We start from the raw sequence: 53,820 nt of genomic DNA, 5'->3' as shown, positions 1-53,820 counted from the left end.
AGCTTCCCTCACCTGCAACGTCTCACCTGAAACGCTCGGTCACGCACTACCCATCTTTTTTTAATTTATTTATTTTGTAAGAAAAGACATGGGCAAAACTGCTCTGTGAGGTTTTGCAGCGTCAGGAGACTCTTGCTGTTCTGCAGATACCAGGCAGACCTGGACGGAGTTAGAAGCTGCAGAATGAATAAAATTGCTTAGCATCTCCTGCAGTGAAACATATAGTTATATATAAATCTTGAAGCATGGCCGCTCATTCACTTTCAGGAATCAGCTATGGAAATAATTTAATCGCTTACGTCAAGTAAAATCCATTAGCTCTAATCAGCCAAATTGATTTGCTGGCTGCAAACCTCTCTCTGAGAGGATGGGAGTTAAATAAATAAAAATGTCTCTGTGTTTAAATTACAGGCACTGCAGCAGAAAGCAGGAAGAGCTTTCTCCTTCTCCAGCATCTTCTGGGAAAAGGCCACAGCTGAGTGTGATGCCATGTGGTGGGACGTTGGCCTTGGGGATGGCCAAGGACATGGGTGTCACTCGGCATCGGACTACCAGTCTGGGGCACAATTCTGCCCAGAACTTTGCATGATGCTAAGGGCACCATGGTGGGGTGCAAACCAGAGCAAGCCTGATATTTTGCAGCACCCAAAATCACCAGTGACTTTGGGTAGACCCCAGGCAGCGGTTCCCTGTCCCATCCATGCTGGGATCCACTGGTGTGGGGGCAGGAAATAGCTCCAAGCACCCCCCATGTAATGATAACCAGGATGGTTTGGGAGCTGAGTAATAGGGGACCTGGTGAATCTTCTCCCGGCATCCTCAGATGAAGCCAGGATGCCTTTCAGTCACGCTTAAGCTACTGGAGACCACCCTGGGGCAGGTTTGATTGTCTCTCCTGCATTTTATGACAGTGTGAAGACCATGCTTACCAGCTAGACGATGCAAGTGTATGCTGCCACCATAAGAACTTGCTCAGATTTATGTTTTTCTCTGCTAGATGTAGATGTGTTGATGAAGAGGGATTGGCTTGTTTTCTTGGACCACCAACTGACATCTCATCATGTGCTGTCCATCCACATTCTCCCCTTCCCGCCCTGTACACATTTATGCACCAATTATTGTAGGAAATAATGTTATGGCATTGTAGGAACGGTGCGGCAAAGCTCAGTGCAAGACCTTATAGGAGGGGAAGGTGGGTTTATTTAGAAAAAAAACCTCTATACAGTGGTAGCCATCTCAAAGGGAGGCACCTGGTTCCTGGCTAAACACTGACCTCCCCACGAGTGTCAGAGGAAGGGGATGGCAATTTATCCCATTTTTCCCAGGAGATCACCAACAAGAGCTGTAATGAAGTGAAAATGAATAAAAAAATCATAACAAGGTGGGGCTGGTATAAGCCCCGTATCTCCTTTGGAGCCTTTCTCCTCCATTATAGAGGGACCCTGGACATCAGCTTCATGGGCTAAAGGTAGGTGAGTCTCCAGCTCCAAAGCTAGACCTGGACTACACCTGGAGACCCTCTGGTGAAGTGTGTTCAACTCCACACTACCCAGTCAGATGAAGGAAAGCTCTATTTACCTATATTTATCTTCAACAGCACTGCTGCCTCTGTGTCCTTGTCCTGGCAGGGTTGTCCCAGGCACTCAAAACAGCTTTGCAGGTGTAATCTCTGCACCAGATGCTTGTCTGAATTGCTCCTGTCCCCAACATGCATCACCAGGGACAAGAGAACGTGACAACAGCGTGAGTGGCAACTTATAGGGGATTTCTAGTGGCTTCTCAAATTTTAAAACATTTTATAATCACACACAACTGCCGGGAACAAGGATCTGCCTGGAGTGTTCTTGCTTTCCTTGTCAACTTTGTTTATGATTCATGTATGTTGGGAGAGTGCTTCAAGGCCAAATGGGATGGGAGCCAAAGAAAATCCATATCAGAGTGCTGCATAAAGAGAATAATTGAAGTGCATGAAAAGAAGAATTTGACTAATAATTCAAGTGCTCTGAAGGACATGAAATTCTGTAACGAAAATCACTGGTGTAACACAGCCAGATTCCAGAAGAAGTGATTTTGCAACAGGTGGAAGGGGGAGTAAAAACTGAAAGACTGTATTTTGAAAGAATTTGCATAAAAAAAAAAAATAGCAGTAGGCAGAAGTGGTCTTCTCCCACACCCATGCTCTTACCCAAAGCTGGGGACTGACAAAGATCAAGCTTGGTGCAATGGTATCACAGAGGTTTGGTGTGGTGGGAAGACCCCCAGCAAGAAGGACCTCACAGGGGAGATACACCTACTGCTGGTGGAGTGATGGGTCAGCAAGGAATGAGACTCAGAGAAAACGCTGGACAACTACCAAAAAGGTACCTTCGGTTTCCTTCTGATAATTTTGCCCACTGGAGGGGAAATTAGTTTGGTGGGAAGCTCTAGGAGTACATGTGAATGACTGAGAAGCTTTAGGGAAAAAAAGAGGGTTATCTATGATTGGAAGAGAGGAGCAGTGATCTGGAGAGAGCTTCTAGCTCTTCTGATGGGGCAGCAAGTCCCATAGCCTCTACGTGTGGTGGGGCTTCAACAAGGGACTCGACAAGGAGCCACGACCAACTTCTTCTGGTAGGGCAAAGCAGGACCAGCTATGCCATGTCCTGGCTTCCCACACATGTCCCTTGCATGCGTCCCTTCAGCTCCTCCATGTTAGGCCTTCTCAGCCCTGGTCCTGGAGCATGGCCAGGTCTCCCTGTGCAACTTGCTCCACTCGTGAAGTCTCGTGGGCACGCCCCACTGTGCTGACTTGCAAAGCTCAGTGACTTGCAAAGCCTACAGCTTGGTGACTCAGGGCTTTATGAGTTACCCAGAGATGGACATTGATCAACTGAGTCTCACAAGGGCCACTGATAAAGGGATTACAGAGCACAACCTATTGAGGGATTAAAGGAACTTAATGTTCCCAGACTAAACACAAGCCATAGGAGGTTGGATAAATGACTATAAATACCTGAGAAGGGAAAAGCCAAGGAGAAGGTAGTTGGAGTTCTATCATGGGCCACATGTGTGTGAGTGCCCTAGTATGTTAGGAAATAAGGAGAAATGGTGAGAAATTTACAAAAAATGGAGAAAAGGGAGGTTTAAAAGCCATGGAGGTGAGAATTAAGCAACAAGGGTAAATTAAACAGCAGCAAAATTTCCCAGGAGGTGCTAACGTGGGACTTGTAGGGATTGTTAGTGATCAGTGCTGGGCAGTCCCAGCGGTCACTGCCATGCTTACGATGACAGCTCAGCGATGATTTCTCATCCGATGCTCCTAAGGAGAGCATTCACCCTCATCTATCCACAACTGAAACACAAATCAACAAAGAGAAAAAAAGGAAAATGCAAAAGGGACCAAAGAAACATGCAGCTGCAAGAGAAATTAGATGGGCCTTTTTGTGGGTAGGTCTGTCCCGATCCAATGTTGGGGGAGGTTTCGATATGATCCCAATAGCGAGATTAAGATGAGGTCAAATGCCATACACCCAAACCAGTTTTTATTATTAAAAGCGAAGAGGGGTATCAATAGGACAGAGTGGAAGGAAAAGACAGAAATCAAGCAAGCATGCGGAATAGAGTTGCAAGAATAGTCACCACCATGGATCCAGCAGTGTCCCGTTGGTCCTCAGTCTTCAGTTCTTTGGTGGTGGGTGCACATGAAGCAAAGTTTTCTGTTGCCTTTTAAGTTCATCGTATCAGCTGATTAGCATATCTGCCTACCTTTAGGGTTTTTTTTCTCTGGTCCCACAGGTTTTTGCTGCAGAAATGCTGGCCTCTTATCAGTTCATTAGCAATGCATGGATGGTGTCTGTCATATGTGATAGATTCACAAATGGCTACACGATGGAGCCACTGATAAACATTTGGTTTTGCTCAGTCCATGTCTCCCCCTTTGAGGCTTATCTAAGGAGTTTGACAATGCAACTGCAAGGATGTGGGGGGTGGATCATTCAATACACTCCTGCTTCCTTGGGTGACATTCCTTAGACTAATCCAAAGGCGGAAGCTTGTCCTTGAGGTTTGCACAGACACAAGCAAGCTTTGAGACAGTCATTTGACGTTTCAGTCTCTCACAAGGTCCTACCATGCAGATGTTCATCTAAGGGCCAGTGAAGTTTTCTCCATTGTTACCATTGCTCTCAAATAGCAAATCGTCACTCATGTCCTGACAGGGAGAGGTTGAATGACTTGCTGAAAGCTACAAGGAAAGCCTGGAATAAATCTGTGTCTTCTCATTTCCCAGTAGAAATCCTCCCCATCCCATATAATCACTCCCCCCCCGAGCAGGCAAGATGGGGATTGTGATACTACAAGGACAGACGCGATGTAAGATTACACCCATAGCATGTCTCCTTTCTAGAGAAAGGACACTGCAAGGCATGGTGGTCCCCCACAGACACAGCAGGATGACCCTTCACCTCTCCATTTCCCGCCCAGACCCATGTGAAGTCACTGTAAAGGTAAAGTCCTTCTTCCTATTTTGACCTGATGGGTTTTATAACAGCCTAGCTCCATCATGAGGTTGGTTTTTGGTTTTGATTCTATTTTAGTCCAATCCTCAAACATGATCCCATGACTATTAAGAGTTGTGAAGGATGTTTGAACAGTAGCAAGACCCTTTAGTAAGGATGGGGTTGACCATGATGAGACCAGGACCTACCTGCAAAGCAGTGACTGCCAAAATGTAGACAGTGCCAGGAAGAGAGATCAAGAGGAAAGGAGCAGAGCAGGACAATGTGACTGGCAAAGAGCAAGGTGAGACCTTCAGAGATGGCTCCCTGCAGAGAAATGAGTCTGTCTGAGGCTTGGGTGTAGTCTGAGGTGCTGAACTGGGCCAAAATAGGCCTTTCAAGTTCCTGCCCCTCAACCCTCCTGTTAGATTAAAGTCTTCCTTGGAGAGGTCCAAACACTTGCAGAAAGCAAATTGTCTCTTTCTGAGTTAGACAGCTAAAATAAGTTAGATAAATCCATGGTGGAGGTTTGTGTTCCCTGCTGTGACTCTGAAGGGATCCTCAGCTGCGTAGTCTGGACCTCAGCATCCAACATTTAGATGCTGAAAACCAGGTGAGATCACAGAGCCTGGATGCTCTTTGGATGGAAGGGGTTTCTGGGGTCTCTGCTCCAGCCCCCTGGTCAAAGCAAGGCCTACAAGATCAAGTTGCTCATGGTCACGTCCAGGTGAGGTTTGACTGTCTCCGAGGATGGAGATTCCTCCCTGCCCTCAGACTCCTGTTCCAGGGTTTGACCAACAACATGCTTCCTTGTATGTTACAGGAATTTCTTTTGTCTCAGCTTGGGCTGTCATCTCTTGTCCCATCACTGGGCACCTCCGAGTCTCTGTCTTCTCTCTACCATCCCAGCAGGGAGCTGCAGAAAGCTGTATAAACCCTCTTTGCCATCACTTCCACTGTGCATACCCAGCTCTCAGCCTCTCCTTGCACAGCCCAAGCTCTAGCCCTGACCATCTTGGTGGCCCCACTGGCTCACTACCATCTGTCATGTTCCGTCTGATACTGAGGAGCCCAATCTGGATCCAGCGCCAAGATGGGATGAGGGATCACTGCCCTGTGGGCACTAGTAAGGTGAGGGTGAAAACAAGCCCTGTCTGAAGCCTGGGAGACCCATAAAGTTTTCAAGGACAAGAAATATTAGGAAGCATTTCTTTACAGAACGGGTTGTTAGGTGTTGGAATGGGCTGCCCAGGGAGGTGGTCGAGTCCCCATCCCTGGAGGTGTTTAAGAGTCGGGTCGACATAGCACTTAGGGATATGGTGTAGTTGGGAACTGTCAGTGCTGGGTTAACGGTTGGACTAGATGATCTTCAACGTCCTTTCCAACCTAGATGATTCTGTGATTCTGTGAAATATATTGACCATGGTTGCTTTTTTCTTCATTTGCAAAGTGTCAGAGGAGGGTGAGGATATAGGGGCCCTGAATGCTTTCAAGGTGGGGAAGGATCAACTCGGGGCTGGATGAGGTCTGTAGAGCTTGAATGGCTTCAGGATATCTGGCAGCACTCACTTCTACCTCTTGATTCAACTGTCTGTTGGTAGCCAAGACCACCAGGTGCATAAGGCTGACCTGGGTAGCAGGATGTAGGCTGTAGAGATCCGTGCTCAGTGTTTGGGCATGTCACACACTGCTTAGCTAGTTTAGTACTTCAGAGACACAGGTCTGCTCTTCCCTAATACAAACCTCAGATTTTATTTTATCTACACACAGCAAGGAGATGCATCTTTCTCAGCTCCTCCTGACTGTCTAGAAATCTCTGATCCCTCTCTAATTTAAGCAGGAGATTTCAAAGCCCTCCATAAGTACGTATTTTTCTCTCCTGATTTAAGGTAAAGCAAATTGCATATCCACAGCAGAGCAGGACATAAATATTTATTACCCAACTGAGCCTTGCTTCACTCCTTGGTCAGGTCTTCCAAGGATCTGGCTCGTTCATAATAAATCCAGAACATTGTCATAATAAGCCACAAGCAAGGAGCTGGGACTCTTTGTAATACCACTGCTCAGGGAACCATCAGTACAACTGCTCCAGGGCTTAGTCTGAATTTTCTGGGAGCAGGAAATACTTCCCACATGTCCGGGTGTCCTCAGGGCTCAGGTGTGACCCTTTGCACTAGCAAAAAACCAAAAGAACTCCCTGGCATGGCTCAGCTCCAACAAGGACAAGACTGCAGGATGGAAAACACCTTGAAACATCATCTCTGGGCCAGGGATGTCCCTGCAAGGACTTTGTCTTTCCTGATCCCACCATGCACTCCCCCTTCCCTGACCGTGCTGGGGGCTGCACAGCCCAGAAAGAGCAGAAGCCCTGGACCTGCAGATCTCCTCACAGCAGTTTGGAAATTTCTGGTCACCAGGAAACATCTCGTCTCCAGGCAACAGAGCCGAAAGAGTTAAAAGCCTCCTTTGCTGCCTCAAAGCAGACAGGGTCCCGACATTTGTAGCAGAAGACAAAGGACAGGGAGAGATTCAAGTGAAATCTAAGCCAGTTTCAACTCAAAGCAACTGGTGTCTTTAAGAAAAGAGCCCTTGGGGTTTTACCAGAGCCCTGTTGTTTCTAGTGACTCTGGAAAATGGAGTCTAACAGATGTAAACTCCTCATAGCCCAGCGTCTTCCTAGGGCCTGACAAAGAGGAGGGATTATTTTTCAGCTAACACCTCTGATTTGCTTTTGCCAAGGGTTGTTTTTAGTTTTGTTCTGTAATTCTTGGCCGTGGTGACCTTGGGGATTTGAAATGCCCCTTAGACAAGCGAGTGATGCCTTTGTGTGTGTGCCGGTCCTTTAGCAGTGGATTGGCTTATTTAATTCAGTCTGTTAGTGGTATTATTCTGTATCCTGGTTACAACGAGACCCTTGGTTTTGTCAGGACTCTCACAAGATGATTTCTTTGTTTACCTGAGCAGCTTGTCAGTTCCCTGAGGAATTTTTCCCCAAATTTCTGAATTTTTTTCCATTCAGTAAATTGCAGCTCTTTGCATATGACTAGGGAAAGGTTCAGACCGTGCACCTGCTTGAAGGTAGAAATGCAAAAGGGAGATAGCGTTTCCTTTATTATACACCCACATAAATGTGTGCAAGGATGCATGTGGACACTTGTCTCTCCATCCATCCATCCATCCATCCATCCATCCATCCATCCATCCATCCATCCGTGTCCTGGCAGAGGCATGAGGCTGCTCGTGTACTCCCATGCTCAGCAGTGAAACACCCTCTGTTGTTTGCCCACCTCCTTGGCTGCGACTGAAACCCACCCACACCATATCACTTGCAAATACAACTGGCCTGCCCGTGCTTGTCCCTTCTGCTTGTCCCTTCCTGCCATGGTTTGTAAGGGAAAGGGGAAAATAAAGTTTGTCTGGCACACACAAATGCCTTGTCTTCTGTGCAAACACCCTAATATTGCAAAATTTGAGACAGGCACTTGAAGGGAGGATTGGGCCCTGAAGGGAGTTTATTTCCCAGATTGGGTCATAAAAGCATGAAATCCTCACAGTCTAACCACGTGGTGAGTCACATTGGCATAAAGTCAGTGACACCTCCCAGCAGCATTCCTCTCCTCCCCACACGGGCGGGTGGCTGTGGGCAGCCACCACCGCCACTGTACATTGCACAATCCCCTATACTGCACGACTGGGTAAATACTGACGTGCGACTTTGCACTCGCCACTTGCGGAGCTTCCTTCTCCTTCCAAGACGTGCACACAGAGCCCAAGATGAAGATTGAGTTCGCTCCGCTCTCCGTGCCACTGCAGAGAAGGCTTCAGATGGCGTCGGTTCTTCAATGGGTCTTCAGCTTCCTATGTCTAGGTAAGAGACATCTCCTCGTCCTTCTCTCAGAAGCCAGAGCAGCTTTTGTCCCAACCCCTTCTGTTCCCAGCCCCAAGAAAGACCTGGGACTGAAGGAAAGTGGCATTAAAGGCATCTCTGGGAGCCTGCAGTGAATCCCAGGCTGTGTTGGGACAAGCGATTAGCAGCAGATGTTGCACTCGCATGTCTGTCTCGCTGTATGAAGGGCAGCGTGGGAGGCTCTGTCTCACTAAAGCAGGGGGTTTTTTTCGTTTTTTTTGTGTGGTTTTTTTTTTTTTTTTTTCCCCCATCTGAGCACGGTGGCACTAGGGAAGTGCCTGGCTGCGTGCCTGTGCATGGGAACATCGATGGGTCTTATGCAGCAGCTAAACCCTGGTGGGGTTTCAGCTTCTCCTGCTCTTTAGGTTTAGCTTTTTCCTGGCCTAAGGTGCTGATCTGCTTATCGCTTGTCATGAGAAATGGCATTCCCATGCCTGAGGGATAGTATGATGGGAAAAGCGTGAGGGACTCTGCTTTGCAACCCTGGAAACAGACATTTCACTTTATACAGATGCCCCTGCACACTGCAAAAGGGCATTTTTCCAGGAAAACCCAAGCAGGCTGGGGAAGAGACACATTAACAAACCGAGACCCAGACAAACTCGCTACTGTGTGAAGGGCATCAGGTGCTGATGGAAATGAAAGACACGCAGTTTTAGATAGGATGCACTGGGAAACGGTGATGGGAGACCCAGAGACAGGTTATCAGAGAGTGCAAACTGCCTGGGGTGATTTACAGCCCATCAGGAGCCAACCTGGAAGGTGACATCCTAGAATTTGCCATTGTCATGTTAATTCTTAATCTCAGATGGGATCTATGTGGTGAACGGAGTTAAATCCAGTTGGTGGCTGGTCACTAGTGGTGTCCCCCAGGGCTGGGTTTTGGGGCCACTCCTGTTTAACATCTTTATTGATGATCTAGACGAGGGGAGGGGATCGAGTGCACCCTCAGTCAGTTTGCAGATGACACCAAGTTGGGTGGGAGTGTTGATCTGCTCGAGGGTAGGGAGGCTCTGCAGAGAGATCTGGACAGGCTGAGGGGATGGGCTGAGGCCAACTGGAGGGGTTTCAATAAGGCCAAATGCCGGGTGCTGCACTTTGGCCTACAGGCTTGGGGAGGAGTGGCTGGAGAGCTGCCAGTCAGAGAGGGACCTGGGGGGTGGATTGGCAGCCGGCTGAACATGAGCCAGCAGTGTGCCCAGGTGGCCAAGAAGGCCAATGGCATCCTGGCTTGTATCAGAAATAGCGTGGCCAGCAGGGACAGGGAAGGGATCTTGCCCCTGTACTCGGCACTGGTGAGGCCGCACCTCGATTACTGTGTTCAGTTTTGGGCCCCTCACTCCAAAAAGGACATTGAATGACTCGAGCGTGTCCAGAGAAGGGCAACAAAGGGCAACAAAGCTGGTGCAGGGTCTGGAGCACGTGTCGTACGAGGAACGGCTGAGGGAACTGGGGTTGTTTAGTCTGGAGAAGAGGAGGCTGAGGGGAGACCTCATGGCCCTCTACAACTACCTGAAAGGAGGTTGCAAAGAGCTGGGGATGAGTCTCTTTAACCAAGTAACAAGTGATAGGACAAGAAGGAATGGCCTCAAGTTGTGCCAGGGAAGGTTTAGATATTAGGAAGTATTTCTTTACAGAACGGGTAGTCAGGCGTTGGAATGGGCTGCCATCAGGTTGACATAGCGCTTAGGGATATGGTATAGCTGAGAACTGTCAATATGAGGTTAATGGTAGGACTGGATGATCTTCAAGGTCTTTTCCAACCTAGACGATTCTGTGATTCTGTGATTCTGAAAAGATTTTGCTTTATTGTGGTAGGATAGTTGTTGACTACTCCCAATACACAGAGGCAGCAGATCTTTCTGTATATATGGGTCCTGGCACATGTCCAAAACAATACCTGTAAAGAAAGCACAGGCTATGCTTCAGAGCCTCATTATGTTTCTGAGATGGCTCCATCCAAACTCTGCTACAGCCTGGGGCTGAATGGCCACCTCTGCACCTGTTTCTGATGGACTGGAGCACTGGGCCATACTGGTCCAGATGGTGTAGCTGTTCGCACGTTTCTTGGCATAGGCTTGGCCCAGCTAAGTAACACCCTTCCAAACTGCAGGTTGGCACAGTTTGGGCAACAGCAGAGGCCAGGGACCATTGTTGGTAGCCAGGATGGGTGAGGCTGCCCTTTATTGGAAGAAAAGAGAATTAGCAACATGGACATGAATGTTCACCTGCTGGGTCAGCAAATGGGCTCTGCTGAGTTGCTTTGGAGAGGTTTAACCAGTGCGGCCCCTTGGGTTGCTCTGGGACAGCTGGAGGACATCCCTCTCCAGCTGGAGGGGAAATCCCCGTGTGGCAGTGGTGGCACAGCCCACTGAGCTGCTGCAGAGCACAGTTATGGCATGGCAGAGTGCTGGGCACTCGGTGCCATCCTGTACTGGCATTATAAACCCTGTGGCTCTTCCAGTGCAGAAGAGATCCCAGCTGTGAGCAACCTTCCCCTGCGCACCGGAGACCACCTTGCAGGAGGAGACAGCGCAGGGGAGGGGAGATCTGGCAAAAGCCATGCAGCCTTGGACCCAACCAGCCAGACTGGGACATTTTGGGGTGCTCTGTAGCTCCCTGTCTGCCCCTGCACCCAGATTTCCTTCCAGGATGGGATGGGACGTAGTAGAGACGTGGCCGCAATGTTAACAAGGGATACAACAACACATCTCCATTCCCAGCATGGATGCAGCTGGGGCTTATGGAGCTTTAACAGTGTTTTCCAGCAAAACAACTCGTACTTTAGGTTTTTCCCTTCTTGGTATTGGGAGCAAGCTGACACTTGACTTTTCAGTGATGGAAATTACTTCTGAAGCCAGCAGAAAGCCAGAAAATGGGCAGGAAGGAGGAATCCTCTCCAGTCAGAGGGTAATGTGGAGCTACTCGAAACTCAGTCTCTGCCTCCTGAAAGGAAATGCAGCTTGCTGTGAATGAGGATGAGACCCAGATGCACACCTCCAACCAGAGATTACTGGTTTTCCCTGGAACAGTTTGATTTTGTTTTATTTGTGACACAATATAAAACAAAAAGCAGTAAAGAAATGCTATGAGAAAGACATTAGAAAGGTGGTAATGAAATCTTATAGAGTGATTCCAACTGGTTTGGTTCATTTCACAAAGTTTAAGTCTAGAGCTTTCCACCTGAAAGCTCCCAGTTTAACAAGTGCAAAATCTTGATGCTAAGGGATACCTTTAATTTCATCCCATGAGCTGCCGACCGCCCCATGCCGCACTCAGTCCTAACCCTCAGGCACAGAGATCAGACCTTCCGTGGGCCAAGATTTGGCCGCCAGCTGCTCCTTTCTCTCTGAGACAGGCTTGTGCTTCCGCTGCCAGAAAAGGGCTCCTGAAAACACACTGTCGACCGCTGCCAGGCATCTGCGCAGCTCTTTGGCTGGAGATCGCAGCAGCCAGCCTTGCGGCAGCGCTGGTTACAGGCAGCTGTTGCTATGGTTGTGCGAATGCACCCCCTGAGAAGCCAAGCACTGGGCGAGGGGCTCATTCATCCATTCTCTGCGGGGTGCTGGATGAGTGCAGCAGCTCGACCCCAGTGCTGGCAGGGAGCTCTGCTGCAGCATCTCTCACAACAGGCAGGCATTGTCGGCACTGCCTGTTTTCTTGAGGATGCTCCTGGCAAGGGCATGGAGACAAAAGGTGCCATTTGCTTCAGATGCTGACAGCTGCTGGAAAGAAAGCGCACGGTGTAAAGATGGGATGGAGGTCATGGAGAGGGGACCCCATTGCCTTCCCACTGCAGGATCCCAGTACTGACCAGTGCCCCCTTCTAATGAAGTGGAGCCAGGCTTCTGCAGGGCACCAAAATCAGCAGGCTGGTGTCCAAGCCTGCTGCACTGCTTCCCACTGCCTCTCTCATTCCTTATCACCATGAACTTGGGCACAGGTATCCATCCAGACACGCCATGCAGAAGTACTAGTGTAGGGCTGAACCCATGCAAGCAAAGGCAGTGCAGGGGCAGGAAATTTGTGTGTACCACCTCTGCAGATCCAGCGTATGACACCAGCCTTTGAACCCTTTCAATCAGCAAGCCTGGCTCAAAGGGCACGCAGTGCCAGTGTGAGTCGGGCCCCCTTGGCCACAGAGCGTAGTCCACAGCCTGGGAGAGCTTGGCCAGGCTTGGCTGTGCCAAGGGGTACAGCATCCATGTAGGCTGTCACCGTCAGGGACTTGAGGCTGGCACTGGGGACCTCAGCAACGTGCATCTTGCAAACCCTCCTGACAACTGCAGTATGAATCTGACTCACTCTGAGGCTCCTGTGATGCCAAAAATCTTGTTCCATAGGCTGTTGTTTTCCCTGTTTTAGGCTGAATGGGCAAATGCTGGGTTAGCAGCAATGTTGGTCCCAGCAGCACTTTGATGGGACACGGTCCTGTTTGGACTTGGCCAGAAAAGTCCTCTGTGTGCTAGCCTGTGGCTTTACTTGGACCCCATGGCATATTCATGTGTGTTGTCTGTGATATGCCCATGCTTTCATCTAGGGAGAGACTTGCAGCTCACAATGAAACTACTTAACACAAGTTATTCACCACCAAACATTTCATTTTTGCACTGAGCTTCTTTGAGGGAGCCCAGCCCAGGAAGCCACTTGGCCTGTGAGGGGGTCCAAGAAAGCCATCACATCCACATGGACATGTCTTCTCTTTGCTGACTCCCATATGCCCATGGAGATGTGAGGTGCTGGGTCCTGGGTCAGAAAGAGCTGCTCCAGAAGCACCCCTGGTTGACAGGCTGGGTGCAGAGCTTGGTGGTCCTGCAGTCCAGGAACACCCTATGACTCTGGGCCCCTCACTACAAAAAGGCCATTGAATGACTCGAGCGTGTCCAGAGAAGGGCCACGAAGCTGGTGCAGGGTCTGGAGCACAGGTGTGATGGGGAGCGGCTGAGGGAACTGGGGGGGTTTAGTCTGGAGAAGAGGAGGCTGAGGGGAGACCTCATGGCCCTCTACAACTCCCTGAAAGGAGGGTGCAGAGAGGGGGGATGAGTCTCTTTAACCAAGTAATAAGTGATAGGACAAGAGGGAATGGCCTCAAGTTGCGCCAGGGAAGGTTTAGACTAGATGTTAGGAAGTATTTCTTTACAGAACGGGTTGTTGGGCGTTGGAATGGGCTGACCTGGGAGGTGGTCGAGTCCCCATCCCTGGAGGTGTTCAAGAGGCGGGATGACATAGCACTTAGGGATATGGTGTAGTTGGGAACTGTCAGTGGTAGGTTAACGGTTGGACTAGATGATTTTCAAGGTCCTTTCCAACCTAGATGATTCTGTGATTCTGTGACTCCTTCACCCAGAACAAGACCTCACCATGGACAACCACAGACAAACCTCCCTGCATCTGGCCTGAGCAGAAAGTAGAAGATTTAGGGTCTGTATGGAGCTTTCCTTCTTGTCAAGGGCCCTTTGTTTTGGGTTTTAGTTTGAAGGGGTCTCTCTTCACTTTCCATGACAGTGTAGACAGTGCAGTAGCTAATCTCAGCCCAGCCTAGGATTATCTGGCCATTTTCAGATAACAGATGTGATTGCAAAGACATGAATGATGCCTTTAGACCTCCTCTTGCAGCCCATGGTGATTTCTGCCTTTAAAGGGCTCTGTGTAAGGGCTTAAGCCATTTTATAGCAATTTAGCATGTGCAATTGGGCTTCCTCGCCAGAGTCCAGACTGGAAGAGGGAGGAGATGAGGATCATGTCTGCAACCGCACCCCCACCTGCCTGCTCCTGAGAGATTGCAGCCTGAGGCAGGGAATCAAGGGAGTTATGGGGGCAGAAAGGTGGAAGGTAGATATTGCAGCAATGCTATGGCTGAATACTAAAGATAATTCTCCTCTCCTTTCCCTTAAAGAATATTGTAAAAGCAGCAAGGCAGAGCCATGTTACAATCACATCTCATTGCTGTTTGTGTGCCTGATGCACCTACAGTCCCCATCCTCACCAGAGAGCTTGCTCCCATGGAGAGCTTGACCAAGTTGGGGGTTGAAACTAGATGGTCTTTAAGGTCCCTTCCAGCCCAAATCATTCTGTGATTCTAAGCTGGAGAGCTTGTCTGGCTCTGCAGAGCCCTGGCAGCCGATGGGGTTCAAAGATGGATTTCTAATGAACTGGGGACTTGCAGGTTTCTCCCCATGCCCATCATGACACAGGTTTCCATCTCTTCCAGCGGCGTTTCTGAGACCCAACAGCCCTTTGCGGGTTGCTTTGTGGGCACGGTGGGTTGTACAGAGGCTGGAGTTTAGCCCCAGGAGGGAGATATCTGCTGAGGTTCCCTGGCCAAGAGCCTAATGCGATGTTCGTGATATCCTTTAAAGTGTTTTCCTGGCAGGTAGCCCAGAAAATGACAGTTGTTTGTAGGAAAGCAGATGCTGAGGGAAATACGGTTGTCATCTGGGCAGCTCTGAAGTGGTCCGCAGTCCAGGGAGGGACAGGCAAGAAACCTTCATCATTCCTCATTTTCATCTTGGGATTCCCCTCAAGGGAAGAAAGCAATGATTATGGGGAACAGCCTCACAATGAGCAAATATTTCTCTTTGCCACCCATCCCTTCTGCTCTGTCCTACAGAAAAGAAGCAGAAGGGGCAAGGAGGTGGCTTTAGGTTGTTCTTGCTGCTCTGCCTCTGGGAGATGACTTATGGATCCTTGCTGTTCTGCCTCTGGGAGATGACTTGTGGAGGAAGGGGAGTGTGTGTTGCCCTCCAGTGTGGATTCGGGAAAGACTCAGGATTTCCAGGAATAGAAAAAGATCTTGGCTCCTGGTGTACAGTCTTTCCCTCTAGTCCTTAGCTCAGAGGAATGCAGGATTTGGTCCTTTCTTGGGTGGGAGGTTATTTTTCAGCAGCTTGGAGAACAAGGAGACTCTAAGAGGTGAAGAGTCACCTGTGTAACCTAAAAGAGGCTGGACTGGTGCTGGTGAAGGGACCCTGGAGCCAGGCTGAAGAGCATGAAGTCCTGGGCAGCAGGTGGACCCAACCTGGGGACCTGACATGGCTTTTGGGAAGCAGAAATCCAGCTCTGTGGAAATATCTTGGCATTGGTGGTCCAGAAAGTCTCGGTGTCTAACAGATGGGATCACACTGCCTCTGCTATGTTTTCATGGAAGAGTTCGAGGACATGACAACCAGAGATCTGCAAGGAAGTTGGAAGGGGAACAACAATCTTCCTTGAACCAAGCAGCTATGGTGACTTCCCATCACGCACCAGGCAGCGGTATTAGGTACCCCCTTCTTGCCAAAATACAGCCCATAAATAATCATGTGTCTGCCTAAGACTGGGATTGGTTTGGATGCAGATGGTAGGATTTAGTTATACATTTTCTGGAACTTTCCTGTTTCTTTGCTCCCAGCAATTTTCAGACTGAAGGTCCATTCTGGGGCAGGAATCTGCGTCTTTCCCACAGCAACCAGTGCACTGTAAGATTTTACAAGCACAAAAAAAAAAAAAAATCTTAAGATTGAGTGAAGGTCACTGTGTGCAAATTCTACCCTGAAAAAAAAAAAAAAGTTGAATTGCATATGAATCAAGGGAGAAATTAATAATTATATAATTGCAAGATAAAGACTCACTTGGATGATAAGAAGTGCATAGATTTGGACCAGAACAACTCCTTCATTTTGCAGAATGCACTTTGAGCTTTGCACGGTGTGATAAAAAGAGGAGTAGGCATTGCACAGTTTTGCAGCAGACCTGATGACCTGGCTCCCAGATGCAGCAAAATTGCAACCTCTGCGTTGTTCCTCAAGCAGTGTTTATGTGTCATGTGGACCCTGGAGCTTTGTTTCGTGCTGTATGCTATTTTCCTCAAGAGTTATAAAGGCTGTGACTGTGGCATTTGAAAGGAGTGGCACCAGCTATGAGCTGTGGTTTGTTCTGACCTGGAGGATGTACTGCAGGTTAGACCTGTTGCTCTGCAGAGAGTTGCAGCGTTTCCCCATGCACTGAATTAGTGCCTACCCAGGTGCCTGCTGCAGGGTCTCTACCTTTACGAGGACATTAGATCCCATTTCAGCTTTAAGGAGATTTAGGATGCTGCTAGATTATTGCTTTTTTTCCCCCATAGGAATTATCAGTACCATCATGCCAGTGTTTGAAAAAAGGGAAGGGATTTGTTTTTACACACAAAGCTCTGGGATCAGCACGACTTATCACAAAAAAAAAAAAAAAAAAAAAAGACTATAAACCGGACCTACTTATTTATCCTTAAGTAAAAGGAAACAGGAGGTGCAAGGAGATCTTAAATGAGAGCACTGTATACCTCTTCTCTGACGGGCCTTAGCTGAGATGAGCTGGAGAGGGCAGGTAACATCCAAAGATGAAAATCCAGGTCTTAGAGGATGAGGGCCTCAATGCATCTATCTCACAGCTGAAGCTGAAGCTGAACAGGGCATCTCCACCCTCACATCCTTCATCCCTGGCTGCCAGATCTGTGATGAAGACCCAGAGAAGAAAAAAATATATAACCCACCACACATGATGTAACCCATCAGCTGGGGAAGGCAAAGGGCTTGGATGAATATTGGGGTTATTTTTAGCTCAGTCTCCCCCTTCCCAGACAAGACCAAGGCTTCAAGAGGGACAGATGGAGAGGACACAGCTCTTCCCAGACACTTTTTAGGGCATCTGCTTTACCAGGTGGCAGCTTGGTGGCCATCAGAGCTTCCCAGTCTCTGCAGACAGACAGTGTTGGGCTTGGGTGGGATTTGATGTACCAAGTGATGATTGTTTGTACACAAACTTTTCTTCTCTTGTTCCTGTGCCAAAACACAGGGGATGAGGGAGATGGGAGGTAGAGGACAAAGGTGAACACTGACTGGAAGCAGCTCAGAAAAGTCTTTAATGACTTGGGTAAGTCCCAAGTCATTGATGTCTTAGGGAATGAAATAGAGCATTCTTATAAAATCTGTGATGACACCGAGTTGAAAGGACTGAAAATCCTCTAGAGGCCAGGATTAGAGCTGAGAGTGAACCTGAGAAGTGGAGGAAAAGGTCCAAAATCAATAAGAAAAAACTCAATAAAGAGTAAAATCTTATGTATGGGAAAATAAAAGATTAAAAATCAAGGACACCAGTAAAATGGACAATCACTGGGTTAGGACAAAGCTATTGGGGACTGTACAAACAGGGCCTAGTGCCCCACTTTGCTGCCACTGTAAAATGTCAGGTGTCATCAGGGTGTATTGACAGGAGTTTTGGGGTAAAAACACAAACATTATCATTGCAGAGATCAGACAGACTCCAGAGAAAAGCCAGACAGCAAAGGGATAGAGATCTGATGCACAAAGACCCTTTGGACGCAGTGAGGTCCATCAGTCTTCTGGGAAGAGGGGTACACAGTGGCCTTTGGAGAAATAGGTGGTTGTAGCAAGGATGGTGCTTGGTTCCTCTCCAGGTTCCTGGGGCAGATAGATACGAAAGAAACAACCTCTGCATTAAAGGTGCCTTCACATGGATAAAATAATTCAGCAGCAAGCTCAGTGAAAGGCTTAGGCTCCATTGCAGGATCAAACAGAGTCCCGTCAAGTGAATAATTCTTCTCCCAAAGTCCACCTAACCCAACTGCTAACTCACTGGTGGCTTTTCTCTCAGCACAGTGCTGCACAGCTGCCTTCATCGCCCTCTTCTTCACACGTTTTTGGCTGGTCAGTGCCCTCTATGCTGCATGGTGGTTCCTAGACAGGGAAAAACCCAGCAAGGGTGGGAGGCGGATCCACAGCATCCGGAACAGCATCGTCTGGAGGTACATGAGGGACTATTTCCCCATCACGGTAAGTGCCACTGATCCCATCAGCTCTGAGGAGATTCAGGGACCAACTTTGTCCTTGGTGTTTGGAGGCAGCCTGGGGCCAACAATCATGGCATGGGGTGCTGGGGGGTCAGTGTTGAAGGATTGTCTTCCCAACTCCCAGATTACTGCAAGACCCAGAAAAAATGTGGATCACCATTTTCACAACTGCATCCTTTGATCATCTGCCTTTTATGCACCCATTTAACATCGCTGTATTCCAGCAGTTAGGGAAATCTCCCCTTGCCTGTTTTCCGTGTCTATATTGTGACGCTCCTGCTCTTCAGGTTGCTCAGCATTTACCCAGTGGACACAGGGCCAAGTTTTGACCAAAATCCAAGAGGTTCTGGTGTCCTGCAAGGTCAGGGTCCCCTTTTGCTGGGAAAGAAGCTGAATGGGTAAAGCTGGTGGGCAGTCTCACAGAGTTGCTGTTTCTCTGAGAAAGACTTCTGTGACATTTCCTGATTTACTTTAATGCATGTGGCCGGCCTTTGCCCTTGCTCTTTATCTGGTATTCCCTTGGCATGGCGTGAATGCATGGACCAGCACGAAGTCCTGCCTCAGAGCCAGCACAAGTTGGTACAAATCTGAACAATGCAGCAGAAGAGTTCATGGGCCATGCAAGGGACTGAGTTTTGAGGGTAGACCGAGCTATGGGAATTTGTAAGATAATTCCTTTAATGAAACATTGCCTGTTGAGGGAACTCAGATAAGATGCAGACAGATGGCCTGGAGTCAGGGGCTGGGTGCTGCAGTCCAAGTAAAATGAAATGGGGAGCCCAAACAGCCAAAGGACTCATCAGACCAAGGGAAAAACAAGAGCCCAGCCTAAGAGTCTGTCCTGCATAGAGTAGGGCCTGGGATAAGGATTAGGGGGAACTGAAGCAAAGTGAGGACCAGAAATGACATGCCCAAAGTCAGATTTGCTGCTCAACCAGAAATAAGAGCTGGGTCTTCCGAATCCCAGCCTTGCACTTCAACAATAAAACATGAGGTTTGTCTCTTCAGTTTGTCAGGGAGAAAAAACCACACATCCCCAATAAAACACACCCAAAATTTTCAAGACCCTGGAGTGTAGACTGCAGGATTGGTGCAGAAGGAGATTAATTTAGGGCAGAAGTCAAGGCTGGGCAAAAAAATGAGAAGATAGGGTCTGTCTGGATCTCTCTTATCATTTCTGAGTGGATCTTAACACATAGTTGTGTTATAACAAATCAGATGGGCCCAGATTCCCCTAAAGTGATGGTGCCTAAAATGTATCTGCTGATGTCACATCATCCCCTTTTGCAGGCCACCACTCAGTACAATATTGACCCTAGTGCTGCAGGTAGATGAGGGCTTTGCTGAGACACAACCTTGTTACGCAGACAGTGTGTCCCAGCAAACGTTGTTCCTTTTCATCAGAGTGGAAACATCGCTTGATATCAAGGCAAAGTGCAACAGTCCAGAAGAGCAACACCATGGACATACTTAGATCTACGTGTGAAGGCATCACCTCCAGAATACTCCAAAAGCAAATGTTGCACCTGGAAAATCAGGGTTTTTTTTATTTCCCCTGCTTCCCCTCCCCTCATTTCAATTTTCACCTCATCCCCAGTATGCCTCTTGGGTTGGTGAAGGTGAAGGAGCAAAGGATGGTGTTGTCTGTGACCGTGGCTGGTTAGCGGCATACCACACTGTGCAAGCTGGGATTGCCTCTCAGAGGACTTGAGTGCAACTGGTAGAGATAGATGTGCTGGGTTGAACCAGCTCATCACCCTCCCTTTCCGCTCCTGTGGACAAGTCAAATAAATCCACTGAATTTTGTGCTGGAAGCTGGCATACACTAGTCAAACTTCCCATGTCTCAGCTGGGTGAACTGCATCTCCACGTTGCTTCTCTACAAGACCATCCATCAGAGTAAGTCTACCTTGTGTGTGTCCTACTGCCACTGAGCTTCTTTGCTCAAAGGCATGGCAGAAAGTGATGTTGAGAATCTGGAGTGAGTTATTTTATGGCTCATCTCTGAGCTTAACTTGTGATTTAAGGGCTTCTGGAGGAGCTTCAAAGTCAGGCCCCCAAAAGGTGTATCATAATTTTCTGGGGAGAAATAGAAACACATCCCAGGAAAGCTTGTGGTGAGTTTTACCAGAAGGGACAGGTAATATTTTTTGAGGTTTAATAGGAAACACCAAGTGAGTTCCTAATAAATTATTCTCAAGCTTGCCTTAGAAAATACTAGAATCACTATGATCCATTTATGTGGCTGTAGTGATTATATGCAATATATATTCTATAATTTATCTGTGGCCGTATGTCACTGCTTGGGCCGTGTCGGACCAACCTCTCTGCTAAAACTTAGCTGCCAGCTCAGCCCAGCGACAACTCTTCTCCTGTCCCTTTGTAAAGACATGGAAACCCCCTCCTGAACGCTACACTGCATTGTCTGTCCGTCCTTCCCTCCAGGGGAAGGGAGGACCTGGCAGGACGACCAGTAAGACCAGTAGAGGGAGCATGGCTACTGGGTTTGGATGCAGCTCATTGTGGGTGAAGGAAGGGAAGTTTCAGTGGAGCCTTTCTCCAGAAGAAAGCAAAAATATAATAAAAAGAGTATTATAGCCAAGCAACCACATATTACTACTTCCCCAAAACATTTTCTCAGTCTTCCACACTTTGTTTTCTCAAGGACTTTCTAAGCCAGAACACAGGATTTAGCAGCTCTTGCTGAATGCATCTGCTACCATTTGTCACTACGAGAGCGCAGAAAAACGCTTGGCATCCCCAGCATCCCGCAGCAAGGAGCTCCCCAGGTGAACCTCATAGTGTGGAGACCTCCCTACTCCCTCCTCATTTCACTGGAAACTCCCTGGTTAGCCCAAGCAAATCCTGCCCCACCTACCCGTGCCCCTCCTGGCTTTATACTCTATTTTATCCCCCATCTGCCAGCTTTTCTCCCACCTAAAAACCCCAATTGTGTTTACTCCCTTTCATGGAAGACATTTCATTTCCTCCTGCCAAGCACGAGCTGATGATGAACCAAGCTGAGCTTTTGGTCTGAACACGCACAGCTGGACACTCCCACGGACTTCACACTTACCAGAACAGGGAAGTGGGATTTGGGGACACGGACGAGGTCCCCGGGCCATATTTTTGTGTAGATTGAGTTTGTTCACCCCTGGAGAATTAGCCATTCTGGGAAGATTAACTGTGGCTCTTAATCCTCCCAGATCCCAGCAGCAAACTTAGCATGGCCATGCACCCATGTTTGGAGGCAGGAAGAGCTGCCTGCTATTTTATTTTAGGAAGTGGCTTTAAATGCTGCCTTTAAGGGATCCGTGGGATTGTGGAAGCAAAGAGAGGTTGGGATGAGCATCTGTTTTCCGGGAATCTGGGCAGTGTGAATTTGCACTTTGCTGCAGCGAGGGTGGGAGCGTGCAGGCTCTGAGGCGTGCAAGGAGCACCCTCTGCTGATACCACCTTTGCACAAGTACCACTTCACTGCTTGGTTTATTCCCCTTGGAGCTGCCTGTATTTTAGTTAGGGGTTTGGCAGTTATAAGGTCAGGCAGGACCAGTTTAGATGATTTTAAAAGGGGGATGAGAAGAAAGCAGTGAGAATTCAAGGCAGGGGCCAGTGCATTGCCCAAGTAAGTTATTTCTGCTTCATCCCCCTGTATTTTAACACTGTCCTCCTTTTTTATACGCTCTCATGATAGTCCTGCAACACATGGCTGAGCTCAGCTGCATCTTAAAATTGAGGGAAATATATTAAAAGATCCAAAATGAATCTGTTTGGGACAGACTGCATTTGAACAGATATCCAGTGATGCCTGCTAGGGGTTGATGTTGCCCCCAAAGAGATTTTGGATGCTGTGGACTGCTCTACCTATGCCATGTTCAAAAAGCAGTCAATAATCTGTCTGCTGCTGCCAGGTCTCTGCCCAAACCCTCATCTCCATTCGCACAGTCCTTTCCCCATCATTTATCAATGCATCTTTATGAAGCATACACCCAGCATTACAGTAAAAACAAATTTCCCTGTCACATGGCCAAGCGAAATGCACATCTTCAGGGCTTCTTCTCCCCAGCCCCAGCCCCTCCTGCCACTCTAAGACTGCTGTCACCAACCTCCCTCATACAGCCAATGTGCTTTGGTAACTTCAGCTGAGGAGAACCATGGATGTGCAGAAGGTGAGGATGGGGGTGAAATGGGGAAAACATAACCTTGACAAGATCCATCTCTACTGTAGTCCTCAAACAGAAGTCACTGTCTTTCTTGCTGACTATAAATAGGGGCTGGATGCTTGGCTTAGACAAGACATTTCATCTTTAGATCCCACAACCCAGGTTTACAAGTTAAATCTAGTGCAGGAAACAAAAATTAAAGTCTTAGAGGGACAACTTTTGTCTTCAGGTGCTGTCATCATTCAGAGCAACCCCAGCAGGCACCATCTTACCAGCTTTATTCAGGGCAGCCTGAAAAGTGCCTGCTGTGTGGAGAAGGTCCCTGTGGTCTTCACTGTCCTGTTTTCCCCTTGTGAAGAGCCACAGGACATTTCTTACTAGCCTTGGGGCTATCTAAGTGCCAGTTGGACCTTATCTATAGCAACTGGCAGAGTCCCAACCTCTGTCATTGTGCTTGGGGACTTGCTGGCATTACTGGTTTTTTGTCAGCATAACTAAAATGAGTTATTGGAGAGTTAGTTGAACCCTAGCACCTGTGATTTGGAAGGCTCCATCCCATAGCTCATTCATTCTCATAATTGCATAAACCATGACGGGGGTTATTTGAGTGTGTCACGGTTCTGGGGAAGTACGAGGTGTTGCAGAGAGGGGACTGCTCTAGTTCACATGAACCAAGCCCTGTCAGCAATGTTTCCTTTCTTTTCATAGAAGAGTGGTATTATTTGTAAATGAGGATTTTATGTCATGGCCCATGATATTAAATATAGTTTCTGATTTCCAGCAGTCTTGGTTGTTCACTTCGCTTCCTTCTGTTGGCTGGAGGAGAGAAGAGGGTTTGTTAGGCCTAAAGCAAGATATGGCCAAATGGCCCAAAGCCACCCCTCTCTCCTTTTCTGAAAAACTTCTCTGTCCTGTGTCTTGGCCCTCTCTTCTCTACCCTCAGGTGACCTTAAGTAAGAGACAGGCCACGGCCAAGGTCAGGTCCACCAGAGGACTGTGTCCCACCTCCTGCACTGCCAAGCAACATGCTGAGCCACTGGATAAAGGAGATCCTACAAGACCCCCAAATGCAGCGTCACACAAGTGCAAGGGAAGATTTGGTCATTTTGGAGCTGCCATCCTTACCCAATTTTGGGAGTGAGGGTGGTGAAGTCCCATCCAATCTCAATGTAAACCCACCTGGCTGGGCAGACTCTCTGCTACTTGCTGCAAACACAGCTCTGACCTGGCATTGTAGCACCTGGAGTAAACCCCAGTGCCCAAAGACCTCTATTTCTCCAACTGTCCCTCTCAGACCCTCATAATTTCTGGGATGTGAAACCCATCTTTCTCGGCAGCTGTTGGCAGTACTCGGATATTTGCCCTTCCTTTGGTCTCCCATCCAGACACCCTTGGGTGGGCTACCCGCTTCTTGTTGCCTTGCCACAATTTCTCCTTCTTCGGATCTAGCTGGGTTTCTGGATTTCTCTGCTGGGTTTCATCCCACAGAGACACTGCCTGCATGTTTCATCCTTCAAGAGATGCTTTTTGGAGGTGCCTGGGTAGACAGCAAGGGACCTGAGGATTTGCTTAGGACAAAGTTGAAAGGAGGTTTATCCTACTTAAGAGCAGATTAAGGAACATAACATCCTTGGAAACAGAGTTTGGGGGCACAGAAGGATAGAAATACAATAGCAATTCAGCTGGGAAAACTTTAAATGAAGAAGGCAGAAGCTTGCTGACTAGCTTTCCTGACCACATCCTCCTCTGCCATGTGGATGGCTGTGCAGGCAATGCCATGCCACTCCCTGTCTCCCACCACATGTTCATCAATCCCTAAGGATGCGATGTCATGGCATGTCAGTGCCCTCCCTGGCTACATGTCCCCTGGCATGACAAGCCCATACTCATCTCAACTTGACTTGATTAATTCCTCACTTGATGCCTTTTTAATCCCTTCATCCCTGCAAACAATGCTGGCTGGGGGCCTAGGTATTGCTTCATCTCCAGGGCGTGCTGGAGCACCCAGCCCTCCAACCTGTTGGACTCAGGGAAAATTTTACTTACCTCAAGCGTTAGTGCACCAGCCGTACACAGGGAATTGCCCGTCCTCCCTCTTCCCACGGTCCATAGGGGACAACCAGGAAACCCCAGCCACATCTCAACAGGTGAATTAAAGCAGCTTCATTAAAACAGTGCTGAACTCCTGGGTCGATGCAGTCACTCAGAAGCCCTAATTCCAATTAGCTTAATTCCACTCCAAAATGAATTAAAACAAAACAAAACAAAACAAATACTGAACGAAGGCCCCTTTAATTCCAGCTAAGAGCATCTACTTGGGATGTTAATGCAGTTTAACTAATCCAGTTTAAAATTAATTTGGATTAATTTGCTTGAGATCCTCACCAGTACGTGGGCTCTCATCAGAGCTCCTGAAAGTCTGCGTATGCATTTCCCTAACACGGCTGACAGTGCATGGAGCAGGTCCCACCATGTCTTTGCAGGAGCTGGGGGAACTAGGGCAGGGTTTCACCCATGTCTTGGACCCATATTTGAATAGACAGAATAAAGGGGGATTTCCAGCTGTAGCTATCAAGATATTTTTCTGTGAAGGAGAAGCATAAAGTAGACCTCATCCTTCAAAACACCAATTTAAGTTCATTTGTTGGGAAGGTCAAGATCACCCCAGATCTGGGATCTGGAAGGCCTCATATCACCTTTGACAAGGGGTCATTACTGCTGTCAGCAGCCAAGAAGCCAGCCAGTATCCCGACCATGTCAAGGGGAAGCTCGGGGAAACCCATGGCTCAGTTTGAAGAGCACAACCCTGAGCTTCTAACAGCTCCTTGCCTTCAGACCATAATTTGGCATCCTTCAGACATCTCTGAGATGAGAAACTGGTCTTGTCTCACCAAGAAAACTTTGGGTCAAGCACCTGTCTCACTTAGATGTTTACGCACAGACCGGCTTGGCTGGACCCTTAAGTCCTTTGACAATTATTAAAGGTTCAACTCACCCAGAAAGACCAGAGCAGCAAATGCCATCCGGTGGGTGTGGAAATGACAACCCAGCCAAGGCAGGAGGGAGGAGAGTCCCAGCCCTCTGCACCTCAACCCCAGCCACTTCAAGAACTTTGGGGCTGAAGTGCAGGAGAGCAGGGCTGTGCAGTGTCAGGTATTAACTTTCCTGGCAGTTTGGGAACAGAGATTGACCTCTGGCAGCAGGAGAGGGAAGAAGTGAATAAACAGTGGGAACAATCCAGATGGGAGGATCAAGTTTCTGCCTTAAAGAGTTTCCAGAAGGAAAAGGGTTGGTTAAAGTCCAGGGGCCCAACCTATGGTGTAAGAAACTTTGCCCAAGTCTCTCCTCTGCTACAGATTTCCTTCTTGGTCTTGTACAAGCTCTTTGGTTTCTCTGTAAGTTCTGGCCAAATCATCCAAATGATCAGGCACTGTGACAAATGGGGACCTTCTCTCCCCTCCTTTGCTTATGCCCTGAAAGGAGCCCAGTCTACAAAGCTGAAAGAGACAAATAATTCAAGTAAGTCACTAAGATGTGGTCAGTGCTACTGCAGGGGACAGCTCTTGAAGAAACATTAACCAGATCCACCGACTCTTGAGCGACTAGACTCCTACCCTCTAGCTGCCCATGGCTTAGAGCAGGCAGCCAAAAATCACAGATTTTTTTTTTTTTTTTTTTTTCTGGAGGTCATCTGGTCCAACCCCCTGCTCAGGCAAGAGCACTCAGAGGCAGCTGCCCAGGTGGCTTTTGAATATCTCCAAGCATGGAGACTCTGCCACCTCCCTGGGCAACCTGTGCCAGTGCTCAGTCACCCTCACAGTAAAAAAGTGTTTCCTGATGTTCAGAGGTACCCTCCTGTGTTTCCATCTGTGCCCATTGCCTCTGGTCCTGTCACAAGACACCACTGAAAAGATTCTGCTCCATCCTCTTGACATCCACCCTTCAAATATTTATATACATTGATGAGATCCCTTCTGAGCCTTCTCTTCTCCAGGCTGAACTGTCCTGGGTCTCTCAGCTTTTCCTCATAGCAGAGATGTTCTAGTCCTCTCATCATCTTCACGGCCCTTTGCTGGACTCAGCACTGGACCCAGCACTCCAGGTGTGGCCTCACCAGAGCTGAGTAGAGGGCAAGAATGACCTCCCTCCACCTTTAGCAAAATATCTAGCACAGCTGAGGATACGATTTGCCTTCTTTGTTGCAAGGTCCCATTGCTGGCTCATGTTCAAATTGTGTCCACCAGGAACCCTAGGTACTTTTCCACCAACTGCTTTCCAGCTGGGTGGCCTCCAGCATGTATTGGTGCTTGGGGTTGATCTTCCCCGGGTGTAGGACGTTGTCCTTTTTCTTGTTGAACGTCATGAGGTTCCTGTCAGCCGGATGTGTAGGATACATAGAGTCAGAGATACAGCTCATGATCAAGCTCCAAAATTCATGTGTGGTTTAAAAGGCCCAATCCAGAACCAACAGTGCTTGGTAGGACTCCAGATTTTAGTGGTATTGAGGCCACTAGGGAGATGAGGAATCATTTATCAGAGACAGACATGCTGTCCAGGGGTATTGTAAAACACCAGGAGTTGCATTTATCTTTGTGGCCAGAATTAGCCCAAAAAAACCCCAGAACCAAAAAGCCCAGAAAATAATGTGGTAATGCAAAGCAAGATGGAAAATGCAGTATCTGAAAATAGGTGTGCACTACAACAAATAAAATAAATCACAAGGTGATCTCAGTGGAAAACATCAAGAGAAAATATGATCAGCCAGAAATAGAACTGGAAAGATTGCTGGTTGGTGGGTGTTCAGTCATCTGTAAGGGGACATAACCTTCCTCTTCCCTTCTGTCACTTCTTATCACAGAATCACAGAATGGTTTGGGTTGGAAGGGACCTTTAACGGCCATCTAGTCCAACCCCCCTGCCATGGGCAGGGATATTCTTCAACTAGACGAGGTTGCTCAGACCTCCACCCAACCTGACCTTGAATGTTTTCAGGGACGGGGCATCTACCACCTCTCTGGGCAACCTGTGCTACTGTTTGACCACCCTCATCATAAAAAAATTCTTCCTTATATCTAGCCTGAATCTCCTCTTTTAGTTTAAAACCACTACCCCTTGTCTTATTGCTACAAGCCCCACTCTTCATTGTTTCCTCTCCTGTCCTCCCTCCTCTTTCACTGGGGTGAGCACCAATGCATCAGATGGATGTCTCCTAGGGAGGGTTTTTAAGGATGTATGGTGTCTTAGCACAGGTGAGCTTTCCTGTGGAAGCAGTTTGCACAGCTCAGTGGATAAAGTGAGCTCAGCTCTTCATTAGCAAGGAGGGTGGTGTGAGCTTGGGGTGCAACCAGGCTTTGAGCCTGCTGTCAACCCCCCTTCCTGCCACCTCATGCACACACAGCTGGAAATTTAGTGGTTTTCAACCCACCTGAGCATCTCGCCTCTCTGCTTATAAATCACGCAGAGATGAAAGGCTGTTTGGAAGCTGAAGATGAATGCAGGAAACATTGATGTAAGATGAGATTACTGAAAAATGATGGCAGGGGCCCTGGGCACTTAGTGATTCAGCCATCTGCCCCTCTTCCTGCCTAGGCACCTCTGCACCCGGGCAGCGGTGGGACTCTTGTTTGTCCGTTCCCCTCATTAAGAGCAGGCGCTTGAATGGGCACATGTGTACAGTCAACAGTGCCTTAGGACAGATGGGAAATTAGCCACGACGTAAGAAAGTAAAATACACCCTTGTGATTAACCTGTCTGCTTCTAGGAAAACACATGCACCATTACCTGCTCCCTGAGTGCAGATGGGACTGGGGTACTCGGAGGGGTGACACGCTAAAACGCACAGAGCTTTGGTTCTTCTTGAGCACAAGCGTCTTTGAGTTGTCTGGAGATTCGTGGTGGCTCTGTGATGGCTAATCTTGGAAAGGTTCATCCTTCCCCGGTGCTGTGAGCATCCTCGGCACCCGCAGAAGCATCAGCATTCAGTTTTGACTGTTTCTGTCTGGGTTATGTTCGTTCTGGTTGATGATGGCATGGCAGGGTCTTCTCAGTGGCATAGCTGGAGGGTGGGTTTGTCACACCAGCCCCTCTCCTCTGGGCAGACCATAGCAAGTGCAACCCACAGAGTCCAAATCCTGGTTGTCCCTTATCTCCCTTTAATTGTCCCCTCTTCTGCTGTGGCACCTGTTCTCCCGGGTAGTATCTCCCAGGCTCCAAACCCACTTTCAGATTGGCCAAATATTTAATCTACCTGCTTAGCCAACCCTCAAGGGCTGGCCATGGGCTGCACTGTATCTGCAATTCATGCTGTCCATCTCTAAAGTCTGAGCACAGGCATTCCCCATTCCCTCCTCCCGGTAAAATTGAAACAACCTTGCTCTTGGATGGACTCAGGGATTACCTGGGCACCTAACACAGGCACAAGCAGCTGGGTTCTTGCTGGTTTTCCCCAGTGGAAAGAAAACCATCAGCTTGTCTCTGTTAGATGTCTGGACTGGATCTCACCTTACCATGTACAAAAGCATCCTTGAATCACCCGACATGTACATCTCAAAATGATTGAGATGTTCCAGTTGACTTTTTCCAACAAAGACATGGTGGGTGCTATGGAGCCCCACCCAGGAATTCCCTATCTTCTCTCCATAGCCGATGCTCCATCCCCCCAAGGTGACAGAACTAACTCATGGTCCTTTTTTGGTTCCATCCCTGTGTCCAGCTAGTGAAGACGGCGGAGCTGGACCCTAGGCAGAACTACCTGATGGGATTTCACCCCCACGGGGTCCTGGCAGCAGGAGCCTTTCTCAATTTCTGCACAGAGGCATCGGGCTTTTCCACGCTCTTCCCAGGCATCACCCCACACCTGATGATGCTCTCCCTGTGGTTTCGTATCCCATTCTTCAGGGACTATCTGATGAGCGGAGGTAAGCAGGGCAGCAGCACGGGTCAAACCCTCTGCCAAGCAGTGGGATGGGCGGGTGATTTTTCTGGGAACTCAAGGGTCTGTTTGTCCTTATCTGTGTCTGGTTAGATCCCATACATGGACATAGCTACTGGAGGTGGCACCCAATAACTCTCTGAAGTTAAAAATTGTCCTCCTAGCTGTTATCTCTGTTGTTCAACTTCATAGATCGCCTCTGAGCTCAGGGCATCGCTGTGCCAGGTGCTGTGTAATAACAGCAAAACGCAGAGCAAATCGTGAGCAGGAAAGCTGAGACCAGCAGGGCAGGGTGGTCCTGTATTTCTTTCATTCCATGCAAGTAACATTCAGGCTTGAAATTGTGGTTGCCACTAAAAGAAGGAGAAAACCTATTTTTCCAAAGCTACTTCTGCTTGCAGGGAAGCAGCATCCAGGGAGAGAGGATGTAAATAGCAATGCTGTTGCAAGACCACATGGCAGGAGAGGAAAAAGAAATGGAAAGGAGTAGGTAAAAATTAAATGGAGAGAGGGGAAAGGGAGTCTAGAGAGTTTTTTGGAGACAGGCAGGAGTTGACTTCCATCTCACCCGTGGGCTTGGGGACTGTCCACTTCTCCAGATGAATGGGCTTATGTCGTGGGCAGGATTCAATAGACTAAACATAGACATCCAGCTCCCCCTGAGATACCACAGGGCACTCATCACCCTGTTTTCCACATAAATCCTGGCTCCTGCTGCTGAAAAAATATTTACACGGAGAGCGAGGAATCATAACAATGAGAGAGTTATAGCCCAGGCAAAAGAAGGTTTAATCACTGTAATGTGGAAGTTTGGTGCATAGCTCATTTTCAGGTCGATTGAATCCATTTGACAAAAAGGTTTTAATCTGCAAATTATTTCAGCCCCTGAAACAAGGATTTTTTTTTGAAAAAATCAAAACAATGTTGTTTTGTCATTTCTGAATAAAGGATTTCTCACTTTTGCAAGTAAATAACATCGAGGGACCAAATTCTGATTCAAATTCCGCTTTAAAATAGCAGCATCCACTGAAATTTGTGTGTGTTTTGACTTCAAGTAAATGTTTCACTGACTTAAGAATAATTTAACATTGGACACAGTTTCATTTGACAACAAACCGAAACAGATTTTCCCTGGAGCTCAAGTGCAGCTAGTTCTCAGTTTACTTTTTTCCTGATTTTTTTCCTGTTTCTCCCTTCTGGGCCAGACAGCAAAGGGATAATTGTATATTCACACAGCAGAGCTGTGCATGAATCCAGCACCTTTCAGGGGAGCTGGGCTGAGATTGCCAAAGTGTAGGAAAACTCTGAAAATAAAGTGTCTATCACCCCTCCAGAGCTGAATAATGGGGAAAAAAGGTACAGAGCAAACCAAGTCACGTGGGTTTTACAGATGCTCATTTTTCTTCCTCTCTGCCCCCCAGGCCTTGTCTCCTCCGACAAGGAGAGCGCATCCTACGTGCTGCGGAAGCTGGAGGGTGGGAACTTGCTGGTCATCATCGTCGGTGGGGCGCAGGAGGCGTTGGATGCCCGGCCAGGATCCTGCACCTTGCTGCTGAAGAACAGGAAGGGATTTGTCCGCCTGGCCATCGAGCACGGGTGACGCAGGGGATGGGGTCAAGGAGTGCTTGGGGAGGGGTGTTCTTGTCTATGGTTGGTTAATGGGGTCTTCCTACTGGTTTTGGAGAGGGGGGGAAGGTGTTTTGGGGTGGGCTTTGCTAATCTTCATGGACCTACATTGGGTTCATCTCCCCACAGCACCCCACTGGTCCCCATCTTTTCCTTTGGGGAGAACGACCTCTTTGAGCAGGTGAGAAACCCCAAGGGCTCCTGGCTGCGGCGTCTACAGCACCGGCTCCAGCAGATCATGGGCATCTCCCTTCCCCTCTTCCACGCACGAGGCATCTTCCAGTACAGCTTCGGGCTGGTACCACACCGGCGGCCCATCTACACTGTGGGTAAGTCCTTCCCCAGCACACCAGCATAGCGGGGACCGGGGACAGTCCCTGGGTTGTGTCATCCTCCTGATGGGCTGGAGCATCATGCCAGAGAGCGCAAGATGTCATGGGCTAGAAACTTGCTAGCAAAGGAGCATCTTCACGCAACTGCTCAAGTGTGACACTGGTTTGGGACTCTGACTTGGTCTTATGATCTGGACTGTGCTGGGAAAGCCTCAGAAGAAAGATGGTCACCCCATCACCCCTGTAGGGTGCACCCAACCCCAGCACAGCCCAGACGTACGAACCACGTCAATAATGTTGGGTTAAACTTCTAGCAAGCCAATTTTACAAACACAAGTAGGACAACACGTAAGCAGTCTGCAGGTTTTCTCAGTGCAGACACAGCCACAAACCCCAACCTATCTGCGCGTGAACAGGGCAAGCCATTTTGACCAGAGACCATGCCCATAGGAGACCAAATTTCAAGAAAGTCTTTGGATTTGAAGAAGTTTTGCCTGGTTTCAAGAACTCCATGCTTGGCCCACCAGTGCGGCTGATGCTCTATGTTAGTCTAATTAAAGAGGCTCTTTGGGAAGGTCAGAGCTTGCCCCACTGATTAGGTTTGACAGCCAGCAATTACTTCTAATTGTTTTACAACCTGTTTGGATTGTCTCAATGGTTTTATGAGCTGTGCAGTATCACAAGGGCTCTTCATTAGTCTGATGAGGAGCAGCGTTACACGATGATGAAACCCACCATCACTTGACAAACACAATTTGAATAAAGACACCAGAGCAAGAGAGGTATCTCATGGACTTCCCTGTCCCTTGCAGGCACCTGGTCCTGCTGCTGGTGTCTCTGGGAGATGGGAAGGGTCTTCTTCTAGTGCTAAGAATAAAATTAAATAGATTTGCCCTTGAAAAAATAATGATTTTCTAAAGATAAGTGGGTACTTGGTTCCTAATAAAAATCAGGTGTTTCACAGAAGCTTTCATTTGAGCAAAATGGAAGCACTCCAATCGCTAGTGTATTTAGATAGTCTTGGGGTCTCCCTGGCCTCAGTTTCCCCATTTGCAATGTAGATTCTCAGAGCTACGCGGGAACAGCTTGGAAAGCCCAACCCAAATATTAGAATGATGTTGTCTTTATCTGCAGCACATCTGAGATCTTAGGAGCAGCTGTAGGGACGGCACTGAGATGCAGTGAATTTTTACTTCAAAGAGCTACACAGAGGATCTTTGGCATTAACCAACTTTGCAAATGGGGAAACTGAGGCAAGGAGAGATGTGACCTTGGAGAGCAACAGCAGAGCCAGGATCTGAACCTCTATCTCCCTACGTTGTTGGTTCTGCTGCCTCCCAAACTCCTGGACATGACTGATCATATCAATCCGTCCATCACATCCTTGGAGAGGTGGACCCCAGCTCTGTGCTAAGGTGTGCAAAGTATTCAGAGGGACCTGACACTGGCTCTTCCTAACGTCCATGCTTGCTTTCCAGTTGGGAAGCCCATTCCAGTGCAGAGGAAGCACAGACCCTCCAATGAAGAGGTTGATCAAGTCCATCAGAAATACCTAAACGAATTGAGCAAGCTCTTTGAGGAGCACAAAGCTAAATACAACGTCCCAGAAGACAGACACCTGGAATTTATATAGAGCTCCTCAAGGAAGGTGAAACCATGGAGATCAAGTCCCAAGTTTTTCCCTTTTTCTGGAACCATTTCACAACCTCAACTTAGTCACATTTAACATATGGTCTGGACAGTGTAGGGGGAAGAATTTGATTTTCCCAGCATTTACATGGGTATAAGGCCAGAGTTTTCTTTTTTTCTCCCTGAAGGACACATAAGAGATATAAAGAAGAAGAAAAAAATCCCATCTGTGGTCAGCACTATTGAAACTCCCCAGCAGAAATCTCACACTTCCAGTCTGGTTTGGAGGCCAGTATTTCCAGGCAGATATGAAGTATTGAAGGTCTCCTTTACATTATTTTTATTCAGAAATGGAATGATGAGCCATAATTTCTACTGAATGCATGTTTTTTAAAATATAATTTGTCTAGATCAACCAATGATCATTGTTTGCTTGGTGCTCTTCATGTCTTTAATTGCTCTGCGCTCTTTTCTCATTACCTGAAACAGTTTATCAGAAAGCTTATACTCCCAGCATGGTGTTGGGCACCCTTGGCAGGAACATGATGCCGTACCCCACAGGGGCAAAAGAAATAAAACATTTATGAAGGGCAAAGGCTCATCCAGAGTGTTCATCCTACCTGGGCTCCAGGAGTCCTGCTTATAATTTTATTACTTTAACCCCAGACACACCTGCATGGGAACACCTTGGACTAGTCACCAGCTATGGCAACACAGGCACTGTGCATTTCATTTTACAAACAAAGCCATTTTCTAGGGAGAGAGCTTGGCCAGGAGACAGGAGAAGTGATTTGGGACAGGAAATATGGCTCATAAAGCCACGTTTGGCAGGTGATCAAAGCTTTAAATAGCTGCTGCTTCTTGATATCCAGAACTTTTATTAAACTCTGTACTTAAGTGGATTTTGTAATGTGGAAGTTGTAGGTGGCAGGAAGCCCTCTGCTCAGGTCAGCTTTACATTGCCCCTGTAGAGCCCTTTTACCATCACCTTCTTCTCTCTTTCTTCCTTCTATTCTCTTTCTCTTCACCACATCCCATTCCTCACCTCTGAGGAGCCACTAAAAATCCTGCAGAGCACATGCACTTCATTGCACCTGGGATTTTTGTGACCGCAGCTGCAAGAATTGCATTTAACAACAAAAACACTCAGAACTGTTTCTCAACTGACAATACCAGGGCCACCATTGTGTTTTGTTTTCTTTTACCTTTCCTCCTGGCCTGATCAAATTACTCCACCTGATTCTTAATCTGAACGACCCACTGCAAATCCCTCCTATTCCCAGAAAACAAGCAGCAATGGGAACAAATTTGATGGAGCCCTTATCGACATTTCTAAACACTCCTGTAATTCCACACTTAATCCAGTCAAATAAAGCAGGTCACCTGCTATGATTTCTTGCTTGCTTTCTATTAATAGACTTTTCCTTTTGTCCATAATTAAGGACAGAGGTGACTAAGCAGGCACCAGGAAAATAAAAATAATTGTCTCCCACCCTTTTCTTTTGTTGTTCATCACCAACCAAGCTTTACCCTAAGTCCAGTTGTGTTTTCCTACACTTTCTTCTCCTTCCCTGTTATTGGACATGCCACCCACAGGTCCCAGCAACGTCGTCATGACCTTCTGCAAACATCCTGATGGGGATCAGTGCTGGAGGGGAGCGATGGGGATGTCCCCAGGGACATAGCAACAGGGTGTTGTGAAGATGGGGGAGGTCTCCGGGGGTGAGGACAAGATCTTGAGACAATGGGAAAAGGAGAAAAGGTGCTGCTGTTGGGTGAGATGTTGGATGGGTGATTGGCTGTGGTGTTATTGTGGGGATGCAGGAAATGGGGAGGGGGCAGGATGCAAGGTCCAGTCCATGGCATGGACAAGCATGGCAAGTGTTGGTACAGACAAGAGGGGTTGGGTCTGTAGGAGTGACATGACTCTGCCCAAACCTGATGGAGAAGCTGCATTAGAAGGTGTGTATTGTCCATGGAGGCCTTAGTCTTCCCCTTCGGGGACCTGGCATGGTGATGCCTCTGATGCCAGAGACACACCTACTTTGGAGGTGGGATGGCCCCTCAACTTCCTGACTGGTGATGCCATCCTGAAACAGAGAAAAGGAAGAAAAGGGGTAGTCAGGAAAAAATCCCAGGGAGGAATGGAGAGGAGGATGTTGGAGCTGTCTGAGGGCTGATGGGGTGGTCAGGAGCATGCAAGACCCAAATGCAAAGAAAGACCACAGTGCTGGAGAATAAGGGTCAGAGGAGAGTGTGGGTTATATATAATTGGCTTCCTTTGAGTTCAGTTTTATCTCACAGGCTGGAACATGTCCTTGATCCCTCAGGGACCTATATAACCCTGGAGAGGTCAGTGCCTGGGCTTGTGTTACATATAACATTAAGAATAATAATTCATAGGCATCCTTGCAGCCGGGGCCATTCAGAGGGCTCAGTGTGATGAGAGGTCTCATCTTGAGAGGCCAGAGCTGTCTCTGAGTGAAATGCCATAAGACGAGAAGCTTTTATGCTATTTCAGCCTCGCACAGAGCTATCTGGAGGATTAAAACTCCTTTGATGCAACACAAGGCAGGAGAAAACTTAAAAAAAAAGAGGCGTGCCCCAATCAGCCAGTCAAGCCAAACTACATTTGGGTTTGGACTCTGCAGCTTGGGACTGGGTCAGTTGGAGGCACAAATGCTAGGACTGGGGGACATCCACACTGTCACCCCAAAATAAAGATCATTTAAAGCTAAAACAACACAGCACGTTTCCTTCCATCATGTCCACACCCTGTTTCTGCTACTGGTTTTGATTTGAGAAATAAGCCCAAGGAGAAGAGATAAATTTGTTGCCTCTCTTACAGAAATTTCAAATTTCAGCCTTTTTGGGACTTCTATGGAAATTCCAAATTGGCAAATACAGTCAAAAATAAAAGTGTAGTGATTCAGTATTGTCCTCCTGCCTGTCTCTTCCTCCAACCACTTCCCTCATGATCTTTCCAGTATTTCTGTTGCAAGAGGCTCTAATCTGGATTTGCCTTACTTAGTGGGTTCAGATCATGAGGCTCAGAAGAAAACGTCCAACGACTGAAGAATACAAAATACAGACTAATTCCTCAAGAAGAGTAAAGCCAAGCAAAATGCTTTTTTTGCCCTTCTGTAGCTCTAGTCCCGCAAAATTGTTTTACTGCCCTGGGAATGGGGTTAAAAGGTTGCTTGCTGTTGTGGCAAACAACTAGAAAAATGTGTTGTTTTCTGCTCGGGGAAAGATTTTCTGCTTTTAATTCGACAAAGACCCAAAATGTGGTATGTTAAACATCCCTCCCTCATGCCACAGAGCCTCTGCCTTTTCAAGAAAGGAAATAAAAATGCAAATGCATCTGAAACCCATCACTTTGCTTTCAAAACCATTTAAAGCATTTAAAAATCAACAAAACCCAGAAGTCTCCGCAGGAATGTGGACACTTTTTTGGGGGTAATCTTTTAGTTCTGTATGATTTGAAGCCAACGAGCTGCTTTTCTGCATCTGCCATCACCTGCGACCACCTTTTGACACAGCCTTTGTGGGAAGAACCATCTGATAGAGGATTTTGGCAGACTGCCTTGTTCAGGATATAAAAAACCACCAGCGGAGAAATAACCTGCAGTGATCAATGTGCTGCATGAGGCAGGTGGAAATATGTTGGATTTAAAGAAATACTGGATATGGTTGGTCAATTTTTTAAGCTTGTTCCTAGTGTTACTCCTGCCCATGTCCCATCCCCAGCCCACTCAGAGATGTTGAGCCACCACATCCCAGGGGCACGGGGGTCTCACGTGCTTCGGACAGCATGAGACCTTCAAAATGCAGCCTGCATTCATCAGGAGGGGAAACATCTGTAAAACCAGGTAGTCATGAGTCAACGATTTGGATGTAGGCATACAAAATAATGCCTGTGAGCTGAACAGATTCATGTTTTATTAGATCATGAGGCCAACAAAAAGCAGCTCAAACATGTTTTCAATGAGCAGCTCAAGACACGCTGAAAATTACATACAGAAAGCACTATGGAAATGATTTGAAATCACTTGGATTTGTGAAATGCTTGCAGAAAATGCACGCACAGAAAATCATGCATGCACAGAAGAAAAACACGCACAGAGAAAAATGCACCACCATCTGCAAGCACAGAACTTGGTTGCTTATTGCAAACAAACGATTCATGGCCAAGGGTACATGTGGATGCTGGAGGAATTCCCCTCCACATCACAGAGTACTTTGAACTGGGAGAACAACCCTGCATTGCCAAGAGCACATAAACAATGCTATAGGATTCTTCCACTGAGGAAATACTGTAAGGTCAGGATTTTCAGAAGTGTTTACAAAGTGCTTAGCTTCTACCTGCTGAAACAGAGATCCTTTAAGCTGCTGCACGGATCTCCTAGCAGGGCTAAGCACCTCATTTTACTCATGAGCAACCCAAAATCTTGACTTGAGAGACTCAGTATCACTATGCGCTCAGTTGCTGGAGTCACAGTGTGTCCCTCAGATGAGGGAATGAGCTGGGTTACAGATTTTTCCACGCTGTATTTTATATCAGTCCCATGACATTACCTACAAATCCCACTGCGTGTCTTGCTTCCAAGAACTGCCAAGCACTTAACAAGTAAATACGCTCCATAATCCCCAGAGAGGTGGAGCGGGAGCTCCTTTAACCCCTTGGTTGATGCTGGGCCGCTGTCAGCCTGACACTGTGAGTATCCCAGGGCCAGCGAGGGAGAATAAACATGACCCTGTGGCCCAAACCCTCATCGCATCTAGACCCAACTGATCTGCTCCAGGTTGCAGGAAGTCTGTAGCAAAGCTGAGACCTGAATCCCCCATCCCATGTCCTGGGGTCTTAACCATGGCACTGCCTGTCCTCTTATAGTTAAGCCCTGAAGACAAGATTGGGGGCAGATATCTGACTCATGTCAACCACCAAATGCCTCCTTTTAAATGTCTTCTGCTCGATGCTGCTCCTGCCCAACTGTTACTTTAAGGTCTTATCCTGGCAGCAGCCAGACAGCCTGGCTCCCATCATTGCCAAAGGATTTGCAGGATACCCAAATTGCAAAGCCCTGACAAACAAACCAGAGGGATGGGATGAACACTTTGCCATGTCCTCTGGGTCTCTGGATCTCACCTTCTTACAGGAAGAAGCCTGGAAAGAGAGAGAGAGGTTTTCTCTTTCAAGCACTCCAGAAAGTGATGATGTGTCCCAGCACCAGTTGCACCAGCACCACCGTCTCCTACCAGCTATTCATTACCCGTGGCCAATGCCAGGAACATCCTGGGTGTTTGTACAAGTGACGAGTAACCCCTAATGATAGCAGAAGCTGAACAAATCAAAGGAACCATCCCAGGATGGTACTCGTCTTTAGGATTGAAGTGCACAACACACTTTTTTGTTCTATCTTCAAATTGTCATCGTATCGGCAAGAAGAGGTCTCTGTAAGAACACAGACAAACATGGTTTATTTTATACATGAACCCAGAAAATGTCTTGGGTCTTCTTATGTCATTATGAGACACCCTGTGGCTTTACAGGTAACACATTGCTGTTAAAGACTGGATGGAAATTTAAACCGTATCTTGAAATTGAGTTTTGTAAAATTATTCTGAGAGAAGATTCTTTACCAAATAAACCTGTGGAGCAAGGTATCCTAGAGGCATTTATGTAGGTCCTACTAAAAAGGCAAGTTCCTGGGTGTAAAGTTGGTTAGAGCAGGATCAGCAAATCCCCTTCTCCCATGGGAGCAGCACTGTCATCCTCTGAGGACATCTTTGCTCCTCACATGGGGACAGACATTCTGGCCAAACTGCATTTGACTGATCCAAGGACATGCCCACAGCGGCAGGGTTGGAGGCAGGGAATCTGCAGGGTGCTTCATCCCAGCCTGGTGTGTAACAAGTGCAATCTGATGTTCTCCCTAGGTGACTTTGGTGCTTCAGGGCTTGGTGTCCTCTCTTGGCTCTTTTTTCTGCCTCATTCTATCACTGATGTTGGTTTGCTCCTGCTTTAGATTCCCATTTCCAGTCTCAGCTTGAGTGCTGCTTCACGTCTTGGCTACAGGGCTCTAACCATTGCTCCAGATGGCCATCCAGCCCCAAGACATCACTTCTCCAGAGCAAAATTACCATCTTCCATAAAAGCACAATAGAGTGGTGTCTGCACCCAGGGCTTGTTTAGTTGGGTTAACTCACCACCTCTCATCCACAGACAGATGCAGAGGATGCTTCTGGCATTGGCCTTGGGGCAATCAGCCACTGCACTACAAATCCTCCAAGGACAGAGATCATCCTACTAGAAAACTGAGGGGCTGCACATTATATATTATTAACTAAATGTGTCAGTTACTCCAAGGTAGCCAGGCTGGAGGTTAATTTATGGTAATTTGCTAAATAATGAGGCTCCTCTACTTGTAGTAGGTTGTCCCCTGAGGTGGAAAACACTTACAGGTGGAGCAGCCTGTGCTTCAGTTGTTCTCCACTTTCCCAGCCTCGGAGGAGACCTCGGGAGAACACAATGGAAATCAGAGCAACCTCAGGGCTGTCCTAAGTGAGGATGGGGATTGATTTGGCTGACAAACACATATGAAGGAAAGAAGCAGAAAAGTACCTTGTGTGCCCTGGTGATTCTTTCCTGATTGCTTCCTGAATCTACCATCTGCATTTTTATGTTGCAGGTTTGTTCAGTGATCTGCCACACTAGAAATTTCTTGGCCAAAAATGAACCAGTGTTTTAGGGATGCCCAAGAACAGACCAGCAGGTTTGGGGTATAAACGGGAAGAGGTGAAATACTCCTTTCACAGGCCAATTTCCAACAGCTCTTTTATGTTAGAAGCACTTTGAGACTCACAGCAGTCCTGATCCCATGTTGTCCAACTCCAGAAGTTGAGATGATAATCAAGATATACATACATGCACACACAAATATATATATGTTTGTACACATAAGCACCCATACTAGTAGAGAAGATCATGGAGGTTTTGCTGGATCAAACAGAACAAATTTACATGGTGTAGGCTGCAGAAGTGTGGATTGAGAAGACATGATACCTGAAGACACAAAGACAGAGAAGGGAATAATCTTGTCTTCATGCCTGTACTGGATGGGAAAAAAAAGCAATGGGTCAAATTACAGCCAGGTTAGGAATTGTTTGGCTGGAAAGGTTGTGTCATCTTCACCATAGAGAGTCTTTAAGAGCATGTTAACACCGTGTCTGCCTGGTGACATATGACATGGATGGACTTGATCCTCCCTTGAGATAAAAGGCATGGCCCCGCTGACCTCTTAATATCCCTTCCCAGCCCTATTTCTCTACAATTGCAGTGATGGGAACGGTAATATCATCTGCATTCTCACCTCCACTGCTCTAAGAGGATTTCCCCCAGGATGTGCCTTAGCTAATAGGCTTCGGCAGATCTTTCATGAGGCCAGCTTTAGTGTGACCTGCTAGCAAGTACTCAATACTTCTTCCTTCTTACTGACACCAGTGTCCAATGTTTTTGCCTGTTCCTGAATTTCATTGCTTCTACTGCTCTGAGCAGGTCAATACAAAAGAAAGTGAGGTGGTAGGAGGTCTCCTTACCAAAATAAAGATTTCAGTGAGGATTACAAGGTTATTTCTGGACTGAGGTCCAGAATCCAGGCCCTCAGTGTAGGAGGTGACGGCAGCTGGCTTTGAGGACTTGTCTTCATTTCTTCAGCTCTTGGCCCTAGGATTTGGTTCTGTCTTATATCCTGGGCTCCAGCTCTCTGAAGACTACAGAGAAAGTGTCTGGGGACCCAATCTCTTTTTAGGCCACATTGACTCAAATGCTTTTTCTCCAGCACACGCAGAGCATTTCCAGCTTCAACTCTGTCCTCACAAATCTCCCAGCCACAGGTTAAGAAGATAAAATAGTTTTATTGGTCCAGAGCAAAGGTCCAGCTACTTCAGTTGCATTTCTGTTGGTGATTGTCATGGTTTAACCCCAGCCGGTAACTAAGCCCCACACAGCCACTCACTCAGTCCCTCCTGGTGGGATGGGGGAGTGAATTGAAAGGGTAAAAGTGAGAAAACTCATGGGTTGAGATAAAGACAGTTTAATAAATAAAACAAAAGCCATGCATGCAAGCAAAGCAAAACAAGGAATTCATTCACCACTTCCCATCGGCAGGCAGGTGCTCAGCCATCTCCAGGAAAGCAGGGCTCCATCATGCGTAACGGTGACTTGGGAAGACAAACGCCATCACTCTGAATGTCCCCCCTTCCTTCTTGCCCCAGCTTTATATGCTGAGCATGACTCCATCTGGCCTTGGGTCAGTTGGGGTCAGCTGTCCTGGCTGTGTCCCCTCCCAACTCCTTGTGCACCCCCAGCCTGCTCGCTGGTGGGGTGAGGTGTGGAGCAGAAAAGGCCTTGACTCTGTGTGAGCACTGCTCAGCAGTAACAAAAACATCCCTGTGTTATCTACACTGTTTTCAGCACAAATCCAAAACACAGACCCATACTAGCTAGTATGAAGAAAATTAACTCTATCCCAGCCAAAACCAGCACAATGCCCAACATCAGATGCCTGGGAAGAACAAGATAAGCACAATGTAAAGGTCCTCCATAACACTTCCGCAGTTCTCAGCAGTTCGCAGTTTGAGTCTTCCTGACCAGGAGATCAATTTGTATTTAACAATAAATCCCATGAATGTTTTTGCCCTGTTCCCTTAGAAGATCTTTTTCAAACTTTGATATTCACAGCTGATATTATTTCCAAAATTAGAAACTTTCACATGTCTGGACTTTAAATTTGTTTCACTACATGGGAAAGAGATCTTGGAGTCCTTGTGGGTTCTCTGAAAAGGTTGGTTCTTTGCTTAGCACTGGCTAAAAAAAAATAATAGGATTATATGAATTATTAGAAAAGGAATAAAGGATGAAGAAGAAAGCATCTCTCTACCACTGAATAAACTCATGATGTGAGTTAATATTCGAACAGTGAGTGAAGTTCTGCTCTGAGGAGGACAAAAAAGGATAAACAGAGATAGAAACCTCTTCTGTGCAAGGAGGCACACAGTAGGAGTCCTCAACCTGGGAAAGAGATGATGGAGGGGATGGCAGTCTGTGAAACTCCGGATGGAGAGGAGAAGGTGATGAAGCAATTGTTTCTAAGAGCTCAGGGAATGGAGAACATCCACAGAAATCTTTGGGCAGACAGTTTTGGAACAAACAAAAAGAAGTTTTGCTTTGTTTTCCCTTTTTCCAGAGCACACTGTCAGCAGAAGCTGGGGTGGCCAAAAGCATGCAGTTTCAAAAAGAATCCAAAAAAATTATGGAAGATAAGTCCACTGGACTCCTAAATGCAACACCTGAAATGCCGTGTCCTGCTCTCCTGGGAGAGAAAAATTACATCAATGCCAGTCTTCCCCTGTTTTGTAAGTAACAGCTGTTGACCATAAGTAGAGACAGGACATGGCTGGATGGACCATCAGGCTGACCCAAAATCTACATAAGCACCCGTGTCCTTCAAAACACTGAAACAAACACACCAGCTCCTTCCTCAGATGCCGTCATCACTTGGCTGCTTGGGCTATGCAGGAATATGTGAACAAAGAAACATCCTTACTTTTGTGGGTTTTCTAAAAAGTAATTGTTGTGTTTAGGGTGAGAATAAATTTAGTAAGAGATAAATTCCCTTGTGTTCTAGCCAGTCCTCAGAGATTAGAGGGGCTAGGGGCGGCTGGACTTATCCCTTCACAGGTATGCCAATTGGGGCCGTAACTATAGGTCTGACCCGGACACACAAACAGCCCGTATGCTGTAGGTCCAGTTGCGTTCAGAAGCAGCCATCAGATTCACAAATAGCACGGATTAGTGCCCCTCACTAAAGGTCTGACCCAGCCCAAACAGCCCATACACTGTGAGTCTGGTTGCATTCAAGAGAAGCCGTCAGATTCACGAATAGTACGGTTTATTGTTATGCAACACCTACAGATTCTTTAAGATTGCCTACGATAAATGCACAAACTGCAGGTTGGCTCTAGAGCACTACACTAAAGAAAAGGATTGCAATCACCCACACACAGTTCCTGGGTAAACACTCGGTGTAGCCAAGGGAACCTTACCAAAAGGCATCCCTTCTGGGGGGGAGCGAGAGCACAAACCCATCGATCTGTCCCTCCAATTTGGTGTTGGATTATCATCCCTCCAAGTTAGCTATGAACTTGGGGTACTATTTATCTTAGTAGGTATGGGTGAGTGGGTGGGACTGTAGTGAAGCCATTATCTTTTAAGTAACGACACAATACTTTCCCTGGTGCCAGGGGTGCAGATGGTTTTTTGGGGAAAAAGAGGGAGGACGGGAAGCAAGGTCAACTTGGTACGATGGGTGCAGCTGGGTTGTGTGGGAAAGAAGGGAGGATGAGGCACAGAGTTGGAAGGTTGCTACAAAAAATCATATTTCAAGGGAAACGAGTAGAACAGGAGATAAATCTGTCCTTGAAGTGAAAGAATGGGACCGTGTGGCCTACACCCCGCTTCGCATCCCTCCTTGGCGCCACATCAAACACAAATCACTGGACCTTCGTCCCGTCCTGTGTTTATTCTGGGCACCCTGTGCCAAGGAAAATGTGTGCTTCGCAGATTTCTCACTGTTTTGCTGTTTTGCCTTCCTCACGCTTCCAATACCTAACAGTAACTTAAACTCCTTCCCAAGAGCAGTAGATGAAATCAAATAGAGATGATTTAGCATCAAAACAATCCCTAAGAATTAGGGTGCAGTATGTGCAATCCCCGCACAACTGTATCCATTTAAATTCTCAGTTTCTAGTCATCTGTCCTCTTTCTTATCCATGAAAGAGCAAACAGCTTCTTCATATATACATGACCTCAAATGGGCAGCCTGATATCCTACTCAAATAGTGAGAGGTGGAAGAGAAATAGACAAGTGAAATTTTAAATCCCCATAGCAGAGCAAAGGGGAAAGAAAATATCTGGGAAATACAGGAAAACCACAGGCTTTATGATTTTCCACATCTCACGGGCCTTTACCTTTCACTCAGTTGCCCCTGTGTTTCAACTTATAATATGTATTTGTCCCTGAAGACCGTCCAGAAAGGTTTGGGAATCCCAGAAGGCTCACTGCCTGTGAACTGGACCAAGTGGTTCATCCTATGTCAGGATACTGGTCTAGCGGTCTGCTGAGACCCAATGGGAAGCAGTGGAAAACCCAGGGTCAGGCTGGAGAACATGGCCTTTGAGGGTTACCATGCAGTAGAGCATTTTCTGACTGTGAGGGAGAAGGAAACCATGGCCAGGGTGGAAAGGGAAGGATCTGGTGGTGGAGAAGGAAATTATTTCAGCAGAAAAGTCCTTTCTACCGACCCCAGAAGGGACTAGATGTGGACTAAGATATACAGGTGGCCACACTCTTCCTTGTTTCACTCCCGTGCCAGCTCTCCTGCTGCTCTGGCCGTGCCAAGCCCTAAAGTTTGGCAAGGGAGAACCAGCAGCACGTCCTGGCATCATCAGTGTCACATGCCAGGGCAGCAGTGACCTCTGTGCTGCACACATGCTCTCAGCTAGACGTGAAATCCATCCTGTCTCAGCCCTTGGCCAAAGGATGTGGACATCCCGGACACAAGGAGGTCTGTTACAACGGGATTGCAAGTGTTTCTACAAGGGATCTGACACCAGCTAGACTGGCAGGCTAAGAAGGAACAAGAGGGGAAATAGAGACTGACAGAGACGGCCACCAAAAGAGGACATGAGGCTGCAGGGAATGCTGAGCCCAGGGCTCACATGGAGGGGGCTCTTTATCTGTGTCATTTACATTTTCCAAGGAAGGGAAAAAGTTTTATACTAAATACCTGTCAAATCTGATCATCACCTCTTTACTTCTCATTTTCAATGAGAATTTAGCAATTCTGTTTGCTTGCATTAAAATAATCAGTAATTTCAACTTGCTTGCTTTAAAATCATTGTAATTTCAACTTGTTCAGCCTATTTCTTCCTAGATTGGTAGTCTTCCTTCTCCATCTCTCTTTATATCCATAAATATTCCTAGAAACCCTTCTTACACTCCAGCATCACAGGATGAGATGAAGAGCCATTCAGAGGCTCTCTGGAGAGTAAAGACAACGTAAGGTGACCAGATCAGGTTTTGTCCTTCAGGTTGTAGGTGCCACCAGCAAGTACCCACCCTTATACTGCGTTTCCTGGCCTGGTCCTGCAGCTGTGGGGTGCACAGAGGGCATCTACAGAAAGAGCCCTGCTGCAGTCAGCGTGACTCCCTGGGTGAGTGAAGGGTTGCAGAATTGGGGCTGTCTGGTGCCTACTGCCCACATGCATCTGTGGGGTGACTCCGCTGGGAACCACAGGAGTTGTGAAACAAGGCTGGTACCTTTTCCCTGCAGACTTTGTTATTTCTGGGTTGTTTTATATTTGGCTGTGATGCAACACTCTAAATTTAACACCATAGGGGACTGAGGCACCTCTAGTCCATTGATCCATCACGCGTGATTGCTACATAGAGCCCTGCAATTGAAGGACTGTAAAAAATACTTCAGAAATTATGTGCTTTTCATAGAACATAAATCGCAAGCTACTGCAACACCATGAGAAGGCTCAGGTTATTGCTCAGATTGGCTGAGCCAGGAGGAATCAAAAGGATGTCCACAAACCCTTTCAGCTGTACAACTTGCAGAGCTCAGCGGGAATGGTTTGTTAGTTGACTTCCCGAGGGAATGAGATGGATTTCTATTCCAAGATCCTTCTTCATTCATCAGGGAGAGGCATTTTCAACTGTGCATGGATTCTGGAGATGTGTTTTGAATTCAAAAGCCAATATAAAATATCCGAGTATGCATGGGAGTCAAAGTCCCAGAGATAAACGCATTTTGGTAGCAGAGCAGGGTCTTCTGCTGCCTTAGTAAAAAATGCCTAAGGAGAAATCCCAGTAGCAGGAAGAGCATGAGGAGAAATGTCAGGTAGGACCCAGGTCTTTGCTCTAGTGGTTTTATGCTTATCTCTTTGCAGCTGCATTTCCAGTTTTATAATTGAGAACTTAACTCCTTAATTTTATTCAGTGTTTACTGTTAACTCACATAAAATTGATGGCTGCTGAGCACACTTGCTCTAAAACATCAAACCGAAACACTGCAAACAACCCCTAAAACTTCCCTTCACCTATTTCTATAGCATAGAGAAGAAAAACTTCACCTTTTGATAGACAGAGGCACTTCAAGGCAAGAGCACTTGTGCCTTCTCCCAGACCACCAACAGTGATGGTCTCCTGCATTCACAGGGGAGAGCTCTGGGACAGGGTGAAAGGAGGCAAAACTACATTTGTGAGACCTAATTAGCCAGCACGGGTCTGATTGCAGCTTCTCTCAAAGGTGGATGTTTCTAAATGAGCGTCTGCAGCAGATCTGGGGCCTCTTTTGGATGTCCTGGAAAATTTAAGATTTATATAATCATTAAGATTCATAATAATCATTATTACTGATTTGTGTTGCAGGACCTTCTCACTTATGGTCTGAGGGGTATCACAGTCAGTTTTGAGTCAGTCAGTATCACAATTCTGGCTTGTAGCTGGTGATAGATGATGCAGACAGACTTAACCAAGTGGGAAAACCTGTGAAAATACAGAAAAAATGTAAAAATCTGTGGTAGAAACAGTGAAATTTGCCATAGCAAAGGAGACCAAAGCCCAGATGCTCCCGTGATGATGCTTACACCCAGCCAGACCTCCAACATGCTTGCTGCTGTGTACAAAGGCATCCTTGGAAAGGAAACTTGCTTGGTCTGAGACCCTCATGAGTCCCTTTGGTCGGCTCCCAACCCCTCGTCAGCAGAAACCATTTGTTTCAAGACCTCAAGGGGCAGCTTGGACAGACTAACTTGGGAACCCTGAGCTACGCATAAAACACAGGTAGGTGGGTGACAGCGTGTCCCTAAGCCTGTGGGCAGACCCATACCCCATGCAATGGGGAAAATGGTGCAGCAGATGCCACGTCCTTCTCTTGCACCTTTCCCCATTGCAAAGCAGCTCACACGAGCTCCACTCCTGCAGACTGAGGATGAGCTGGGGCAGCTTGAACCAGAGGAAATTCCAGTTGCAGTGTTTCAGGAATGGGATCCCTGCCGTCTCATGCCCATTCCCTTGCTCTTTTCCCTTGAGAGCCACATGCTTAGGGTCATCCATGTGCAGTCTTCATCTCCTCTCCTCCCGCTGAGACAAACCCCTGGATGTAGATATCTATGTGGTCTTAACACCAAAGCAACGCCCCCAAACGGACATCTCTCAGTTTGCAATCCTAAGGAGCGCTTTCTTACATCTTAGAAAGACCACAAGCATCCTCCCAGTTTCTAAAAAAGCTGATGAGCTTTTCTCCAGCCAAGGGAAGAGACAAGTAGCAGATAACACTGAGCAGAGACCTAGCAGCTGGAGACAGTCTCCAAGGAAACAACCCAAAACCTCTTCTTGCAGAGCAGAGCTACTCAGAATATGTCATAGCTCTGCCTTCAGAAACCAAATACCCGTGCAGCAGTGGTTATCTTGCCTCTCTACCCTGTAGGAAGGTGGTCTCTATTGAAAGGGCTACTGTGGAAGGATGGGGCTCATCTTTCCTTCTTCTCTTCTCCCCCAGTAGAAGTCACCCTCTGTGTGGGGATGAAACCCTGAGGGACAATTGCAGGAGTCCAGGGCAAAGGGAGGATTTCCTCAGCCTCTGCTTTTCTCTGCATAAGGGTGCTGCTGCTGGATGGTCCCCAAAGGGCTCAGGAAGGTTTGCTACAATTGGTAAAATCCTTTGAGGCTGGAAAGCACCAGAAATGGGCAAATCCCATGGGGAAACTCTTGGTTATGTCCATCCAAACTGAGGGTGCTTTATAAGATCCATTTCTCCTTTTTTCATCCATTTCTTCCTTACTGTCTTGAGACTGACAGATCCTGCATGGGCTTTGGGGCCGGAGCTGTCATGGGTGGTGGAGAGCCCTCAAGAGGTTGACCCATCTGGAAGGTCAGGGGGGAATGGACAGTCCTGGCTTCCTCATTTGTCCTGGATGAGCCCAGGGGATGGAGGGTGTAAGAGACTTTTGTTGGGGATCCGCCTGGCATGAGAGCTGGGATGGAGTCAGGGAGACGAGGAGGAGCACTTGCCTTGGTTTCATCAGAAATGCGTGGTCTGGGTTTGGATGGTCACCCTTCCCAGCTTCATGCCTCAGTTTCCCCACCTGTGGTTGGAGGCCGGTGCTGTCCCAGGGTTGTCTGGTTGCAAACACAGAGGTTTGAGGAGTTCACAGGGACGCCTTCGGGAAAACGCAGTCTTCATCACAGGGGAGAGCTGAAAATGTTCATTTGTTGAGCAGTATAACATGAGATTAATGTGATGTTTCTTAAAAGAACATGGAAGTCTCCCACCTTTCAGTAAGGAGAAGCTATTTTTTCCCTATTATATTTAACCAATTTCCCATGTGTCATTCCCCCACACCCCTTTTAATGAAGGAAGCAAACATAATTGAGAAAAACACTAAAACCACCTTTTCTTTTTTAAAAAAGCTTGTAATTGGATTACAAGTGGAGCTGGTTAACTGTCTATTACTAATTCTCCAGTGTTCATACAGCACAGGGACCAAAGTTCTTTACCCGTACAGTTAATTTTTAGGTGCTCTAATTTTAGACTGTAGCTAGGCAGCTATACCCTGACTTGCTGCCAACAGCCAAAATCTGGCTTTGCTCAGTGACTTGCATAAATCTTCCTATCTGTCTGGTGGGGAAAAGTGAGGGTGGGGCTTTTTTTTTTTTTTTAAATTTATTTATATGTTTTATTTTGGTTTTAATGCCCTCCAGCACAAAGCTCACTGTGAAGTCTCTCTTGCAGTTTTGGCCTGAACTTTGCTTCCACTTGTGAAAAAAGAGGTGTAAGTGCAGCTTAAAAGGAGAAGAAATGGCTACATTTCAAAACCTCTGTAATGTTAAATAACTTTTAACTCCATGAACAAAAAAGCAAGTGCTATGAAAATAGCTGATTCCAGCTTTGGGCTCCGAAGGGGTTGTACCATTAACCAATGAATTGCAGAGGACATACTCTTTGTCCCAATACTACCAAAAATAGTGGCTGTGTCTACCACGAACATGAGATGGGGGTTTGCAGCGTTGGTGTTCCTACCTCAGACTGCACCTAATAAATGGTGAACCATTGAAAAAGATAGAGGATCAGTGTCCTACAGATGGACAGAAGAACGGTGGGATGCCCATTAGAGTTTGACATTATGCTCTTCCCTTCCCTGTGCCGCTGTGCTGCTCTTCAGTCAAGCTTGATTTTAACGCAGTCTGGATGAATGCAAGCTTTGCCATGCTGGCTGAATGCTTGTTCTTTCTTTGTTTCTTTCCTGGGGATGTCCAGATGAAAAGGTCCCAAGGCATGCCCAAAATGCCCATACTATGTGCAGAAATTCCTCTGGAGGAAAGGCTTTGCAAGGGTCTGGCTTGCAAACATCCCCTTCCTAAGCAAATTCTTTGAAAGACAAACCTGATAAATACCTGTGAGATAACAGCTGGGCGTGACACTGAGGTCTGGGGAGGGGAGGGTGTAAAGCAGGACTTGGCTGAAAATCAGGCTGTGGAGTGGGGGCTTGGACAAGTCTTCGGCCACATGAGGTGGATCGAGCTCCAGGTGCAAAGACCATGGTGGTGATCAGACATCTGCAGGTATCTCAATACGGGCTCTGCTGAGCTCTCCAGGGAAGGGAGGTCTTGCTACTGCTCACTCAGCTCTTTCTGGCTCTGGACATGGCGGTGGATGTCTTTGCACCCTGGTAAAATACGAGCCGGCATCACTGGACCGTGCAGATGGCCTTGCCCAGAGTGACTTTATGTGTCTGAAACACATTGTCCTGTTATGCTCCAGTTAGGAAGCGTATGATCCGTGGTTGTCATCTGTGCAGTGAGGGATGGGCCATGAAGGGTTTGTTGATGGGTTCAGAGATACCCCAGTTGACACTTACTCTGCATGTCTGAAAGGTGGCTGGTTGCTGCCCTTACGGAAGACACCTCACTGGGGATGGAGCATTGGAAAAAGGAGCAGTCTGGGCCCCTAAAATCAGAATACCTAACTCAACAGCATGGACAGAAAATAGAGTCCAGGCACTGCTGTGCACCTGGGGTGACAAAAACATTTCCCCCCCTCCCCCTAATTAACAAACAGGACCTGCAGGATCCCACCAGAAGCCACCAGGAAGGTGAGACCAAGGGAGCTTTGAAGCTGATGGATTTAAGACTAAGGAAATGGGTGAAGGGCCAAGCCTGAAATTCCTACAACCACCTAAATCTGCAATGCTTCTCCAGAAGCATACAGCAGCTTAGTGTCCCAGCAAGCTTGAGCCTCAGTTTCCCTCTCCATACCCAGGGCTTACGCGGCCTTTGGGTTTATTTGAAGCTCTGTAGAGAAGCAGGTGATTGTGTGGGGATGTGGGAACACACTTCTCCTCCCTTAGCTCAAAATTCAGGTCCATCACCCGAGCCAACGGCACACTTCCATAAACATTCCCTGGACTGTGAACTGTTCCCACTGAGGTAGGAAAAAGGATAGAGGGACAGATGAACCCTCCCATGACTTTCTGTTACCTCTGTACAAAATGTTAAAAATACCCTCGGGGAGGTGATAGATGGACTTTCATCAAGGCAAGCACAGATGACCAAGCAGCGTTTTGCCAGAATCGCCTCCCAAGTGGCACCTTGAGGCTCAGGTTACATTTTGGGCTCATGTGAGCAGTTCCTGGGCTCCCATGGATGAATTAACTGCAAAAGAAGAGGACACAAGGCCTTGGAGGGAGATTGGAGAGCCCCAGAAGTGAGCACTGTAGGTGATACGCAACGCAAAGTAAGCACGGCCAAAGTCACATTTACAGCAGGTAGAAAAATAACTGTTACAGCAGCGAGAACGGGTCTTGCCGCTGTTTTGCCTGCTTGGCAATTTGACAAAGCAAATCTTGCTGGCTGACTGACTCAGGTTCAAACTCCTCGTTAAATCCCAGCTCTTATCATCTGGTTTGTCATTTACATCACTGATGATAAGACTTCCATCGCTCCCTGCGAGGGGATGATTATGGCTCAGAGGAAGATGCAGGGGTGAAAGCAGAAGTGATCTGGAGGTCCCCGTGGTCTGGTGGGAGCTTCTCGGTGGGTCACAATTTGGCAGCATGAATTTTGTGTGCTTGCAAAGTCCTCCTGCCCAACGCAAAGCTTTCCCTTTCCCTGAGGATACTCCTCACACACCACGAGTGGTCTGCAATGAGAGCACATCTTATTTCTAACCTGAATTCATCGCACTGCAGACATCAGAAGAAATACACTGGACTTGATCTCAGTACCTGAGCTATGGTTTCTACCACAGAGACGGATCCATCATGTTTGTAGTGGGCTCAGGAGGAGAAATGGAGGAGAAAAGGCCCTTTTCAGATGCTGTGGTTGCAGTCTGTGCAGAGACAGACAACTCTGGCAGCTGTAAACCCTCTGTGTTAAAGGCTTGTATCAGCCCTGGAAACAAAAATCTACTAAAAATAATACTGCTGGGAAAGAGAAAACTTAAAAATCTATAAACAGAGGGTTAACCACAGGCAGGGAAATGACTCTACGTTTTTAAGCCAGAGAAGGAGAATTACAAAGACAGATAAGCCCAACTTGAGTGCATGTGCCCTGACATGCCAAATACAAGCAGTTTCATACACACATCCAAATACCTGGCCCCTGGGTGAAGACACTGAACACTGATGCTTTGAAAATAGAGCATTTTCTACTGCTAAATAACCGCATAGAAACAAAGTTACAGAGCTGTACACCGGCTGACTCGAAGTACTGCAAACCCACCCCACGCCTTGCAAACCGTTCTCAAGTCCCTGAATAGAAGTGGGAAGAGAAAAATAAATGTGTCCTCGAGAGCTTTATTTGGTAGGCATCGCCCAAAAAATCCAGTATGTGCATTAAAAAGAAAAAAAGTGACTCCGTAAGGGTGCGTTGCTGCTTTGTTGTGAGATTCAGTTGCTGCTAAAAAAACAGAAATAAAGGAGCCTAAAACTATTGTTGGCTGCAGAGAGCTGGAAGACTGGCTCCTGCCCATGTTACTCTGTCCACAACCCTTGTTTTTCAGGCTCAGGTGAAGTAATAGTAGGATATTTGAAAGGATGTTATTGTTCAAGAATAATTGTGCCAGACATGCGGGTTAATAATAGACAGGGTCATATATCTCCTGTGTCAACTTAGGCAGCAAGCAAAACAAACCACACGCATTTCCAAAAACATCTATCGAACTAGCACCATGGTGTGTGTCGTCTTGGTGGGGAAAAAATATCCTCATGGGGAACAGAGCCAAGATACTTCTAATCTATTATTTGGGACTGCTTTCTGATTTTCAGTGAGCTGAACGGGAGAGGGAAAAAAAGGTCGCAGGACAAGTTAGTGGTAAAACAAGCGAGACGGGAGCTGGGTGGCAGCCAGCTCCCCACTGCTGCTCAGGTCGCGTGAAGGCAGAGCTGTCCCAGGGCTCAGCTGTGTCGTCACGGATCTGGGTTCAACTTTTCCTTCCTCCCAAGAAAGGTGGTGTCACAATTTGCACCTGCAAGTCACGAGTTCAAGCTGCTGCTCTGCTTGGGGCTACACCGGTTGTGTCTTTACTCCTGCAAGTTGTAATACTATAAGCACTGAGGGGTTTTTTCATTGTTAATTTTTTAAAATTGATTTTCTTAATGCATCCTTCCGGGCTAGAACTTCACTGCAGCATACGGAGCATGGGAAGATGATCAGGATTCAGGGAATTTGCACCCAAAATGTATGAAAAGCTGGGTATAGATCAATAGAAAGATGATGGATCTGGAGAGATGATGGTCCCAGCACACTAACATTTTTCTAGCTACCTATCTCATGCTGTCACAAGCTGGCAGTAAAATCTTTTGCAGTTTTTTATTCTGGTTACAATAAGAAAAGCTACCTCAGTCCTTACTTCGCTTGCACATAACTTTACTTAAGTCAACAGGGGACACCAACAGGCAGGAGACCATTCCCCTTTCACTCAGCAGTACTGTAATGGTGATTTATTTGTGTTCTGGGCTCCCCTTTGGAGGTCTTATCCAAGAGCTGTTGGGCAAGACCCTTTCTTCAGACAGGCTCTTGCAATTTTCCATTTTTATACGGATTTCAACAGGCCGCTACAACTGTTGGAAGACGGCCCTTTGGCCAAGTGGGGAGCAAACAAGTCCTGGTGCCAATATGACTCAAAAAGATGGGCATGGGAATGCCTTGGGGGACTGAGAAGAAAAATAAATCAATCTTTCACCTCTGAATCTCGGATTGAAGCTCTCCACAGCTGAAAATATGACTTTTTTTTCTTCTTTTTTTTTTTTTTTGCGAAACACACTGGTAGACTGGTAGACACATCTCTCTGGGCCAAAAAGTAGATGTTGCAGCAGCATCCCCAGGAGCAACAGGAAAAATTCTGCTGGCTCAGCAAGGCATGATCCTGCACCCCCTAAAATCCAGGGAAAAGTTGAAGGGTTTTTGGGGGTGTTTCGGTGGTGATTGTTACCTGTCTTCTGCATATGGGGAGCTCTACATGCTTGTTGCTTTCAGTGGGCTTTTTCTTGAGAGATGTCAAAGTGTTTCTCAAATGCAGATTCTTTTTATTTTCTCCAAATTATAGAAGATGAAACTGATCCTTTGCCCAGGGGTGTAGCAAAATCCCCCCTTTAACAACTGGGCCAGACACGACCCTGTTATAAAGAATCTGTTTAATGTCACGGGAGCTGGGACAGTCCCCGTCTGTAAAAATATATAGGAAGCTCTTGGGAAGTGCTGCTACGTTAAAAACTTGATGCAGACCTAAAAGACAACTTGTTTCTTATGGATCTCTTGTGTAGATCCTTAAACATCTTGTTAGGAGAAGAAAATGAGGCTT

The 53,820-nt window shown here is 47.2% G+C and overlaps 1 protein-coding gene across 1 annotated transcript; it reads left to right on the top strand.

The window, feature by feature from the left end:
- The first annotated feature begins 8,249 nt into the window (after positions 1-8,249).
- MOGAT2 (monoacylglycerol O-acyltransferase 2) lies at positions 8,250-33,306 on the top strand. Its single transcript, XM_074861083.1, has 6 exons — positions 8,250-8,343; positions 18,013-18,191; positions 29,084-29,288; positions 30,724-30,898; positions 31,058-31,257; positions 32,739-33,306. Exons 1-6 carry the CDS (start codon positions 8,250-8,252, stop codon positions 32,891-32,893), a joined length of 1,008 nt encoding a protein of 335 aa, XP_074717184.1. The 3' UTR covers positions 32,894-33,306.
- The last annotated feature ends 20,514 nt before the right edge of the window (positions 33,307-53,820 follow it).

The sequence above is a fragment of the Strix uralensis genome, chromosome 2 (genome assembly GCF_047716275.1).
Source record: "Strix uralensis isolate ZFMK-TIS-50842 chromosome 2, bStrUra1, whole genome shotgun sequence".
Classification (NCBI taxonomy): domain Eukaryota; kingdom Metazoa; phylum Chordata; class Aves; order Strigiformes; family Strigidae; genus Strix; species Strix uralensis.
This window is presented reverse-complemented; position numbering and strand designations above follow the sequence as displayed.

Bases quoted from the DNA above. Each gene is read 5' to 3' on its own strand.
- MOGAT2 (XM_074861083.1), top strand. From the start codon at position 8,250: ATGAAGATTGAGTTCGCTCCGCTCTCCGTGCCACTGCAGAGAAGGCTT. The intron at 8,344-18,012 runs GTAAGAGACATC...CTTTTCTCTCAG, and splicing joins CTTCAGCTTCCTATGTCTAG to CACAGTGCTGCACAGCTGCC. The intron at 18,192-29,083 runs GTAAGTGCCACT...CCCTGTGTCCAG, and splicing joins GGGACTATTTCCCCATCACG to CTAGTGAAGACGGCGGAGCT.